This window comes from Scyliorhinus torazame, chromosome 4, assembly GCF_047496885.1.
Source record: "Scyliorhinus torazame isolate Kashiwa2021f chromosome 4, sScyTor2.1, whole genome shotgun sequence".
NCBI lineage: Eukaryota > Metazoa > Chordata > Chondrichthyes > Carcharhiniformes > Scyliorhinidae > Scyliorhinus > Scyliorhinus torazame.
The window spans coordinates 273,095,124-273,167,212 of NC_092710.1; the positions used below are offsets into that span (position 1 = coordinate 273,095,124).

At 48.0% G+C, this 72,089-nt stretch overlaps 1 long non-coding RNA gene across 1 annotated transcript; it reads left to right on the plus strand.

Annotated features, from left to right (window-relative positions):
• The first annotated feature begins 41,850 nt into the window (after nucleotides 1-41,850).
• LOC140411731 (uncharacterized) lies at nucleotides 41,851-42,414 on the plus strand. The gene is made up of 2 exons (XR_011940972.1): nucleotides 41,851-42,021; nucleotides 42,221-42,414. It is a non-coding gene; the product is annotated as an uncharacterized lncRNA (long non-coding RNA).
• Nucleotides 42,415-72,089: the final 29,675 nt, after the last annotated feature.

Consider the following 72,089-nt stretch of genomic DNA (forward strand, 5'->3'; position numbering starts at 1 on the left):
ACTGCGCATCTGCGGGAATGCCGTGAGCGGCCGCTGACGCTCCCGCGCATGCGCCGCCCGGAGATGTCATTTCCGCGCCAGCTGGCGGGGCACCAAAGGCTTTTTCCACCAGCTGGCAGGGCGGAAATCCTTCCGGCGCCGGCCTAGCCCCTCAAGTTTGGGGCTCGGCCCCCAAAGATGCGGAGCATTCCGCACCTTTGGGGCAGCATGATGCCCGTCTGATTTGCGCCATTTTGGGCGCCAGTCGGCGGACATCGTGCCAATACCGGAGAAGTTCTTCCCCAACCCACCAGAAATAGCTGGTGGTGTTTGTTCGTACGCTCGCCATGGGAGTGTTATGCAGGAGTTCCACCCAGGCGGTGAATCCTGTTCCGAGCCCGAACTGCTCCAATACCTCTGAGGTACTTCCACTCAACTCAGTTGAAGCCTTTTTCTGCATCCAGGGAGACAATTGCCTCAGGTGTTCTCTCCCCAGATAGGGTCATGATGACATTCAGCAGGCGCCTGATGTTCGATGTTAGCTGCCTACCTTTGACAAAGCCGGTCTGGTCCTCTGCGACCACCTCTGATACGCAGTCCTCCAGCCTTTTGGCTAGGATCTTGGCCTGTATTTATATATATACCTGTTTATGTCCCTTCTTTTTCTCCTCGCATATACATTCTAAAGATATCTCATTATTACTGTGTGATGTTTTTTGCAATGTTATTATCAATGCAAAACCAATAAAAAATACTTTTTTAAAAAACCTTAAATATCATGACTCATAGCCATGATATCACTGAATGAGATTGGCTGCTCGGATCTGATTCACTTTACTGGTTTCATTTTCATTTCTTCCTAACTTAAATCTGAGATGTTGATATGCAGTGCACAGTTTCGTGTTCCTGGAAGTCACTGGTGAATTTGATAATCTCCTGAAATGGAAATTACACTTCTGGCTGTATTAAATCAGGGAGTTCACTAAGCTCAGATCTGACGCTGTGACAATCCCCAAATATGCCCTGTCGTTCTAGTCTCCAGTTATTTTTAGTAATTCTGAGCTAGCTGTGCACGTGCATGTTAAATAGTTTCTGGCTGTTTGTCAACAATCACAATAGGAAAGGCTCTGCTAACACGAGGATATGCCATTTCCTATTAAAAAAAAGGGTTTGTAGATTGATATGAAAAACAGCCTTATCCTGTGATGAATTTAAATCATGACTATGACATATTGAAGGCCATAGTTTCACAATGACTGGATGGTCCAGATAGGTTAAAATAACGCTGGCTGAAAAACTTGGGCTAATAGGTGATGTTCCACTTTTAGTTTCGAGGTGATGGAGCTTTTATCCATGTTCATAGAATCCCAACAGTGCAGAAGGAGGCCATTCGGTCCATCAAGTCTGCACAGACCACTGGAAAGAGCACCCTACTTAAGCCCACGCCTCCAGCCTGTCCCCGTAGTCCAGTAACCCCACCTAACCTTTTGGACACTAAGGGGCAATTTATCATGGCCAATCCACCTAACATGCACATCTTTGGACTGTGGGAAGAAACCGGAACACCCAGAGGAAACCCACGCAGACACGGGGAGAAAGTGCAAACTCCACACAGACCGTCACCCGAGGCCGGAATTGAACCCGGGACCCTGGAGCTGTGAGGCAGCAGTGCTAACCACTGTGCCACCATGCTGCCTTCGAGAAAAGCATTCCACAGATACATCCATTTATAATTAGAGCCAATATTTTCTGATGATGAATAGCATTATGGGAAGTCACATAACACTGACAAATCTCATTGTGTAGTATTTATTTTTTTTGCCGGGGGGGCGGGGGGTGGGGGGGTGGTGAAGAGTGTAGGTTCTTCAAATCCATCTATCTAAAGGGCTGGTTTTGCTCAGTGGGCTAGACAGCTGGTTTGTGATGCAGAACAAGGCCAGCAGCGCGGGTTCAATTCCCGTACCAGCTTACCCAAACAGGTGCCGGAATGTGGCGACTAGGGGCTTTTCACAATAACTTCATACTTGGGACAATAAAAGGTTATTATTTTGCTGGGTGTGGGAACACAAATCGGTGGCCCTGGCCAGAGTTGGAACTGCGTCTTCTAATGGAAGAACTAAGCGGCAGCAATGAACTGCCGGTGTTGCCAACCGCTTTGAGAAAAGGGATGATTCAAGAGAACTCCAGGAAGCAGATTCTCAGATCTGTTGATACAAAAGTTAATTGCAAACAAAAGTAATACAATGCAAAATGGTGGGACAAGTGAGAAATTGTTTCCGAATTAAACTTTTTTTTATTGCATGAGATGTATTTTTGGAGGTTTGTGAATGAATAACTATTCCATAAAGAAGAGTATGAATTTCAGGCTCCTGGTGAAACAAAGAAAAGATCCCTTGCCAGGCACTAACGTGAACGAAGAATGGAGCTGGAGGCCAAGCTTAACCTCTTAAGGAGCAGGCACGCAACACATTCTTGTGGAAAAGGGCATAACTTGATCAAATAAGGATAATGAACAGCAGTTGTGGAGATGAATCGTATTGTCTGCTGCAACGTGACTGCTGGCACATTCAGGAGTACGCCAAGCTAATATCCGTATTTAAAGACTGAACAATATGTTAAATATTTGCCTTACAGCCTATAAGTAAAGTTGAAAGGGTATGGCGCATTGATCTACGCAGAGCATTCTCGACACTAGAATTTGACCCCTAAAAAAGGGGTTTCTGCATTCTCAAAGGGAAGCAGTGATCAAATATTTGAACATTCTAGTTGCACACTTTTCTAGCCAGGGCAGGAAATTTGTTTACCCAACCCAGTGTGGCGAGCCTGTTGAAAATGACAGCAGCAATCTTCTCTGCTCCTTCTATAGAGATCAAAAACTGTTAGCACTGAGAGGCCTGCCTCTGAACATAAACTCGTGTGATTCTGAAGTGCAGTACAATGGGCAGAAATGTGAGGCACAGGTGGAATCAATAAGAAATCCACACAGTACTTTAAGCATTATTGTTTTACAGTAAACTAACACTTAGGAATGTGAAATGAGGCACATACTGACAAATTTGGGAAAGAAATGGGAATAGACTTAACTGTGTTATCCAGTGTCATATAATTGAGGCTGATGGTTACCCAGGTGTCCTGAAGCTCAGCGGCATTAGAGCTGACAGATTTGCTATTGGTTTGTGAGGTGCACAATGCACTGCCAAGATAATCACATATTGGTGCAAATTTCATGGCTCAGGAAGAGGGAGCCTTTTTGCAGTTCCCAGACAGTGTCTATGGCAAGAATTCATTTGGAACACAGCCAATTCTCTGAATTCATTGTACTTTTCTCCATGTAATGTTTTTGTATTAAAGAAGTCTAATATTTTCAGAAATGTGGAAAATGCCATACTGTTACATCAGTGTGAGGGGGGGGGGGGGGGGGGGGGGGTCAGTTTTGGCTGACTGCTGAGATCAAGGGTCTTCAAAACCAGCCACCGAGTAAAGGAATTTGTGAGAAGTTAAACTTTAATTAGTTTAATTAAAGCCATCACAGTTTGAAAGTGAGGAGGAGGAGGGCCTGGGAATTTAGTAGTATAATTCTTTATCCATAAGTAACAGCTCTATGTCAAATAATCAAACAACTCTGGGCACACAACAGACAGGCTCACGATTGGCAATTTTAAGAATTTCAAATTGGAGCTGCATAGTTAGTTGTTGCCATCTGAATTCTACTGGCTGGCGAAATGACAAAAATGTTTAATGCCTCTTTAGTAGGTCAAGGATTAATCATACAAGTTTCAGTCACTGCTTCTAAAGGAATAAAATTCACATTGAATAATAGTAACACACATTTTCAAGGTTGTCTACAACCATGGGTTTCAATTTCCGATAACCTGATAAACCACAATTGTGGGTCTAAGTGAGTTGTGAATGTTATCTAAACGTTGATACCATCAAACCCATTGGTTTCCTCCCAAATACATAGTTTAAAATTGGAAATATAGCAACATTCATGTCACACAAGTGGCAGGCAATGCATCTCCAATAGGAGGCATTACTATCATTGAATCACCCACTATATACATCCTGATACAATTGACCAGAAACTGAAGTGGATCAGCTGGTTGTAAGAGCAGGTCAGAGACAGGGAATTTTGCATCGAGTACCTCACCTCCTGACTCTCCAAAGTAGTTCCATCATCTACATCGCACAAGCCAAGAGTGTGATGGAAGCTGACCTTTTGCTTGGATTTCTTCTAAAGAATAAATCACTGAGTGTCTTTAAGACAGATAGATAGGTTCTTGATTAACAAGGTGATCAGGGATTATGGGGAGAAGACAGGAGAATGCGGATGAGAAAAATATCAGCCATGATTAAATGGCAGAACAGACTCGATGGGCCGAGTGGCCTAATTCTGCTCCTATGTCTTATGACTGCAGCTCCAAATTTTTAGTGAATTCGAATTTCACCATTCCTGTGGGATTCAAACCCAGGTCCTGAGACCATTACCCCAGGATTACTAGCCCATTAACAATACCACTGTGTCATCGCCTCCCCTACTGGCTGCAGCTCTAATACCACTCAAGAAGCTTGATACCATCAAGGGCAAGACAGCCTGGTTGATTTGCACCCCATTCAACACCTTGAATGCTCTCCCCCTCCACTGCTCATTCACAGTGATAGCAGTGTGTACCATGAAATACAGCAATTCGCTAAAGACACTTCAACAGAACCTTCCCCTGACACCTCCGGGAAAGTCAGAGACAATGGTGGAGGTGGTAGTGGAGTGGTAATGTCAATGGACTAGTGATCTAGAGGCCCAGATTGATACAAAAGAGTTCAAACCCAACCACAGCAACCAGTGGAATTTAAATTCAATTAATAATCTCAAACTGAAACGCTAATCTCCGTAATGGTGACGATGAAACCAGGAATCTCATCTGCTTCTCTAATGCCCGTTAGGGAGTAAATCTGCTTTCCTGGCCTGATCTGACCAGCCTACATGTGACTCAGATCCACAGTGATGTAGTTGAGTCTTAACTGTCCTCTGAAGTGGTGTGGCAAATCAACCACTTCAAAGGCAATTAGGGATGGGCAATAAATGACACTTTGCCAGTGACACTCTCATCCCATAAAAGAATAAATAAAACATCCACCCCCTAGAAGGAAAAGGGCAGCAGGTGTATGGAATACCACCACTTGCAGGTTCCCCTCCAAATTGCCACACCATCCTGACTTGGAGATGTATCGCCATTCCTTCACTGTCACTGGGTCAAACTCCTGGAACTACCTTCCCAACAACATTGTGGGTATACCTACAGCAGATGGAGTGCAACAATTCATGAAGGCAGCTCACTGCCACCTTCTCAAGGTCACTTTAGAGATGGGCAATGAGTGCCAGCCCAGTATCTGGCGCCTGCATCATGTGAAGTAATTAATATTAAAAGAATACTGAATAGTTTGAAGTAGAATGTTAAGGGCACTGCTGAATGCAACCCACAAAAAAGCAGGAAGAATCATTTAAAATCATTAGTCAGCTGCAGAGTAAAACTGCTCAATCTCTGGATCTTCAGCTTACCCCATTTGACTAGAAATACTGCATATCGTTGGACACCTCTGGAGTCATGAAGAGACAAAAATAATACAGCTTTAAAGTAGGCATCTTTAATACTCCATCCTTGATTTTCCAACCAATGCTCCAGTTTAATGAGATTTCATGTTAATGAGGCTCCATACTGATCATGGTCTGACTTTGAAGAAAGGTGACCAAGGCAAAAGGCTATCACAGCTAATTCTGATGGACATTTCAATGATAAAAGTCTTGTATACATTAGATACTTCTAAATGCTTTGGAAGTCTTGCATATTTCTGCCTCCCTACCTCCTTTTCCGATACTCCTCAGAAACTACCTCTTTGACAAGTTAAGGTATACTTCAACCTTTAAAATCCTACTTGGATAAGAAACATGTCTGGCACTACCAGCAAAATACATGGAAATCAAGCCTGTAGCAGGATGGCATGGAACTCTAACCCTTCTGTTTGATGGCTGATGAAATGGGAGTAGTTTGGAATGAGTTGATAATGAGCAGGCTGCAGTTCATTGTCACGCCAGGACCCATTCCCCATAGAACGGCACCTGTCAAAGGAGGAAGAGGATTGGCAGGAGACCTTTAGCTTCTGGCAGTGCCAGCCATAGAATGCATGTTAGCTGTCGGCGTCCTCACACATAGCACAGCTCGACATGTGATTGTCTAATTTCCAGGAACCTATATATATTATATATTTTTCTACATTTATATTCATTCAAGGGATGTGGGCTTCGGTGGTTCGACCAGCATTCTTTGCCCATCCTTAATTGCCATTGAGAAGGTGGTGACTCCTAAACGACCCTTTTAATGACTGATCTGATTAACACTACATCCCTGTGTGCTTCACCTGATGCCTGTGTCTATGTATTTACATGAAATGAAATGAAAATCGCTTATTGTCACAAGTTTCACAAATGAAGTTACTGTGAAAAGCCCCTAGTCGCCACATTCCGGCGCCTGTTCAGGGAGGCTGGTACGGGAATTGAACCATGCTGCTGGCCTGCCTTGATCTGCTTTCAAAGCCAGCTTTTAGCCCTATGCTAAACCAGCCCATTGTGTATCTTGTGTTGCCCTATTACTTATTTTCTTTTCATGTATTAAATTATCTGTTTGAGCTGCTTGCAGAAAAATACTTTTCACCGTAACCTTGCTACATGTGGCAATAAACAAATCCAATCCAATGAGCTGTCTTCTTAAACCGCTCCAATCCCTGTGGTGTAGGTGCACTCACAGTGCTGTTAGGGAGGGAGTTCCAGGATTTTGGTGCAACGACAGTGAAGGAATAGCGACATAGTTCCAAATCAAGATGGTGAGTGGCTTGGAGGGAATATCAAGTGATAATGTCCTCTGTATCTGCTGCCTTTGTCCTTCTAGATGGTAGTGGTCGTGAGTTTGGAAGATGTCGTCGAAGGGGCCATCGATGAGTTCCTGCAAAGCATTTTGTAGATGGTATGCACTGCTGTTACTGTGCATTGGTGGTGGAGGGAGTGCATGTTTGTGGAAAAGTTGCCAATCAAGCAGGCTGCTTTATCCTAGAAGGTGTCAAGCTTCTTAGTGTTAGAACAAAGAAAAGTACAGCACAGGAACAGGCCCTTCGGCCCTCCAAGCCTGTGCCGACCATGCTGCCCGTCTAAACTAAAATCTCCTGCACTTCCGGGGTCCGTATCCCTCTATTCCCATCCTATTTATGTATCTGTCAAGATGCCCCTTAAATGTCACTATTGTCCCTGCTTCCACCACCTCCTCCGGCAGCGAGTTCCAGGTATCCACTATCCTCTGTGTAAAAAACTTGCCTCGTACATCTACTCTAAACCTTGCCCCTCGCACCTTAAACCTATGCCCCCTAGTAATTGACCCCTCTACCCTGGGGAAAAGCCTCTGACTATCCACTCTGTCTATGTCCCTCATAATTTTGTAGACCTCTATCAGGTCGCCCCTCAACCTCCGTCGTTCCAGTGAGAACAAACCGTGTTTATTCAACCGCTCCTCATAGTTAATACCCTCCATACCAGGCAACATTCTGGTAAATCTCTTCTGCACCCTCTCTAAAGCCTCCACATCCTTCTGGTAGTGTGGCGACCAGAATTGAACACTATACTCCAAGTGTGGCCTAATACAGTCATCCAGGTAAGGCGGAATATTCCATCAGACTCCTGACTTGTGCCTTGTAGGTGATGGACAAGCTTTGGGGAGTCAGGTGGTGAGTTACTTGCCACAGGATTCCTAGCCTCTGATCTACTGTTGTAGCCACAGTATTTATATCGCCTGTCCAGTACAGTTGCTTGTCAATGGTAACCCCAAGGATGTTCATAGTGAGGATTCAACAATGGTATTGCCATTGAATGTCAAGGGACGATGTTAGATTCTCTTTTGTTGGGAATGGTCATTGCCTGGCACTTGTGTGGTGCAAATGTTCCTAGCCACTTGTCAGTTGAAGTTTGGATATTGTCCAGGTCTTGCTGCTTTTCGACATGGACTGCTTCAGTATCATTGTGCAATCATCAATGAACATCCCCACTTATGACCTTGTGTTGGAAGATCTGTCATTGATGAAACAGCTGAAGGTAGTTGGGACTAGGATACTACCCTGAGGAACTCCTGCAGAGGTATATCCAGTTGCACACTGTAATTTCCAAGTAGGTGTGCTTCTGCTAGTGAATGTGGGTGAGAGGGTACCAGCAAATGGACAGTTTCCCCCCAGTGCAACCTGACCTTTGTGGAATCACTGTATCCTGTTCCAAAAAGCACAGGTAAAGGAGAATTTCTTCTAGAAATCTATTGTTCCACATTATGGATTGAGAAAGTAAAATGTCACTGACTAAACACTTGGCATAAAGCTTCTTCTTGAGCTCAGTGGAAACACGCCTATTAGAATAGATTTTACCATAAACACATTCTAGTAGTCTTGGGGCCCATTTTACATCAATAGCCAAATGGATTGAGCTACAAATCAATAATTGGGAAATTGTTGTGATGTATAAATAATATGATCAGTGTTTAGAATTTCCAACCTCTCTTCTAATCAGGGACCTGAAATTCCACAGACTTTAACCAGGCCTCCAATAACGGGTGTCCACAGAAAACGTTTGATGCAGTTTTCCTGGGATTTCAACAGTCTCCCACTGATGTTATGGTGTGAGACAGGGAGAACCCCCACAGAATTTAAGGACCAATGCAGGAAAGCATTACATTTACCACTACTTACTGCTGATTCAATGATGTTTACTCTTTGCCTGCGGTTAACAGTAATAGCAAGTTGTAGCAATAAAGCAAAGTGGTGTAGTTAAAGATAAAGTTAAATGGCACAAGCCGCACCCATGACCTTGTATGGCTATTAGTTTATTTTTCTGTCATGGAAAAATTTCACGTGCAGATTTAAAAGGCAAAACACTTGAAGTCTCCAATTCCCAACTACCTCATGTAACCGATAGCATTTGTCTCAGAATCAATACGCACACTAAAAATCTCATCACTAAGGTAATCAATCGCATGACCAGGTTTGAACAGCTGATTAAAGTTGCTTGAAGACCTGATTTTGCATGAAATTAGCTGTGTTTTAAATCAGTAAAATCTGCAGATTAGCATGATCCCATGTAATTATTGGACTCGCTGAAATAGCTGACGGTCTTAATACATTATAGGTTTGTAATTTACTGCACTGGTACTGGCAACTAATTAGCTCCATTTCCTTATGATTGGTGACTGCCCTTCATAGTGTAACTGGTGTAAATGATAGAGTCTGTACTTAATATTCTCTTTTTGTCATTAGCTAGTCACCATTAAGTACCCACCCATTTCCGTTTTACTGTTGTACAGTTCACATTATCTATCAGCTATGCTGTTGTGAGAAAATTTAACGTGTAGATGTTCAAGACCTAGATTCCTGGGTGATGTGGTAATTTTCCCCAGTGAGGTTAAAAACTATTTGGAACACTCATCTCTCAAGGGAAATTCAGATCATGTTCTTAGTGACATGGTATAACAATGACAAAATGAGATCACATCACAAAATGATACCACATCAGCTGCATTCAGAGTATGCTACAAATGTCTGAAAGAGAACATGTCATGGGCAGAACTGCCACAAATATCCTTATGCATGCGACTGCTTAGTCTTGGGAAAGTTATCTAGTACGTTGGGTATGCAAAGATATTTTTTGGATTGCACATGATGCTGCATTTAGAATTTCAACGACATAGGTGTCATGATATGCAGGCATGCGGATAATGATATACAGACAGGCACAGACAGGCAGCTAATGAACACAGAGAACAGGACATGACCAATGAGCAGGCAGGACACTCAGGGGTGGTATCTCACTATAAAAGGCACGGGGCACTCATACTCTGCATCTTTCCACTGATGAACATCTACAGAGTGAGTCAGGGTGTATTTACAGTATCACACCTCCAGCACGTGTCTAAGAGCTAGTCTGGTTCAGTCAGACAGAGTAACCACACTTAGGTTAGCAGAGAGTCGAACTCATAGAGAACTGTGCTAACTGTGCTACTGGTTCAATAAATCAGATTGAACTAACTTCAAGGTCTGGAGTATCTTTTAGTTAAAGCTGCATCCAGTTGCAGCCTGTGTTATCCCAGAGTACATAACACATCAATACGATAGGAAAGTTAAAGGGCTGGATTCTTCATTGCCCTGTGCCGATATCGTAATCAGCGATCGGGTGGAGAATCGACTCCAATGCCCACATTGGGGCTGGCGCCGGTTTGATGCCGGTCAGCCATGCTCTGCCCCCCCCCCCCCGGGATTGGCATAATTGCGTTGACAGCTCGTGCCGTTGTAACACCGTTGGTGCATCATCGGCAGGCCCATCCACGATGCTGTGCCCCCGATGCGCCGAGTTCCCGATGGTATGGGATATGTGTGGTCTCAGCGGTCGGGAACCCGGCGTGGCGATTGCGGACTGTGTCCAGCGCCGTCACACTCGGCCGGGAACTGTGCCACTGGCCGGCGGGCTTTTGTGAGGGCTGGGAGGGCTGGTGGGATATGGCCAGGGGGTGGCCTGTGGGGTCGGGGATGGTGGGCCGGGTCCGCGCACGGCTGGCGCCATGTTGTACAGCGAGACCGTTGCAGGTCACCAGCCATATGCATGCACGGCCAGGGACCTGGCCATTCTCTGACTGGTTTCGGCGGGGGAGCCGGGAATTTCACCCGGCACTGCTGCTAGCCCCTCACCGTCCCGGAATCGGTGAGGAGTTAACGCCAATATTTGATCGTAAAACTGCGGCTAATTCGCCATTCAAGCTGGCATTTAGCTGCTGAAATGGAGAATCCAGCCCAAAATGTTTTTTTTCCCACTTTTGTGAAATTTGTTCAGTGTTATTAGTAGTCTTTTGTCACTAGCTGGTTTCAGTCTGTTTGATGCAAACACATGGTAAATTATCAGTGACAATTTGGTGTAATTTGGAGTAAGCAGCTTCACACAATGACCTATGCTGAAAAGATCTTGTGAGTCTCTCCATGGCAATAAATAACTGCATCCCAGTCTCTCTCACTTGCTCTCCACCTTTCCTTAGCTGTTCCAGCTTGAAAGTAGATTGTTAGATCTTCAAGGCTGTATGGCCCTTTTAGCAGAAGGCATTCGAGGAAATGTTTCATCGTTTGAAATACCTCTCCATGGTCACAGTCAACAGAATTTGTTTGGCTGTATCCCCACTTCTGCATAAGACAACATCCTACACCAGTCCTGAGACAATTGAGACCCAGCCAAGTCAGCCAGGTTCACTGGTTCTTGATTGGAGGGAGTCCTCTGGCTCATTAGACAAAGTGTGTGCCTTTGTCTGTAGGTGTGTTGACAAATTCATAGAATCCATAGAATCTATAGAATCCCTACAGTGCAGAAGGAGGCCCATTGAGTCTCCACCGACTCTTTGAAAGACCACCTTACCCAGGTCCAATCCCCCGCCCTATTCCTGCAGCCCCAGCCTAAGTGACAATTTAGCATGGCCAATCCACCTAGCGTGCACATCTTTGGACTGTGGGAGGAAACCGGAGCACCCGTAGGAAACCCACGCAGAACGTGCAAACTCCACACAGTCACCCAAGGTGGCAGCTGTGAGGGTTATATTACAGGGACTGGAAAATATGTCAATCCTATCGATGAGTCATGGTGGTGGAGGGAGTAGATATTGCACACCATGCATGTTTGCTTTCTCTTTCTGAAATAAATTGCTTCAGTGTTTTTGAATAAATCGTTCACAAACTACTTTCCAATTCTTTTCTATTAGTCTTTTTTAGGGCTTGATTACCTGCACTTTCAGGTAATTATGAATCACTACTCGTAGGTTTCTGTTTGTTCATCCACAGACTTCAGTATCTTTCGCACGTACACAAACCACACCCATCCCACTCTCACAACCACTACCACTAGCAGCTCAACTCGTCCACTGTTGCTAAATTATCGAACTGCTTACCTGATATCCAGTACTGGATGAGTAGAAATTTCCTTAATTAAATATTGGGAAAGCTGAAGCCATTGTTTTTGGCCTCTGCTTCAAACTTTGTTCGCTAACTACTGACTCCATCCCTCTCCCTGGCAGCAGTCTGTAACTAAACCAGTCCATTTGCAACCTTTGACCCTGAAATGAGTTCCTGACCTCACATTTGTACCATCTGTAAGATCGCTTTTCCCTCCTCTGCAATATCCCTCGACTTCCCCCTGTACAGATTCAACTCAACTGCTGCTAACATCCTCATCCATGCCTTTGTTATCTCTGGAATTGACTATTCCAATGTATCTTCTGGCTGGTCTCCCACATGCTGCAAACTTGAGGTCATCCAAAACTCTACGACCCGTGTCTTTAAACTCGCAGTAAATCCCATTCTCCTATTTCCCTTCTCGGGCCCACATTGGCTCTGAAGTCAGGAAATGTCTTGATTTTAAAATTCTCATTCTTGTTTTCAAATCCCTCCCTGGCTTTTCTCCTCCCTATCTCTGCGATCTCCTCCAGCCCCACTACCCTTTGGGATACCTGCGCTCCTCTAATTCTGGCCTCTTGTGCGTTTTTAATTCAAACTGTTCCATCATCGACCCCTCTCTACCTCGCTTTCCCCATTTAAAACACATCTGTTTGACCCAATATCTCCTTGTGTGGATCAGTGTCACGCTCGGTCTCATAATTGTGCTGTGCAGCACCTTGGGAGGCTTCATTATCTTGAAGGGATGATATAAATATGAGTTGTTTTCAATTCTTGTTCTATCCCTATCCTATATCATTTTCCATTTAAGTTGTATTTCTCTCCTGTCTCCAAGTAACTTATGCCAAATTTACAGCAATAGTAATAATGTATTGGAAGTTCTGAGAAACATGAGTTTCAGTCAGAGCTGAAGGTAATTAGTAGTAATAAAGAAAAGGTTTTGGGGAAATTAATGGGGTTGAAGGTGGATAAATCTCCAGGGCCTGATAATCTTCATCCCAGACTACTTAAGGAAGTGGCCCTTGAAATAGTAGAACCTATCTGATTCACTAATGTCATTTTCCAAAATTCTTTGGACTCTGGAATGGTTCCTCCAGATTGGAGGGTGGCTAATATAACCCCGCTTTTGAAAAAGGGAGGTAGAGAGAAAACAGGGAACTAGAGACCAGTCAGCCTAACCTCGGTAGTAGGGAAGGTACCGGAGTCTATTATCAAGGATTTCATAGTACTGCATTTGGAAACAGTGGTGTAATCAGACAAAGTCAGCATGGATTTACGAAAGGGAAATCTTGCTTGACAAACCCACTCGAATTCTTTGAAGATGTAACCAGTAGAATTGACCAGGGAGAACAAATGGATAGAAAGCTGCTTAGTAGATAAGAAGCTTTTTCTGATTGGCAGGCAGTGACTAGTGGGGTATCGCATGGATCTGTTCTGGGACCCCAACTGTTCGCATTATGTATTAATGATCCAAATTTGCAGATGATACAAAGTTGGGTGGGAGGATGCACTCTGAGAAGGATGCAGAGATGTTTTAGTGGCATTTGGACATGCCGAGTGCGTGGGCACATGCATGGCAGATGCAGTATAATATGGATAAATATGAGTTTATCTGCCTTGGCAGCAAAAATAGGAAGGCAGATTATTATTTGAGTGGGTGTAAACTGGGAGTGGTGGATATGGGGAGGCAGTGGCGTAGTGGTATTGTCACTGAGCTAGTAAACCAGAAACTCAGGGTATTGCTCTGGGGACCCAGGTTCAAATCCCGCCGCTGCAGATGGTGAAATCTGAATTCAATAAAAATCTGGAATTAGAAGTCCAAGATGATCATGAAACCGATTGTTGTAAAACCTATCTGTCTCACTAATGTCCTTTAGGGAAGGAAATCTGCCATCCTTACCTGGTCTGGCCTACAGCAATGTGGTTGACTCTTAACGGCTCCCTCAAGGGCAATTAGGGATGGACAATAAATGCTGGCCCAGCCAGCGACTCCCATGTCCCATGAACAAATGAAAAAATACTCAGCAAGATTTTGGTGTCAGTCGCTGAAAGTAAATATGCGGGAACAACAGGCATAAAGAAGGCAAATGTCCATCAACAAGAGTGGCTCAGTTGTACCACCACAGACCGAGCTGACCGGGTCCAAAAGGACACAGCTGCTAGACTGGGACTGCAACAGGTGGTGAGGGAACCAACAAGAGGGAAAGACATACTTGACCTCATCCTCACCAATCTGCCTGCTGCAGATGCATCTGTCCATGACAGTATTGGTAGAAGTGACCACCGCACCATTTTTGTGGAGACAAAGTCTCATCTTCACATTGAGGATACTCTCCATCGTGTTGTGTGACATTACCACCGTGCTAAATGGGATAGACCTCGAAAAGATCTAGCAACTCAAGACTGGGCATCCATGAGGCGCTGTGGGCCATCAGCAGCAGCAGAATTGTATTCAACCACAATCTGTAACCTCAGGGCCCAGCATATCCCCAACTCTACCATTACCACTAAGTTAGGGAATCAACCTGGTTCAATGAAGAGTGCAGAAGAACATGCCAGGAGCAACATCAGGCAGACCGAAAAATGAGGAGTCAACCTGGTGAAGCTACAACACAAGACTACTTGTGAGCCAAACAGCATAAGCAGCAAGTATTAGACAGAGCTAAGTAATTCCACAGCAAACGCATGAGATCTAAGCTCTGTAGTCCTGCCACATCCAGCCGTGAATGGTGGTGGACAATTAAACAACTCACTGGAGGAGGAGGTGCCACAAATATCTCCATCCTCTATGATGGAGGGGCCCAGCATGTATGTGCAAATGTCAAGGCTGAGGCATTCGCAACAATCTTTAGCCAGAAGTGCCGAGTGGATGATGCATCTTGGTCTCCTCCAGAAGTCCCCAGCATCACAGGTGTCAGTCTTTAGCCAATACGATTACGCCACGTTATATCAAGAAATGGCTGAAGGCACTGGATTCTGCAAAGGCTATTGGCCCTGACAATATCCTGGCAATAATACTGAAGACTTGTGCTCCAGACCTTGCTGCACCACTAATCAAAGTGTTCCAGTAGACCTTCAACACTGGCATCTACCCAACAATGTGGACAATTGCCCAGTCTATTCTCCATTAATGGCAAAATGGTGGAAGGAGTCATCAACAATGCTATCAAGCAGCAATAACCTTCTCACTGACATTTAGTTTGGGTTTCGCCAGGGTCACTCAGCTCCTGATCACATTACAGTCTTGGGTCAAATATTGACAAAATAGCTGAATGCCAGAGGTGAGGTGAGAGTGATTGTCCTTGACATCAAGGCAGCACTTGATTGAGTATGGAATCAAGGAGCCCTAGCTAAACTGGAGTCAATGGGAATTAGGGGGGAAACTTTCCATTGGTTGGAGTCATAGCTGGCACAAAGGAAGATGGTTGTGGGGTTTGGAGGTCAATCATCTGAACTCCAGGACATCACTTCAGGAGTTCCTCAGGGTAGTGTACTAGGCCCAACCATCTTCAGCTGCTTCATCAATGATTTCCCTTCCATCATAAGGTCAGAAGTGGGGATGTTGCGCTGCATGGTGGTGCAGTGGATTAACCCTGCTGCCTCACGGCGCCAAGGTCCCAGGTTTGATCCCGGCTCTGGGTCACCGTCCGTGTGGAGTTTGCACATTCTCCCTGTGTTTGCGTGGGTTTCGCCCCCACAACCCAAAGATGTGCAGGCTAGGTGGATTGGCCACGCTAAATAATAATAATCGATTATTGTCACAAGTAGGCTTCAATGAAGTTACTGTGAAAAGCCCCTAATCGCCACATTCTGGCACCCTGCCCCTTAATTAGAAAAAAAATGAATTGGGTCCACTAAATTTATTTTTAAAAAGAAAAAAAAAAGAAGTGGGGATGTTTGCAGATGACTACACAATGTTCAGAACCATTCGCAATTCCTCAAACAATGAAGCAGTCCATGTCCAAATGCAGCGAGACCTGGACAATATCCAGACTTGGAATGACAAGTGGCAAGTTACATTCATGCCACACAAGTGCCAGGAAATGACCATCTCCTACAAGAGAGGATCTAACCACCAACCCTTGACATTCAATACCATCGCTGACTTCCCCACAATCAACATCCTGGTGGTTACTGTTGATCAGAAACTGAACTGGACTAGCCACATTCATACTGTGGGTACCAGAGCAGGTCAAAGGCTAGGAATCCTATGGTGAGGAGCTCATTTCCTGATCCCCCCAAAGCCTGTCCACCATCTACAAGGCAGAAGTCAGGAGTGTAATGGAATACTCTCTACTTACCTGGATGCGTGGAGCTCCAACAACACTCAAGATGCTCAACATCATCCAGGACAAAGCAGCCCGCTTGATTGCTCCCTCTTCCACATTCAAACCCTCCACCACTGACGAACAGTGGCAGCCGTGTGTACCATTTACAGGATGCATTGCAGAAACTTACCAAGGTTCCTTCGACAACACCTTCCAAACCCACGACCACTACCATCTAGAAGGACAAGAGCAGTAGAATGCTGGGAACCCCACCACCTGGAGGTTTCCCTCCAAGTCACTCACCACACTGACTTGGAAATGTATCGCCGCTTCTTCACTGTCGCTGGGGCAACATCCTTTAACTCCCTCCCTAACAGCTCAGTGGGTATACCTCCACTTTAAAGACTGCAGCGGTTCAAGAAGGCAACTTACCACCAGCTTCTAATGGGCAACTAGGGATGGGCAATAAACGCTGGCCCAACCAGCGACACCCACATTCTATAAATGAATTAAATAAAAATGGTATGTTGGCCTTCACAGCGAGTGGATTTGAGTATGGGAATATAGATGTTTTACTGCAATTGTATAGGGCATTGGTGAGACCACACCTGGAGTATTGTGTACAATTTTTGTGTACCTATCTGAGGAAGGATGTTCGTGCTGTGGAGGGAGTGCAGCAAAGGTTTAGGATTATATTTGATGGAGTTTAAAAGAGTGAGAGGGGAATCTCATAGAAACTTATAAAATTCTAACAGGTTAGACCAGTAGGTTCAGAAAGAATGTTCCCAATGGTGGGGAAGTCCAGAACCAGGGGTCACTGTTTGAGGATAAGGGGTAAACCATTTAGGACTGAGGTGAGGAGAAATCTTTTCACCCAGAGAGTGGTGAATCTGTTAAATTCACTACCTCAGAAAGCAATTGAGGCCAAGACATTGTGTAATTTCAAGAAGGAATTACATGTAGCTCTTGGGGCGAAAGGGATCAAAGGATATGGGGAGAAGGAAGGATCAGGATATTGAACTTGATGAACAGCCATGATCATAATGAATCGTGGAGCAGGTTGGAAGGGCCGAATAGCCTCCTCCTGCTTCCATTTGCTTTGTTTCTGTGGACTAGAAACTCTGAGGATATTCTGGTTCAAGTCCCACTTCAGGATGATGGCAATGGAGGTGCATTCATAATGTGGACAAACAGGTTGATCATCAACCTATAGATTTCCAATGTGCCTGATGTCAGGTGGTAAGATCAGGAGAGTTTGCAAGGCATAAGCATGGACCAATCCAACACCATCTTAGGGTCTGATTGCTGAAGGTGGAGGAGGATTAAAATGACACCGAAAGTATTTAAAAATATATTTTGAGCAATGTCATTTTAATCTTGGCTGTTTTCATTCCCCTTTGCAAGTTGGTAAACTGTGTGTTTTCACCCCTTCTTTGTTCAGTTGTGAATAATTGTCTGGGTGTCATGAAAATTATATTGAAGCCAATCAGCTCAAAATCACCACTATGTGTGATATCTTTCAGTTATTCCGCATATACATGTAGAGAGAGAGAAAAGGAAGTTTGAGCAAAAATGAAAACAAATTGCAAATGCATTTTAATATGTGGAACAAAGAAGATTCCTCAGGAGCAGACTGGAAGTTTCCAGCAACAAGAGAGAGTTTTATCTTCCAAAACAGGAGTTTTAAATGGATATTACAGAACAGAGCAGCAGCATCATGTGAAGAAAACATATGGTGCAATCTGAAGTAATTCTTTATTGGGGAGTGGGGAGTTGGTTGATGGCTTGTAGCTCTAGCAGTCAAACACCTGGGGTTTTCAACTGGAGAAACTCGGTTCATATCCCAGCCTTGACGGAGATTCTAAGCCAACTGCCGGAGATTAATTTATTTCACCAGTTCTTGATTATGATTACCTGACTGAAGCTAGCTAAATGCTTTTGCCGGTGTTTTTACTGCTAATGAAATGTGAGTGATGACAGTTCTGGAGAATTAAACTTTTTTTTCTCTCTCTTCCATTTACAGCTGGTGATCAAAGTCCACATAAATTATGTTTGCTGGCTACCCCTGCATTGTTCTGTCAATCCCAGTGTAAGAACGATGCCCACTGCCAAATTCCAGGCCCGTTTCGTCACATTCCTGGCAGATGTAGCTCATTTCAATTATCACCATTACCAGCATTCATGGGAAATTGTTCTTGATCTTACTTTTCAATCGAGATATCCGGAGGTGAGGATCAGAATTTGAGGTAACTTCAATATTGGTACAGCATGATCTATTTTCTGAATGTCTGTGAGAGGTCAGGAAGCCACTTCCATCCACGCCTAGTGTATGTCTGACTGCAATACAATACATTATCTTATTTTTTGAGGTAAAGCATTAGCCTGAAAATCTAATATAATCATTTGCGGGATTATCCTGCACTAGAAAATCATATCACACATTTGCAACCAATTCCAGTGTGGTGCTTAAATTACTTCTTATTTCCCAACTATTAATTACATGTTGATAGCTTAAGTCAATGATCCAAACACTAATTAATTAAAGACCAATTATTAGGGAGTAGTTGTCGTTTGAATGAATATAGCCTGCTTCAATTTCCTTTCTGTGGGATCTGAAAGAAATCACTGACATCAAACTGGATGGAATGTGTAATTCCTTGCACTGAGATATACACTAATGGATTTGAAAGATAATTTTGACCTGCTGTGATTTTGTAACTATGTTGTTACATAGAAATGTAGAATATAGGAGCAGGAGTAAGCCATTTGCCTTTGAATCTGCTCCCCCATTCATAGTGACCATGGCTGATCATCCAACTCAGTAACCTATTTCCGCTTTCCCCATATCCTTTGATCCCTTTAGCCGCAACACCTATTTCTAATTCCTTCTTGAAAACCTACAATGTTGTGGCCTCAATTGCTTTCTATGGCAGAGAATTCCACAGGGTCACCGCTCTCGAAGTGAAGAAATTTCTCCTCATCTCAGTTCTAAATTGTTTACCCCCTATCTTTAGACTGTGACCCTTGTTTCTGGACTCACCTGCCATCAGGACCATCCTTCCTGCATCTACCCTGTCTAGTCCTGTGAGAAGTTCCCCCTCTTTCTTCTAAACCCCAGTGACTATGTCCTAAATGACTCAATTTCTCCTCAAATGTCAGTCCTGCCATCCCAGGAATCAGCCTTAAAAACCATCACTGCTCTCCCTCTACAGCAAGAACATCCTTCCTCAGATAAGGAGATCAAAACTGCAGACAATATTCCACATGTGGTCTCACCAAGGTCCTGTATGACTGCAGCAAGACATCCCTGCTCCTGTACTCTATTTGGTGTACCACAAGGATCTGTTTTGGGGCCACTGCTGTATGTCATTTTTATAAATAAGACCATAAGACACAAGAACATAAGAACATAAGAACTAGGAACAGGAGTAGGCCATCTGGCCCCTCGAGCCTGCTCCGCCATTCAATGAGATTATGGCTGATCTTTGTGGACTCAGCTCCACTCTCCGGCCCGTACACCATATCCCCGAATCCCTTTATTCTTTAGAAAGGTATCTATCTTTTTCTTAAAAACATTTAAAGAAGGAGCCTCAACTGCTTCACTGGGCAAGGAATTCCAGAGATTCACAACCCTTAGGGTGAAGAAGTTCCTCCTAAACTCGGTCCTAAATCTACTTCCCCTTATTTTGAGGCTATGCCCCCTGGTTCTGCTTTCACCCGCCAGTGGAAACAACCTGCCCGCATCTATCCTATCTATTCCCTTCATAATTTTATATGTTTCAATAAGATCCCCCCGCATCCTTCTAAACTCCAATGAGTACAGTCCCAGTCTACTCAACCTCTCGTCATAATCTAATCCCCTCAACTCTGGGATCAACCTAGTGAATCTCCTCTGCACTCCCTCCAGTGCCAATATGTCCTTTCTCAGGTAAGGAGACCAAAACTGAACACAATACTCCAGATGTGGCCTCACCAACACCTTATACAATTGCAGCATAACCTCCCGAGTCTTGAACTCCATCCCTCTAGCAATGAAAGACAAAACTCGATTAGCCTTCTTAATCACCTGTTGCACCTGCACACCAACTTTTTGCGACTCGTGCACCAGCACACCCAGGTCCCTCTGCACAGCAGCATGTTTTAACATCTTACCGTTTAAATAATAATCCATTCTGCTGTTATGCCTCCCAAAATGGATAGCCGCACACTTGGCAACATTGAATTCCATCTGCCAGACCCTAGCCCATTCACCTAACCTATCCAAATCCTTCTGCAGACTTCCGGTATCCTCTGCACTTTTTGCTTTACCACTCATCTTAGTGTCGTCTGCAAACTTTGCCACATTGCACTTGGTCCCCAACTCCAAATCATCTATGTAAATTGTGAACAACTGCGGGCCCAACACTGATCCTTGAGGGACCCCACTAGTTACAGGTTGCCAACCAGAGAAACATCCATTTATCCCCACTCTCTGCTTTCTGTTAGTTAACCAATCCTCTACCCATGCTACCACTTTACCCTCAATGCCATGCATCTCTAGTTTATGCAGCAACCTTTCGTGTGGCACCTTATCAAAAGCTTAATGGAAATCCAGATATACCACATCCATTGGCTCCCCGTTATCTACTGCACTGGTAACGTCCTCAAAAATTTCTACCAAATTAGTCACACACGACCTACCCTTTATGAACCCATGCTGCGTCTGCCCAATGGGACAATTTCCCTCCAGGTGCCCCGCTATTTCCTCCTTAATGTTAGATTCCAGCATTTTCCCTACAACCAAAGTTAAGCTTACCGGCCTATAATTACCCGCTTTCTGCCGACCTCCTTTTTTAAACAGTGGTGTCACGTTTGCTACTTTCCAATCCTCTGGGACCACCCCAGAGTCTAGTGAATTTTGATAAATTATCACTAGTGCATTTACAATTTCCCTAGCCATCTCTTTTAACACTCTGGGATGCATCCCATCAGGACCAGGAGACTTGTCTACCTTTAGCCCCATCAGCTTGCCCAATACTGCCTCCTTAGTGATTACAATCATCTCAAGGTCCTCACCTATCATATCTTTATTTCCATCAGTAACTGGCATGTTATTTGTGTCTTCCACTGTGAAGACTGACCCAAAAAACCTGTTCAGCTCCTCAGCCATTTCCCCGTCTCCTATTATTAAATCTCCCTTCTCATCTTCCAAAGGACCAATATTTACCTTAGCCACTTACATACTGTTCCAGGAAATTATCCCGGACACATTCTATAAACTCCTCCTCAAGGCTGCCTTTACCAACCTGGTTAAACCAATCGACATCAGATTAAAATCTCCCATGATAACCGCTGTACCATTTATACATGCATCCGTTATTTCTTTGCTTATTGCCTGCCCTACCATCCTGTTACTATTTGGTGGCCTATAGACTACTCCTATCAGTGACCTTTTCGCCTTACTATTCCTGATTTCCACCCAAATTGATTCAACCTTGTCCTCCATAGCACCAATATCATCCCTTACTATTGCCCGGATGCCATCCTTAAACAACAAAGCTACACCACCGCCCTTACCGTCCATTCTATCCTTTCGTATAGTCTGATACCCTTGGATATTTAACTCCCAATCGTGACCATCTTTTAACCATGTTTCAGTAATGGCCACTAAATCATAGTCATTCACGATGATTTGCGCCATCAACTCATTCACCTTATTCCGTATACTACGAGCATTCAGGTAAAGTACACTTATGCTGTTTTTTATGTCTTTGTTATGAATCCTAACACCTTGATCAGTAACTTTTCGCAAATTATTTTTCCTCTTATCCTTTCTCCTAATTTTCCTTGTCTTTGAACCCATATCTCTACATAATAACCTGTCACGTTACCTGCTGCCTTGCTCTCCATTAACCATTATTCGGTCCATAGCTTTACCCTTCCCTTCCCCCCAACTTGCTAGTTTAAAGTCCTTGTGACCAACCTATTTATCCTATTCGCTAGAACACTGGTCCCAGAATGGTTCAGGTGAAGACCGTCCCAACGGTACAGGTCCCTCCTGCCCCAGCACTGATGCCAATGCCCCATGAAATGGAATCCCTCTTTCCCGCACCACTCCTTTAGCCATGTGTTAACTTCCCTAATTTTCTCAACCCTATGCCAATTGGCACTTGGCTCGGGTAGTAATCCAGAGATTATAACCTGTTCTTTAATTTAGTCCCTAGTGTTTGATAATCCCCAAACAGGTCCTCTTTCCTAGTCTTACCTATGTTGTTAGTCCCAACGTGGACCATAACAACTGGATCCTCCCCCTCCCTCCCCAAAATCCTTTCAAGCCGACCAGAGATGTCCCTCGCCCTGGCACCGGGCAGGCAACACACCATGCGGGACTCACGATCTGGCTTACAAAGGATGCCATCAATCCCCCTAATTATAGAATCCCCTACAACTACCACTTGTCTTTTTGCTCCCCCCTCTGTGGTCAGTCAACGCATCCTCCCTACAGCCCTCTTCCTCATCCACACAGGGAACAAGTACCTCATACCTGTTGGACAAGGTCAAGGGCTGAGGCTCCTCAACTCGTAAACTCAGGATCCCCCTACCTGCCTCCCTTGCAGTCACACCACTCTGTCCCTGACCACTGACCGAATTAACAGTACTTATTCTACCGGGTGTGACTGCCTCCTGAAACAAAGCGTCCAGGTAATTTTCCCCCTCCCTGATGTGCCGCAGTGTGTGCAGCTCGGTCTCCAGCTCATCAATTCTGAGCCAAAGTTCCTCGAGCAGCCAACACTTGCTGCAGATGTGGTCACTGACGGTCTCAATGGGATCCACCAGTTCCATCATCATACAGCAACAGCACATCACCTGTCCAGCCATATTCAACTAGTTAATTCATTTAAATAATTAAACAATTTTTTTTATAGAACCTCAAGGATAAACCCGAACACCAACAAAAACACAGCCCTCTCACGCCACTCACCCGAACTCAGTCACTCCCCTAAACTCAGATGCACTCTGTTCCAATCAGCACTCAGTCACTCACCTAAACTCAGATGCACTCTGTTCCAATCAGCACTCAGTCACTCACCTAAACTCAGATGCACTCTGTTCCAATCAGCACTCAGTCACTCACCTAAACTCAGGTGCACTCTGTTCCAATCAGCACTCAGTCACTCACCTAAACTCAGGTGCACTCTGTTCCAATCAGCACTCAGTCACTCACCTAAACTCAGATGCACTCTGTTCCAATCAGCACTCCATGTCTAAAGGCACTCCTGCCACACCTTTTGTACCCTGCCTGATTTCCAATGAGCCAATAGGCCCGCTCCAGGAAGTGAAGTCTCCAACTGCCACTCGACCTGTAAACTAAGCACTTTTAAATATGCACTCACCTCTCCCAGCAACCCTGCAGCCTGTGGCCTGCTCCAGGAACTGAAGTCTCTTTTAAATATGCACTCACCTCTCCCAGCAACCCTGCAGCCTGTGGCCTGCTCCAGGAACTGAAGTCTCTTTTAAATATGCACTCACCTCTCCCAGCAACCCTGCAGCCTGACATAGAAGTGGAAGTAAGGCCATTCGGCCCATCAAGTCCACTCCACCATTCAATCATGGCTGATTTCAACTCCATTTACCCGCGCTCTCTCCATTGCCCTTAATTCCCATATGACCTGAAGGAGGGCGTAGAAGGATGGGTGAGTAAATTTGCAGATTACACTAAAGTCAGTGGAGTTGTGGACAGTGCGGAAGGATGTTACAAGTTACAGAGAGACATAGATAAACTGCAGCGCTGGGCTGAGAGTGGCAAATGGAGTTTAATGCAGAAAAGTGTGAGGTGATTCATTTTGGAAGGAATAACAGGAAGACAGAGTACTGGGCTAATGGTAAGATTCTTGGCAGTGTGGATGAGCAGAGAGACCTCAGTGTCCATGTACATAGATCCCTGAAAGTTGCCACCCAGGTCGAGAGGGTTGTTAAGAAGGCATATGGTGTGATAGCTTTTATTGGTAGAGGGATTGAGTTTTGGAACCATGAGATCATGTTGCAGCTGTACAAAACTCTGGTGCGGCCGCATTTGGAGTATTGCGTGCAATTCTGGTCGCCGCATTATAGGAAGGATGTGGAAGCACTGGAAAGGGTGCAGAGGAGATTTACCATAATGTTGCCTGGTATGGAGGGAAGATCTTATGAGGAAAGGCTGAGGGACTTGAGGCTGTTTTCATTAGAGAGAAGAAGGTTAAGAGGTGACTTAATTGAGGCATACAAGATGGTCAGAGGATTGGATAGGGTGGACAGTGAGAGCCTTTTTCTTCGGATGGTGATGTCTAGCACGAGGGGACATAGCTTTAAATTGAGGGGAGATAGATATAAGACAGATGTCAGAGGTAGGTTCTTTACTCAGAGAGTAGTAAGGGCATGGAATGCCCTGCCTGCAACAGTAGTGGACTCGCCAACACTAAGGGCATTCAAATGGTCATTGGATAGACATATGGATGATAAGGGAATAATGTAGATGGCCTTTAGAGTGCTTTCACAGGTCGGCGCAACATCGAGGGCCGAAGGGCATGTACTGCGCTGTAATGTTCTATGTTCGATGTTCCTCTCGCTATGAAGGCCAACATAACATTTGCTTTCTTTACCGCCTGCTGCACCTTCATGCTTACCTTCAGCGACTGGTGTACAAGATCACCCAGGTCTCATTGCACCTTCTCCTCTCCCAACCTATAGCCATTCAAATAATAATTTGCCTTACTGTTTTTTCTACCAAAGTGGATAACCTCACATATATCTACTTTAAACTGTATTTGACCACTCACTCAGCTTGTCCAAATTACACTGAAACATCTCTGCATCCTCCACACAGCTCACCCTCCCACCCAACTTTGTGTCATCTGCAAATATGGGGCCATTACATTTAGTTCCCTCATCTAAATGATGAATATATATTGTGAATAGCTGGGGTGTCAGCACCGATCCCTGTGGTACTCCACTAGTCACTGCCTGCCATTTGGAAAAAGACCCGTTTATTCTTACTCTTTGTTTCCTGTCTGCCAACCTTTTCAAATTGTGTGTGTGTGTGTGGGGGGGGGGGGGGGGGGGGGGGGGGGGGGGGGGGACTGAAGTCACATTGGCTGGTTGAGAATTTGTTAAATTTGAAAAAAAAATAATATTGCAAAACAAATCTAATTGATTAACTAGATAGTGGAGTAACTAAACCTGAGGGCAGTGATCGATATTTAGCATTTAATTTTACAGTAAAAATCATCTAGCGTCAGGGCCATATAGTTAATTGTAACTCAATCTAACAATAATTCAAGTGATTATTTTAAATTAATTAATTAGTGCTTAAATGTCACTCAGCGGGGTGCAGTGCTCCAACTGTGAGATGTGGCAGATCTGTGACGCTTCCAGCATTCCAGTCGGCTACATCTGCAGCAAGTGTAACCAATGGCAGCTCCTCACAGACCACGTGGTTCGGTTGGAGCAGCAATTGGATGCACTTAGGAGCATGCAGGTGGCAGAAAGCATCATAGATAGGAGTTATAGAGACGTGGCCACACCCAAGGTGCAGGCAGAGAGATGGGTGACCGCCAGAAAGGGCAGGCAGTTAGTGCAGGAATCCCCTGTGGATAACCCCCTCTCGAAAAGGTATACCCTTTTGGATACTGTTGGGGGGAATAGCCTATCAGGGGAAAACAGCAGCAGCCAGAGCAGTGGCACCACGACTGGCTCTGATGTTCAGCAGGGAGGGTCAAAGCGCAGAAGAGCAATAGTCATAGGGGACTCGATAGTCAGGGGCACAGATAGGCACCTCTGTGGACATGAAAGAGACTCCAAGATGGTATGTTGCCTCCCTGGTGCCAGGGTCCAGGATGTCTCAGAATGAGTAGCGGGCATCCTGAAGGGGGAGGGCAAACAGGCAGAGGTCGCTGTACATATTGGTACTAACAACAAAGGCAGGAAGGGGCATGAGGTCCTGCAGCAGGAGTTCAGGAAGCTAGGCAGCAAGTTAAAAGACAGGACCTCTAGGATTGTAATCTCAAGATTACTCCCTGTGCCACGTGCCAGTGAGGCTAGAAATAGGAAGATAGAGCAGCTAAACACGTGGCTAAACAGCTGGTGTAGGAGGGAGGGTTTCCGTTATCTGGACCACAGGGAGCTCTTCCAGGGCAGGTGTGACCTAAATAAGGACAGGTTGCATCTAAACTGGAGAGGCATAAATATCCTTGCTGCGAGGTTTGCTAGTGTCACACAGGAGGGTTCAAACTAGAATGGCAGGAGGGTGGGGACTAGAGCAATAGGGCAGAAGGTGAAAGCATTGAGGGGAAACTAGGGAATAGGGCCTGTATGGCTCTGAGGAAGAGCAGACAGGGAGATGTTGCTGAAAACAGCAGGTCTGTGGCCTGAAGTGCATATGTTTTACTGCAAGAAGTATTACGGGTAAGGCAGATGAACTTGGAGCTTGCATTAGTACTTGGAACTTTGATGTTGTTGCCATTACAGAGACCTGGTTGAGGGAAGGACAGGATTGGCAGCTAAACGTTCCAGGATTTAGATGTTTCAGGTGGGATAGAGGGGGATGTAAAAGGGGTGGCGGAGTTGCGCTACTGATTAGGGAGAATATCACAGCTGTACTACGGGAGGACACCTTAGAAGGTAGCGAGGCTATATGGGTAGAGATCAGGAATAAGAAGGGTGCAGTCACAAAGTTGGGGGTTTACTACAGGCCTCCCAACAGCCAGCTGGAGATAGAGGAGCAGATAGGTAGTCAGATTTTGGAAAGGAGTAAAAACAACAGGATTGTTGTGATGGGAGACTTCAACTTCCCCAATATTGACTGGGACTCACTTAGTGCTAGGAGCTTGGATGGGGCAGAGTTTGTAAGGAGCATCAAGGAGGGCTTCTTAAAACAATATGTAGACAGTCCAACTAGGGAAGGGGTTGTACTGGACCTGGTATTGGGGAATGAGCCCGGCCAGGTGGTAGATGTTTCAGTAGAGGAGCATTTCGGGAACAGTGACCACAATTCAATAAGTTTTAAAGTGCTGGTGGACAAGGATAAGAGTGGTCTTGGGGTGAATGTGCTAAATTGGGGAAGACTAATTATAACAATATTAGGCGGGAACTGAAGAACCTAGATTGGCGGCAGATGGTTGAGGGTAAATCAACATCTGACATGTGGAAGGCTTTCAAATGTCAGTTTAAAGGAATTCAGGACCGGCATGTTAACGTGCGAAAGAAAGATAAATACGGCAAATTTCAGGAACCTTGGATAACGAGAGATATTGTAGGCCTTGTCAAAAAGAAAAAGGAGGCATTTGTCAGGGCTAGAAGGCTGGGAACAGACGAAGCCTGTGTGGAATATAAGGAAAGTAGGAAGAAACTTAAGCAAGGAGTCAGGAGGCTAAAAGGGGTCCCGAAAAGTCATTGGCAAATAAGATTAAGGAAAATCCCAAGGTTTTTTACACGTACATCAAAAGCGAAAGGGTTGGCCCACTGAAGGACAGGCAAGGGAATCTATGGGTGGAGCCAGAGGAAATGGGCGAGGTACTAAATGAATACTTTGCATCAGTATTCACCAAAGAGAAGGAATTGGTGGATGTTGAGTCTGGAGAAGGGTGTGTAGATAGCCTGGGTCACATTGAGATCCAAAAAGACGAGGTGTTGGGTGTCTTGAAAAATATTAAGGTAGATAAGTCCCCAGGGCCTGATGGGACCTACCCCAGAATACTGAAGGAGGCTAGAGAGGAAATTGCTGAGGCCTTGACAGAAATCTTTGGATCCTCACTGTCTTCAGGTGATGTCCCGGAGGACTGGGGAATAGCCAATGTTGTTCCTTTGTTTAAGAAGAGTAGCAAGGATAATCCAGGGAACTACAGGCCGGTGAGCCTTATGTCAGTGGTAGGGAAATTACTGGAGAGAATTCTTCGAGACAGGATCTACTCCCATTTGGAAGCAAATGGACGTATTAGCGAGAGGCAGCATGGTTTTGTGAAGAGGCGGCCGTGTCTCACTAACTTGATAGAGTTTTTCGAAGAGGTCACAAAGATGATTGATGCAGGTAGGGCAGTGGAAGTTGTCTATATAGACTTCAGTAAGGCCTTTGACAAGGTCCCTCATGGCAGACTGGTACAAAAGGTGAAGTCACAAGGGAACAGGGGTGAGCTGGCAAGATGGACACAGAACTGGCTAGGTCATAGAAGGCAGAGAGTAGCAATGGAAGGGTGCTTTTCTGATTGGAGGGCTGTGACTAGTGGTGTTCCGCAGGGATCAGTGCTGGGACCTTTGCTGTTCGTAATTTATATAAATGATTTGGAGGAAAATGAAACTGGTCTGATTAGTAAATTTGCAGACGACACAAAGGTTGGTGGAATTCCGGATAGCGATGAGGACTGTCAGAGGATACAGCAGGATTTAGATCATTTGGAGACTTGGGCGGAAAGATGGCAGAAGGAGTTTAATCCGGGCAAATGTGAGGTAATGCATTTTGGAAGGTCTAATGCAGGTAGGGAATATACAGTGAATGGTAGAACTCTCAAGAGTATTGACAGTCAGAGAGATCTAGCTGTACAGGCCCACAGGTCACTGAAAGGGGCAACACAGGTGGAGAAGGTAGTCAAGAAGGCATATGGCATGCTTGCCTTCAATGGCCGGGGCATTGAGTATAAGAATTGCCAAGTCATCTTGCAGCTGTATAGAACGTTAGTTAGGCCACACTTGGAGTATAGTGTTCAATTCTGGTCGCCACACTACCAAAAGGATGCGGAGGCTTTGGAGAGGATGCAGAAGATATTTACCAGGATGTTGCCTGGTATGGAGGGCATTAGCTATGAGGAGCGGTTGAATAAACTCGGTTTGTTCTCACTGGAACAACGGAGGTTGAGGGGCAACCTGATAGAGGCCTACAAAATTATGAGGGGCTTAGACAGAGTGGATAGTCAGAGGCTTTTTCCCAGGGTAGCGGGGTCAATTACTAGGGGGCATAGGTTTAAGGTGCAAGGTTTAGAGGAAATGTACAAGGCAAGTTTTTTACACAGAGAGTAGTGGGTGCCTGGAACTCGCTGCCGGAGGAGGTGGTGGAAGCAGGGACGATAGTGACATTTAAGGGGCATCTTGACAAATACATGAATAGGATGGGAATCGAGGGATACGGACCCAGGAAGTGTAGAAGATTTTAGTTTAGACGGGCAGCATGGTCGGCAGAGGCTTGGAGGGCCGAAGGGCCTGTTGCTGTGCTGTACTTTTCTTTGTTTGATCTTTGTTCTTTTCTTTCCTTCTCATTACACTTTACATGCTAATCTCTTATGTGGGACTTTGCCAAAAGCCTTCTGAAAGTCCTAATAAACCACATCCACTGGCTCCCCCTCATCAACTCTGCTAGTTATATCCTCGAAGAATTCCAATAGATTTATTTTTTAAATTCATTTACAGGATGTGGGCGTCGCTGGCTAGGCAAACATTTATTGCCCATCCTTCGTTGCCCTTCAGAGGGGGTGGTGAGTTGCCTTTTTGAACCTTTGCGGTGCTTAAGGTATAGGTTCACCCACTGTGCTGTTAGGGAGGGTGTTCTAGGATTTTGACCCAGCGACAGTGAAGGAACGGTGATATCTTGTTAGATCTCGTTAGGCATACCGAGTGTCGTAAATCTCGCGAAAGGCCTCTCGCGAGATTTAAAGGCCTCGTCATGTCACTAAATCTGGCGCAAGAAGGACATACGATCCTTCCCTACAGTTAGCCTCAGATCCTGGGCAGCACGGTAGCACAGTGGTCAGCACAGTTGCTTCACAGCCCCAGGGTCCCACGTTCTCCCTGTGTCTGCGTGGGTTTCTTCCGGGTGCTCCGGTTTCCTCCCACAGTCCAAAGATGAACAGGTTAGGTGGATTGGCCATGATAAATTGCTCTTAGTGTCCAAAAAAGGTTAGGTGGGGTTACTGGGTTATGGGTATAGGGTGGAGGTGTGGGCTTAATGTAGGGTGCTCTTTCCAAAGGCCGGTGCAGATTCGATGGGCCGAATGGCCTCCTTCTGCACTGTATATTCTATGATTATCCTATATATGATCCTGTATTTTTGCCTCTGTCTTCACGGTCGAAGATAATAAGAAATTTCCAAGAACTACAGTTAATGCAGCGGAACTTGGGGCAATAACCATCACTAGGGAGATGGTATTGAATCAGCAAATGGGATGAAAGGCAGATAAGTCTCCGGGTCCTGATAACCTGCACCCTAGGATATTAATGGAGGTAGCAGCAGAGATGGTGGATGCATTGGTTATGATATTTCAAAATTCCTTGGATTCTGGAACAGTCCGGTGGATTGCAAACACACTAATGTGATGCCCCCATTCAAAATGGGAGAGGCAAAAAGGAGGAAACTATAGACCGGTTAGCTTGACCTCTGTGGTGGGGAAGTTGCTGGAATCAATCATTAAGGAGGAGATTACTGAACATTTGGAAAAACAAAGCTCAATCCACCATTGTCAGCATTGCCAGCATGGTTTTATGAATGGTAAGTCGTGCTTGACGAACTTGCTTGAGTTCTTTGAGCACGTGACCGGCAAGGTGGATAATGGCAACCCTGTGGATGTGGTTATCTAGACTTCCAGAGGGCGTTTGATAAGGTGTTGCATAAAAGACTGAGCAAGATGGTGAGATCGCAGTGGATTCAGGGTAGAGTACTAGATTGGATTGAGGATTGGCTGACTGACAGAAAGCAGAGGGTCGTGATAAATGGGTCTTTCTCTGGCTGGCGAACTGTAACTAGTGGGGTGCCGCAGTGGTCAGTCCTCGGACCTTAATTGTTCACAATCTATATAAATGATCTGCAAGCAGGGACATAGTGCAACATAGCAAAGTTTGCAGATGACACTAAAATAGGTAGGAAAGCAGGCAGTGAAGAGGAGATAAAGATTTGACAAATGGATATAGATAGGCTAGGAGATTGGGCCAAAATTTGGCAGATGGAGTTTAATGTAAATAAGTGTGAGGTTATCCATTTTGGCTGAAAAAATAGAAAGGCAAATTATTATCTAATTGGAAAGCAGATTCAAAATGCGTCTGAGCAGGGGAATCTGGATGCCTTTGTTCACGAATCACAGAAAGTCTGTATGCAGGTACAGCATGTAATTAAAAAGTCATATTGCAAAAGGACTGGTGTATAAAAGTGGAGAGGTGTTGTTGCAATTGTATAGGGTGTTGGTGGGACCATATCTGGAGTATTGTGTCCAGTTTTGGTCTCCTTACTTGAGGATGGGTGTGGTGGCATTGGAGGTAGTTCAGAGGAGATTCACCAGATTGATTCCGGGGATGAAAGGGTTGACTCACGAGGTTAAACAGTTTGGGCTTACACTCGCTGGAGTTTAGAAGGATGAGAGGGAACCCATTGAGGTATATATGATTCTAAAAGGGATTGATAAAGTAAACGTAGACCAAATGTTTCCCCTTGTAGGGCAATCTAGAACACGGGGTCACAGATATAGGTTGAGAGACGGTAGATTTAGAACTGAGATGAGAAGGAACAACGTCTCGCAGAAGGTGATGAATTTGTGGAACTCGCTGCTTCATAGTGCGGTGGAATCTGAGTCATTAAATGGTTCCTTGAAGGAAATAGATATATTGCTGATAAAATACGGGTTAAAGGGATATGGGGAACAGATGGGGAGGTGGATTTGAGACCAGGAAAAGATCAGCCATGATCTGATTGAAGGGTGGAGCAGGCTCGAAGGGCTGAATTGCCTACTTCTGCTCCTAATTCCTATATTTCTATGTATATACTGCCATCACAGTAGAGATCAATCAAGTCCTTGCAGTTCAGGGATTACAGTTCAGGTACTTTTTAAACCAATTCCCTGAACCACTGGAAGTGATGCTTCAAGATTAATGAGGACTGAAGCAAATGTTTCTGACTCTTTGGATTTATTTCCTTTATACATTTCAGATTCCTCCATGAATGATACCTGTCATTTATCATCTTCCATTGTCTAAAACACCTTTGCAAATTTATTTTCCTCTCTGTGTTCTATTATTATCTTTTTGGGTTCTGATTCTAAACCAAATAATCAATTTTCTTGTTTTTCCACTGAGAATGCTATGAAAGTGTATGTGACTCTGAGTTTGGGTGTGATATTCATCATCTGAGAAGAGTCACTTTTGGACCGAAGGTCAGGATTTTACAATTTTGCAGTGGGCCAGCCAAAGGTCTATTGACTTTCGGCCGGAGCAGACGATCCCGATAGTGGGCAGGCCCAGAAACTCCCGTCCTGAGACTTTGAACTCCATTTATTTTTAAAACATTTGGGCACCCAGCTACAAGAGAACATTATATCGTCATCACCATTCCATGGTCCTTCAGCCAGCATCCCCATTCATCGGATTGGCTGGTAATATGGGGCTCTGCTAGAATAGCTCAGCCATTTTGAGGGCTAGAGATTGTGCATTGGTGGCATTACCAAAGTTTTTTAAAATAAATTTAAAGTGCCCAATTTCTTTTCTCCCAATTAAGGGGCAACTTTACATGGCTAATCCACCTACCCTGCACATCTTTGGGTTGTGAGGGGGAGACCCACGCAGACACGGGAAGAATGTGCAAACTACACATGGACAGTAACCCGGGGCCAGGATCGAACCCGGGTCCTTGGTGCCGTGAGGCAGCAGTGCTAACCACTGTGTCATCGTGCCATCCTAGGCATTTCCAGAGTTGTGCCCTTTTACTTCATAGAAGTTGTTCAACTAGTATTGGTGTAACCTTAAACTTTAACTTAAACTATAAGTTTAAATGCCTGTTTCTACACTTTCCCCTCCTGCTCGTCATAAATTACAATTCATTTAACAAAGTATATTGTTCACAAATGGCTGATGAGAGCACGATAATACTACCGAACGAGATTCTTTAATGTTATCAACAGCAATAAATTACGAGGTGCAATATGAATGATGACCTATGGCTCGATCGTGAATCTTTTCTGTTTGCACATATTCAGTGCAAAGTGCACCTTCAATGTGGGCAATTCTTTGCACAGAATTTCCAGGCTGTTTAATTTGACCTGGGGGGAGATTGCAATGCTCCATTGCAACATAATTGCTGAGATGATTAAGAGCTTTTTGTTGTGAGAAGAAGCAAGGGAGACAGTAAGTCAGAATTGTCATAACAGAGGTGAAACATTAATGGGATGGATTTGGAAATAAGAAGATAGATCTGGTGGAAGAAGAAAAAAAATGGACCAAGAGATTGTGATCATTTTCTGAGTAATTTCAATTTTTGTTTTGCAAATTTGTTAGATTTTTATTTTGCCATTTATTGTGCTTCTTACCATGCCAAGGAACAACGTGGCCACTGATGGATGTAGCAAGATTGTGAAAGACTAGTATATTTACGCAAGCTGATGGGGACCCTGATTCCAGAGGTGCGGTTTGAGCCCTTTAAGAAACTTCCTTTCAAAGATTATATCACCTAGGAGGAGCACTTAGAAGGGGAGAAGACTAATGCGAGCCAGCTAAAAATGAACAGGTAGGTTCAAGCGAAGTAAGTTGGGGGTTGAACGATGAAAATGGACTGGGTGTGTTTGCTTTGTGTTATATTGATTAAAACATTGTTATAACACCAACCGATGCTACGACTGAACGGTGAGGTCCCAAAGCAGAACCTCTGCTCTCGAGACTTTAATCGATTTTTGTTTAGAGATGAGGATGCACAGAGTCGTAAGACTGCCGATTAACTATTTACAAAATAATAAAGCATTTATCAAACAAGAAACGATTAACCACAATACACTACTTCACCCCACCTTTATCTTTACAGATGTACACAGATTTGTGAGGATAACACGAGCTACAAAATTTATCTTATACTCTAATGTTCTTAGTACGTACACAGCCTCTGTAAACCAACAGGTCAACTGTGGTCACACCGACTACACTCTGAAACCAAGTGACAGATGCCACCCCATATAACTACTGCGGATTTCTCATCAAATCTCCCCAGTGCTTGTTACATTGTGAGCCAACTGATCTAACTGGAACTCTGACTTCCACACACGTGTTTCCACATTCCCCTCCTGAAAACATGTCTTGGAATCTTTTCTGAAACAATGTTTTCTCTCGGATGCCTTCACCAAAGATTCACTTCCAGGATTTTAATCTATCCCTTCAGTATTTCACTGCCTTGAATTTCCAAGTGCCAAGCTTCCACACAATATATCAGGTACCCAGACACGCCAACAGAACACCATTGCTTGACAGGCTGTATTAAGGTGCCACCAAACTTTTGATTTACTTTGGATGTCTGATTTCACACCGAGCTGACTTTAAATCTGGTTCTTGCGGCTGTGTCTTTAACTCAGAGCACTTTCTCTGCTTTACCTTGCATTTGCCTCCAACAGGATTTTGTTCAACTTCTTAGCGAAGCACGGTAGCAGAAGTGGATAGCACTGTGGCTTCACAGCGGCAGGGTCCCAGGTTCGATTCCCCACTGGGTCACTGTCTGTGCGGAGTCTGCACGTTCTCCCCGTGTCTGCGTGGGTTTCCTCCGGGTGCTCCGGTTTCCTCCCACAGCCCAAAAACGTGCAGGTTTGGTGGATTGGCCATGATAAATTGTCCTTAGTGACCAAAAAGGTTAGGAGGGGTTATTGGGTTACGGGTAAAGGGTGGAAGTGAAGGCTTAAGTGGGTCGGTACAGACTCGATGGGCTGAATGGCCTCCTTCTGCACTGTATGTTCTATGTTCTTGTTCTTTCTTCCTTTCATTTAACTGTCTTCCTGAGACATACTTGTGTCCTACCTTCCTGATTTCTGGACTTTCTTTTATTCTTTTGGAAGACTGCTCCAGGCAGTTCCCTTCCCAGCTTCTCCTGGGACCAGCTCAAAAGTCCTTTCTCTCCTCAGGTGACTCCTGGTTGCTAAGCAACAACCTATTTTTCCTTTAAGCCCTGTTTGCTTTCACATCGTTAAACTTCATTACCATACATGCATTTCAACCAACTGAAGTCATTACTCCTTTCAAACACAGAAACAGAAAATTAAACTTAGTTAAAGCTTTGCCCTATTTCTAAAGCTCACAAATACAAAAATAGATTACATTAAACTACCACTGTTTCCTGACCAGATGTTATTAGAAACTTGGAATATTCAACTACTATTTGTAAGGAAAGTAAACCTCTGAGAAAGAGGAACCTATAACAAAAGATATTCAAAAAGTATTTTGATTGATTTCATTGGTTCCCCTTCACTTGGGAAACACTTTGAAGTCTACTTAGTACATTAATAATATTCAACTGATTGTTGGCTGGCTGCCTTTTAATTACTTGCACAGAAGATGGTGGCTTTCGCAAGGCAGTATTATTCAAAATACACATCACTAACCTCATGGAGCTAATTTTGTAGACCTCTATCAGGTCTCCCCTCAGCCTCTGTCTTTCCAGTGAAAACAATCCTAGTTTATTCAACCTCTCCTCATAGACAATACCCTAGAGACCAGGCAACATCTTGGTGAATCTTCTTTGCACTCTCTCCAAAGCTTCCACGTCCTTCTGATAATCTGGTGACCAGAACTGCACGTAATACTCCAAATGCAGCTGAACTAAGATTTTATATAGCTGTAACACAATTTCCAAACTCTTGTACTCAATGCCCCGGCTGATGAAGGCAAGCATGCCATATGTGCCACCAGTGTTGTCACTTTTAGGGAACTGAGGCTCTGCACATCCAGATTCCTTTGTATGTTAATGTTCCTAAGGGTTCTGCCATTTACAGTATAATTCATACCTAGATTTGCTCCTCCAAAATGCATCTCCTTGCATTTGTCTGGATTAAACTCCATCTGTCATTTCTGTGCCCAAGTCTCCAATCTATCAATATCCTGTTGTATCCTCTGACAATCCTCGGCACTGTCAGCAACTCCGCTAATCTTTGTCTCATCCGCAAACTTACTAATTAGACAACCCACATTTTCCTCCAGATCATTTATAAATACAACAACAGAGGTTCCAGCCCTGATCCCTGCAGAACACCACTAGCTACAGATCTCCATACAGAAAATCATCCTCCCACCGCTACTCTCTGGTTGCGCTGGAGCGTGCCCATACAGCTGATGGGTCAGCTGGGGCCAGAAGGCACCTAGGGAGGTGGCTTGGAGGGACACCGATATTTCCCATGGCCCTAAGTTCACAATGGGCTGTTAGCGACCTGCACATCTGCATGGCTAACTTTCCGGCTGCGGTAATGCTGTTCCACGCCCGTCCACCCTGACCCCACAGCCCACCTCCTGGCCACCCCCCACTACTCCCTCGGCCAGCGGCGATGTTGGAAACTTGCCATACCCCCTCACTCTCCCTCAGCAGCCACAACGCCGGTTTTGCAATTTTAAATGGGCAGCCCGGTAGCACAGTGGTATGGGCAACACGGTAGCATAGTGGTTAGCACAGTTGCTTAACAGCTCCAAGGTCCCAGTTTCGATTCCCGGCTTGGGTCACTGTCTGTGCGGAGTCTGCACATCCTCCCCGTGTCAGCGTGGGTTTCCTCCGGGTGCTCCGGTTTCCTCCCACAGTCCAAAGATGTGCAGGTTAGGTGTATTGACCATGCTAAATTGCCCTTAGTGACCAAAAAGGTTAGGTGGGGTTACTGGGTTACGGAGATGGGGGGAGGCGTGGGCTAAGTAGGGTGCTCTTTCCAAAGGCTGGTGCAGACTCATTGGGCCGAATGGCCCCCTTCTGCACTGTAAATTCTATGATTCTATGAAAAGCACAACCGCGCCATCGGGAACTCGGCCCATCGGAGATGGAGAATCGCGGAGGTCCTGGAGAATAATGGTAGGCAAATACTGTTTACTGTACATACATTCTGGATCGCATTGACGCCACAGTCGCGGCACCGGAGAATTGGGATTTGCCGTCAAATTGGCTCTTTATAGGATCTTGCTGTGTGTAAATTGGCTGCTGTGTTTCCTCCAACGGTACTTCACATAATTGGCTGTCAAGCGCACTGGGATGTTCTGAAGTTGTGAAAGGCTCCATTGGACTGCAGGCCTCTTTCTTAAAATAGTCAGATTCTAAAGTGCACATTTAAAAAAAATTGTTTACACGCACTCTACCTCCTCGATTGCTAAATGGTGCTCAATGTTTATTGAGCAAAGGTGTTTATGTACACCTACTTTTGTTCTGTGAGTGTAAACAAAGGATTTCTTACAATGACTAATGCATGTAGTTAAATGTGTCACACCCATACCTGTGGCTAATGAACACCATCTATTGGACATGGATCAACTCCATTGGATGGCAAGGCATGCATCAGGTGAACTTCCAATCTGAATATAGAAAAAGATCATGAACATTCTCTGTAGAACTGCTTTCGTGGCTCAGAACAGAAGAAGTGCACTGTCAAACGTCAAACATTAATTGCAAGGGAACAATCATGCCCCATGAATTTGAGTATTTTAATATAGAAATGGTCAAGCCATCAGCAATGCAAGGTAAGGTAAAGTCACCAGGTGACCATAGACTGCTTTACCCTTAGATGGGGAGAGCTCACTGATGGTGATGTAAACTAAGGGTAAGGCTGAGAATAACCTCAGCCGGTACAGGAATTGAATTCACGCTGCTCCCGTCGCTCTGCATTACAAACCAGTTGTCTAGCCCACTGAGCTAAACCGGCCCCCAGCATCAGTAATGAAATAAATGAAATTCACTTATTGTCACAAGTAGGCTTCAAATGAAGTTACTGTGAAAAGCCCCTAGTTGCCACATTCCGGCACCTGTTCGGGGAGGCTGGTACGGGAATTGAACCATGCTGCTGGCCTGCCTTGGTCTGCTTTCAAAGCCAGCGATTTAGCTCTGTGCTGAACAGCCCCTTGTAGCAGTCAACTGAAATTCAGTCATGAACGTATACAAATGTCGGCCGGGATTTTACGACCCCCCGCCGGGTCGGAGAATCCCCGGGGAGAGACGCGAATCCCGCCCCGACGCCGGCTGCCCTGTTCTCCGGCGCCGTTTTCCAGGTGGCGGCGGGATTCCCGCCACGCTGGTTGGAGACCGTTGGCAGCGGCACCCCTGTCGATTGTCCGGGCCCCGATGTGCCAAGTAGCCATCCAGTTTTGGCCAGTCCCGCCGGCGTGAATTACTCATCTCACGCATGGCGAGACCTGGCAGGTAAGTGTGCCGGGGTGGGGGGATCCGACCTGGGCGGGGGGGGGGGGGGGGGGGGTCCACGGCAACCTGGCCCGCGATCGGGGCCTACTGATCCTGCGGGCCGTCTGTTTCCGCGGGGGCCTTTTTTCCTCCGCGCCGGGCCACTGTAGGGCTCCGCCATATTGCCCGGGGGCCGGCGCAGAGAAGAGAACCCCCACGCATGCACGGAAATACACTGGCCGGTGTGCGCATGCGCGGAAATACGCCGGCCAGTCCATGCATGCGCGAGATCATGCCGGCCGTTCCGTGCATGTGCAAACTCGCGCAGGCCCTTTGGTGCCGGCTGGAGCGGCGGCAACCGCTCTCGCATCAACCTAGCCCCCGGAAATTTAGAGAATTTCTCACTTTCGGGTCTGTTGACGCCGGAATGGTTGGCGGCGGTTTTCCCGCCGGCATGGGGACTTAGTCCCCAGAAGGGAGAATCCCGCCCTTAGTCTCCAAGAAGAGGAATGAGCAAAGTAAGCTTTCATTGAACTCTGTAAGACCAATGATGTGGAGATGCCGGCGTTGGACTGGGGTGAGCACAGTAAGTCGTCTTACAACACCAGGTTAAAGTCCAACAGGTTTGTTTCAAATCACTAGCTTTCGGAGCACTGCTCCTTCCTCAGGTGAATAAACCAATGGACAGCTGAAATCAAACAATGTTTGTAATACATTGTATCTTCCTATCAGCCCTTTCAAAGAAATGATCCATTGCCCTCTGTGACAGTGCTTTCAGGATCCCCAATGTGGCAAGTGTGCGTCTATTAATGTGGGACTGAAGAGACACAAGGCTGAGGTGGTTTTCAGCTCATGGTGGTTACAAGCTGCAGCTCCAGGAGGAGCTCCTCTGTGACCTGGTCTCAACTTCCCGATTCCACTAGCTGTCTGACAATGAAGGCTGGAGCCTTGATAACTGAGTCATTAGCACTCACTTGAAGTGAAACTGCTGCCCTTCCTTGGCTTTTGACCTGTGGCCCCGATCATTTGCTGGATGGCTAGTCTGATGTCAGCCACCAAACCCTGGAAGCACCGGGTTACTGCATTGTTTCAAGATTGCACACCGGTCTAACCCCCAGAGCCACCATCTGAACTCCTATCCAGACATCATCACTGAGACATACAGATGTACGAATTAGGTGAAGGGTTGGCCACACGGGCCAATGTAGTCTTCCTGCACCCGTTCCTTCTGAGCCTCGATTTCCTGCTTGAAATCTTGGAGCTATTGTTCCAAGGAAGTGCAGCTACCTCCAACCATCCCTACTGCCTTGCTTCCCTCTCATGCGGCCCACTAGGTTGCCCATCATTGCTCCAAAGTCTAGGTTGCAGATATTTCTTCTACAATATACTTCTCGGAAGTGGATTGGCAATTAAATATTTTAATGAGACTGGCAGCGACTGATTGAACCTGCTTTACAGGTTTTAGAGTGGACAGCCTTGGGGAAATCCATTCAACAACACCTAAGATTGGAGATAGATCCCTATCATGATATGCACCCATGCACATAATGAGATACAGACAGGCAGTGACTGATACCCAGTACAGCCAATCAACACACAGGACAGAACACAACCAATCACCAGGCAGAACACTAGAGGGTGGTTTCCCACTATAAAACACACGAGGCATCAGCACTCTGCCTCTTTCCACTGGTGACAACTGTAGTGACAGTCAGGGTGTATATATCAGTCAGCACCTTCTACATGTAGCTCAGAGCTAGTCTGGTCTAGTTATTTATAGTTAGCACACTTAGATTTGTAGAGTGTCAACCCACAGCGAACGGTATGCACTGCTTGAGAAGTTGAATAAATCGTATTGAACTAACATCAATGTTTGGTGTCTACTTTCAAGTACAAATGCATCCAGTTGCAGTCCGTGTTACCCCAGCGTGAATAACACGACAATCCCCAACCCTCTAAGTTCAACCAATCCTTCCTGTGGGCAGCTATCAGGCCTACCAGTCCTGCAGCTTGCTTCAGAGCACTCAGTATCCGACTGGAAGCCAAGTCTGACAATCAAGCTGACTTCCAGGTGGGGAAACGCAAGATGCCAACGCAATGCACCTTTGTCACTATCCAGGTCACTAGATTTCCTTAACCCTATGTTCCACCGTGCCATGATCAGGGTCCAATAGTGTAATTCCAACTCTGGCGTAATTCCAAATGCCAACTGAGGGACGTGTTCCCACCACGATCTGCCCTCCCAGTGAAAGAAGAGAAGCGCCAAAAGGTAAATTTAAAACTTTTATCCTTGTGGGTTAGATTGGACAGGAATCATAGAATCATAGAAATTACAGCGCAGAAGGAGGTCATTCTGCCCATTGAGTCCGCACTGGCTCTTGGAAAGAGCACTCTACTTAAGCCCACACCTCCACCCCATCCCCTTAACCCAGTAACCCCAGCAAACCTATTTTGGACACTAAGGGCAAATTATCATGGCCAATCCACCAAACCTGCATATCTTTGGACTGTGGGAGGAAACCGGAGCACCCGGAGGAAACCCACGCAGACAAGGGGAGAACGTACCGATTCCGCACAGTGACCCAGCGGGCAATCGAACCTGGGACCCTGGCGCTGTGAAGCAACTGTGCTAACCACTGTGCTACCGTGCTGTTCTTCTCTAGGGCTTCTCTAGGCTCCACAAGGAAAATCTGAGCTGCAACTGCCCTGAGCTTTCCTCCTTTCACCCAGCACATCCATGAACCTCCCCTCAATACTAACCTGAGCACCTGGGCTGCCAGATTCTTTTCCAGTCAGCATATAACCGGCTGCTTTGTCACGTCCAATTCATAGGCGCTTTGTAAATAAAGTTCCGGCTTCCAACGAGGATATCTTAGAAAGGAACTGTTTGGTTTTCACCCAAACCCCTCGCACCCACTCCACTCATCCACACAAAACCCACATCTGGTAAAGAAAACACCCCCACTATGCAGATGGGGCCCAGGGGTTTCTGCATGTGTGAGAAAGAAACAGTTTCTCTGGGCAAGATAGAGGATGTGTGTGGGAAGTAGGCTGAATATAGGGGGCTGGATTCTCTGCAGCCCCCATGCCAAAATCGCGTTTGGAGCAGGGCGGAGAATCAACTTTCCCGACGGGACCGGCGCTGCTCCGGGCCCGAATTACACCATGCGGCCCCGGGGCTATTGCTAGAGGCCTGCCCAGCAAATCTCTGCTCCCGACCGGCCGAGTTTGCGATCGCGTGGAACTACCATGGTCTGGCCGGTCGGGACTCTCGCGTGGCGCGGGGGGGCGGGTACCGGAGGGGCCTTATGGGCGGCCGGGGTACAGATGGGGCCGGTCCGATGCAGGGGCGAGCGGACAGTCAGGGGATCTACATTACGGAGCTGCCTCTGCGTTCCGTGTCCACCATGGCGCTTAGTGTGGCCACTGGAGGCCGCCGCCGTGCACATGCGCGGACCCGGAAGTGCGGGGGCCCGTATCCACAGCCAAAGCTACGTGAAGCACTCCGGGCCCTGCCAGCTCTCAGAAAGCAAGTGAATCGGCTGGTATTTTTTCCAGGAAACTCAGGAGTGCCACGCCTGTGTTTTTACACCGGCATGGAGACATAGCCCGATTTGGCGAAAATCCAGCCCAGGGTATTTAGTTTGGTCATTCCTTTGAATATGGTTTGCATCATTACAGGTGAGTCATAAATTGCTACTCATCACTTGAATTTCAGTCAATCAAAAAGTGTAACTAGTAAGTATTGCTTTTGTCACATTAAGATACAGCATTGACTGATCGAGGTTATTTATGTAGCTAAACTCTATAAATATGAAACATGTTATGAAAAACGCATTTTCACTGTCTTACTAACATTTTCTCTTTCTTTCTATTTTAGTCCTCCTCCCAGTTCCTGCAATTTCTCTGTGGGCGGAATAATACTCTCCCAAATGGGGAGCATTCCCTGCTGAGGTGTCATTGGGCGTGATGATGTTGGGGAGCATTCCTGATGTCATTGATTCAGTTTTGTTTAATACAGCATGTGGGCGGCTTAAAAATCAGGAGCCCACCCGCATTATAAACATTTGATTTAAGTAGGTATTTTTTGTCGTTCATGACCCAGTTGATTTGAACAGTACGTTGTGTCTGCAGTAACAAGCTTGCAGAGTCTGTTTGATGCCACCTGGGATTCCCGTTTGTTTATGAGGCAGCTTATTCGGTCTGATTTAAAATCTTCAGCAGAGCCCTGAGTCTCATCCTAGCAGTTGGGAGTTGTGTAGCTGCTGGGAGTTCTTCATTCGAGGCACACAGTCTCCAAATTGTGTTGGGTGGGGTTACTGGGTTGTGGGGATAGGATGGAGGTGTGGGCTTGGATGGGGTGCTCTTTCCAGGAGCCGGTGCAGACTCGATGGCCCGAATGGCCTCCTTCTGCACTGTAAATTCTATGATAAATTAAAACGTAGATTAATTAGACCTGCGGAGTGCTCTGCTGAGGGCTCTATTTAGGCCTTGCCCATCACCCCAGGCTTTAAAGTTGCTGAGAAAAATGGACATTGTGGCCTCGGTGGGAGACACAACCTCAGGTGAGGAGGAGGAGAATGGGAAGAGGAATGATACACTACTAGTGAATGAAGGGGCTAGACCCAGAGAGTATTGAAGGCCTCATATATCCTCAGCAGAAGTGTAGAAGGTCTTATGCAGCCACGCAAGTATACAGGCAAAGACTGAGCGATCTGTAGGTATCAGAGACTCAATGATGGAGAAGGCTCAGGATTTCAAGAGCCAGAGTGATATCACAGTGACATGCTCACAGGGGAGGTCAGGTCCAACTGCATTGGGGGGCACCCGATATCTGTGGCTCAACTTCTTCATGACAGGCTCCTTCCAGGCAGCATGTGGAAACCGTTGTGGCATAATGCAGCCCGCTACACATCACCGCATCAAGGTCTCCACTAACGCTGTGTTTTGAAGGGCAGGGAATTATATCTCTTCACACTTGATGAGCAGAGTTAACTGCTTAGAACCTGAAGGTTTTGCGACGATTGCATATTTCCCCAGGGTACATTGATTGTTGTCATGTCACCATGAAGGCTCCTGCTGAACAGCCCTATACCTTCATCAACAGGAAGGGCTTTCACTCACTGACTGTCCAGCTTGTCTGTGATCATCACCAATGGATCATGCAGGTATGCGCCAGTTATCCAGGCAGCAGCCACAACTCCTTCATCCTTCAACTCTCACAGGTGCCAGACCCTGTATCCCTTGATGGATGACAAGGGGTACCCATTGAAGAGATGGCTAATAACGCTTTACAGAAGGCTCGAGAGCCTCATCATCCAACTCGGAATCAGTCTTTGGATCACCCTCGATAGGCCCTGGGTAGGCCCAAAGCCTGTTCCACCACACAGTGGGGTAGGCACCGGAGCAATAGGTCAGAAGGTGAAAGCATTGAGGGAGAACTAGGGAATAGGGCCAGTATGGCTCTGAGGAAGAGCAGACAGGGAGATGTTGCTGAACACAGCGAGTCTGGTGGCCTGAAGTGCATATTTTTTAATGCAAGAAGTATTACGGGTAAGGCAGATGAACTTAGGGCTTGGATTAGTACTTGGAACTATGATGTTGTTGCCATTACAGAGACCTGGTTGAGGGAAGGACAGGATTGGCAGCTAAACGTTTCAGGATTTAGATGTTTCAGGTGGGATAGAGGGGGATGTAAAAGGGGTAGAGGAGTTGCACTACAGGTTAGGGAGAATATCACAGCTGTACTATGGGAGGACACCTCAGAGGGCAGCGAGGCTATGTGGGTAGAGATCAGGAATAAGAAGGGTGCAGTCACAATGTTGGGGGTTTACTACATGCCTCCCAACAGCCAGCGGGAGATAGAGGAGCAGATAGGGAGACAGATTTTAGAAAGGAGTAAAAACAACAGGATTGTTGTGATGGGAGACTTCAACTTCCTCAACATTGACTGGGACTCACTTAGTGCTAGGGATTAGACGGGGCAGAGTTTGTAAGGAGCATCCAGGAGGGCTTCTTAAAACAATATGTAGACAGTCCAACTAGAGAAGGGGCTGTACTGGACCTGGTATTGGGGAATGAGCCCGGCCAGGTGGTAGAAGTTTCAGTAGGGGAGCATTTCGGGAACAGTGACCACAATTCAGTAAGTTTTAAAGTGCTGGTGGACAAGGATAAGAGTGGTCCTAGGGTGAATGTGCTAAATTGGGGGAAGGCTAATTATTACAATATTAGGCGGGAAATGAAAACCTAGATAGGGGCGGATGTTTGAGGGTAAATCAACATCTGACATGTGGGAGGCTTTCAAATGTCAGTTGAAAGGAATTCAGGACCGGCATGTTCCTGTGAGGAAGAAGGATAAATACAGCAAATTTCTGGAACCTTGGATAACGAGAGATATTGTAGGCCTCGTCAAAAAGAAAAAGGAGACATTTGTCAGGGCTAAAAGGCTGGGAACAGACGAACCCTGTGTGAAATATAAGGAAAGTAGGAAGGAACTTAAGCAAGGAATCAGGAGGGCTAGAAGGGGTCACAAAAAGTCATTGGCAAATCGGGTTACGGAAAATCCCAAAGCTTTTTACGCGTACATAAAACGCAAGAGGGTAGCCAGGGAAAGGGTTGGCCCACTTAAGGATAGGCAAGGGAATCTATGTGTGGAGCCAGTGGAAATGGGCGTGGTACTAAATGAATACTTTGCATCAGTATTCACCAAAGAGAAGGAATTGGTGGATGTTGAGTCTGGAGAAGGGTGTGTAGATAGCCTGGGTCACATTGAGATCCAAAAAGACGAGGTGTTGAGCGTCTTGAAAAATATTAAGGTAGATAAGTTCCCAGGGCCTGATGGGACCTACCCGAGAATACTGAAGGAGGCTGGAGAGGAAATTGCTGAGGCCTTGACAGAAATCTTTGGATCCTCACTGTCTTCAGGTGATGTCCCGGAGGACTGGAGAATAGCCAATGTTGTTCCTTTGTTTAAGAAGGGTAGCAAGGATAATCCAGGGAACTACAGGCCGGTGAGCCTTACGTCAGTGGTAGGGAAATTACTGGAGAGAATTCTTCGAGTCAAAATCTACTCCCATTTGTAAGCAAATGGACGTATCAGTGAGAGGCTGCATAGTTTTGTGAAGGGGAGGTCGAGTCTCACTAACTTGATAGAGTTTTTCGAAGAGGTCACAAAGATGATTGATGCAGGTAAGGCAGTGGATGTTATCTATATGGACTTCAATAAGGCCTTTGACAAGGTCCCTCATGGTAGACTGGTACAAAAGGTGAAGTCACATGGGATCAGGGGTGAGCTGGCAAGGTGGATACTGAACTGGCTAGGTCATAGAAGGCAGAGAGTAGCAATGAAAGGGTGCTTTTCTAATTGGAGGGCTGTGACTAGTGGTGTTCCGCAGGGATCAGTGCTGGGACCTTTGCTGTTCGTAGTATATATAAATGATTTGGAGGAAATTGTAACTGGTCTGATTAGTAAGTTTGCAGATGACACAAAGATTTGGTGGAATTGCGGATAGCGATGAGGACTATCAGAGGATACAACAGGATTGAAATCGTTTGGAGACTTGGGCGGAGAGATGACAGATGGAGTTTAATCTGGACAAATGTGAGGTAATGCATTTTGGAAGATCTAATGCAGGTCGGGAATATACAGTGAATGGTAGAACCCTCAAAAGTATTGAAAGTCAGAGAGATCTTGGTGTACAGGTCCACAGGTCACTGAAAGGGGCAACACAGGTGGAAAAGGTAGTCAAGAAGGCATACGGAATGCTTGCCTTCATTGGCCGGGGCATTGAGTATAAGAATTGGCAAGTCATGTTGCAGCTGTATAGAACCTTAGTTAGGCCACACTTGGAGTATAGTGTTTAATTCTGGTCGCCACACTACCAGAAGGATGTGGAGGCTTTAGAGAGGGTGCAGAAGAGATTTACCAGGATATTGCCTGGTATGGAGGGCATTTGCTATGAGGAGCGGTTGAATAAACTCGGTTTGTTCTCACTGGAACAACGGAGGTTGAGGGGCAACCTGATAGAGACCTACAAAATTATGAGGGGCATAGACAGAGTGGATAGTCAGAAGCTAATCCCCAGGGTAGAGGGGTCAATTACTATGGGGGCATACTTTTAAGGTGCGAGGGGCAAGGTTTAGAGGAGATATACGAGGCAAGTTTTTTACACAGAAGGTAGTGGGTGCCTGGAACTCGCTGCCGGAGGAAGTGGTGGAAGCAGGGACGATAGTGACGTTTAAGGGGCATCTTGACAAATACATGAATAGGATGGGAATAGAGGGATACGGACCCCGGAAGTGTTGAAGGTTTTAGTTTAGTCGGGCAGTATGGGCTGCACGGGCTTGGAGGGCCGAAGGGCCTGTTCCTGTGCTGTACTTTTCTTTGTTCTTTGTTCTTTGTTCTCCAGCAGCTGCATGTCAGCAGTCAAACATCATCACCGGGCTGTGCGTGCCCCCATTCTGAAATGCAAATCCGTGCCAAGGTGCCAGTATCTACACTGGTTCTTGGAACAGAGAAAGGATGTGAAGCTGCATTCTCCAAGTGTTCTTCCTGCCCCTCAGAGGAGGAGATTGGCAGTCTGATGTCCAGAGTAGAGTCCACGGATGAGGCTTCACCTGTCAGAGAGAGAGAGAAGTAAAGGGGTTAGTGATCATCACAGGCCTTGCCACATCTGCGCTTAGTTTCTAAATCCTGTGACATTACTCATGTCCAATGTGAGAGATGAGACTATGTAGCCACCATACTTGTACAAACATCTGAAGCTTCAGAATATCAGGGTTCACTGGGTTTCAGTGTCGGAACGATATTTACAAGTTTAATTGGATCATGCTGAACCTCCATCCACCTCCTACTTGTTTTTTCTCCTTTTCTACTGGTTTGTGTCATTTTCCATCTCACCAGAGCCTCCAGTCTCGCCTCTGCCAAAGATCCTGGGTGACTCTGTCTCTGTGAGCGCCAAATCCTCCCCCTTAAATGGAGCCATGACCAGGAGGTTCGGCACACCCTCATCAATCTGGCCTCGCTCTTGGACATTGTGGGTAAGATGAAAAGATGAGTAGAATTGCACTCACTAGCACTGTCAGCTTGTTAGTGACATGCTGTGGATGCAATATCAACTAAGTGCTGGCAGCCTAGGAGCTGTGACCATCCCTCATCTGCACAGTCAGCCAAACCCCCACCCTCCAACTAGGCCAAAGCTTTGAGAGCTCATTGACATCGGCACTGACAGCAATGTCCTTGTTGTATCATGCTGCCCAGGAGCTCCAGCAAACCTCACATTCCTCCTGTATTCGCAACAGCACCGAGTAGCACACTGTCGCAAGAAAACACATAATGAGGACTTACTCACCCTGGCAACCCTCATGAGGACATTGAGCCTCTTTTTACATTGAGATCTGTTCTCCTCACCCGCCCTGCAGTGCTGACCTCCTCCACTACCTCCTCCCAGGCAGCAGGAGCTTTTGTCGGAATTCCCCTCTTCCCACCGGATGGCATCAACTGCTCATGCCATTCGACGCTGCATGAAGGAGAGTGCTGAGGGAGTCATCATTAAATCGCGGGGCTTTGCCTGGCCCTTCTCTTCTCACTCCAATGGATAGTTTCTTGATTAATAAAGTGATCAGGGGTTCTTGGGAGACGGCAGGAGAATGGGGCTGAGAAAAATTTCAGCCATGATTGAATGGCGGAGCAGACTCGATGGGCCGAGGCCTACGTCTTATAGCCTTGTGGACAGCTCGAGACAGAAATATGCAACAAGTAGACAACTACCCACTGGAAAGATGTGTTCAGGTTCAAAAATAAAACCTCCTCTGCTCAATGGAAATGTTTAGACACAGCAGAACTCAAATAAATGCACACTCAAAGAACAAAGAAATGTACAGCACAGGAACAGGCCCTTCGGCCCTCCAAGCCTGTGCCGATCATGATGTCCGAACTAAAAAAAAGCCTTCTGTCCTTATTCGGTCTGTATACCTCTATTTCCTCCCTATTCACGTACCTATCCAGATGCCTCTTAAATGTTGCTAATTTCCCTGCGTCCACCATATCCTCTGGCAGGCATTCCAGGCACCTATCACTCTGTGCGTGAAAAACCGACCCCGCGCACCTCCCTTAAACTTTCCCCGTCTCATCTTGATCCTGTGCCCCCTTGTAATTGACACTTCCACCCTTGTCTATCCACCCTGTCTAAGCCTCTCATAGTTTTGTAGACCTCTTTCTCCCCTCACTTTAAAAGCCTGCAAATTGGTAATGTCACAATGAGCTTCATAACTCCGAACAATGCTGGTATTTTCTGTGTTCTCTGACACTGTCCCATGCCAGGGGGTCCTTTAAATTACTGGCCAAGACTTAATTCTGGGTTGCAACCAACGACCTCAGAGGCCAGACATCCTGCCCTCTGGTACTGATTGGATGGGATGAAGGCCTCAAATGAGTCCATAAGACCATAAGACATAGGAGCGGAAGTAAGGCCATTTGGCCCATCGAGTCCACTCCACCATTCAATCATGGCTGATTTCAACTCCATTTACCCGCTCTCTCTCCATAGCCCTTAATTCCTTGAGAAATCAAGAATTTATCAACTTCTGTCTTAAAGACACTCAACGTCCCGGCCTCCACCGCCCTCTGTGGCAATGAATTCCACAGACCCACCACTCTCTGGCTGAAGAAATTTCTCCTCATCTCTGTTCTAAAGTGACTCCCTTTTATTCTAAGGCTGTGCCCCTGGGTCCTAGTCTCCCCTGCTAATGGAAACAACTTCCCTACATCCACCCTATCTAAGCCATTCATTATCTTGTAAGTTTCTATTAGATCTCCCCTCAACCTCCTAAACTCCAATGAATATAATCCCAGGATCCTCAGACGTTCATCGTATGTTAGGCCTACCATTCCTGGGATCATCCGTGTGAATCTCCGCTGGACCCGCTCCAGTGCCAGTATGTCCTTCCTGAGGTGTGGGGCCCAAAATTGCTCACAGTATTCTAAATGGGGCCTAACTAATGCTTTATAAAGCTTCAGAAGTACATCCCTGCTTTTATATTCCAAGCCTCTTGAGATGAATGACAACATTGCATTTGCTTTCTTAATTACGGACTCAACCTGCAAGTTTACCTTTAGAGAATCCTGGACTAGGACTCCCAAGTCCCATTGCACTTCAGCATTATGAATTTTGTCACCGTTTAGAAAATAGTCCACGCCTCTTCTTTTTTCCAAAGTGCAAGACCTCGCACTTGCCCACGTTGAATTTCATCAGCCATTTCTTGGACCACTCTCCTAAACTGTCTAAATCTTTCTGCAGCCTTCCCACCTCCTCAATACTACCTGCCCCTCCACCTATCTTTGTATCATCGGCAAACTTAGTCAGAATGCCCTCAGTCCCGTCATCTAGATCGTTAATATATAAAGAGAACAGCTGTGGCCCCAACACTGAACCCTGCGGGACACCACTCGTCACCGGTTGCCATTCCGAAAAATAACCTTTTATCCCAACTCTCTGCCTTCTGCCTGACAGCCAATCGTCAATCCATGTTAGTACCTTGCCTCGAATACCATGGGCCCTTATTTTACTCAGCAGTCTCCTGTGAGGCACCTTATCAAAGGCCTTTTGGAAGTCAAGATAGATAACATCCATTGGCTCTCCTTGGTCTAACCTATTTGTTATCTCTTCAAAGAACTCTAACAGGTTTGTCAGGCACGACCTCCCCTTACTAAATCCATGCTGACTTGTCCTAATCTGACCCTGCACTTCCAAGAATTTAGAAATCTCATCCTTAACAATGGATTCTAGAATCTTGCCAACAACCGAGGTTAGGCTAATTGGCCTATAATTTTTCATCTTTTTCCTTGTTCCCTTCTTGAACAGGGGGGTTACAACAACGATTTTCCAGTCCTCTGGGACTTTCCCTGACTCCAGTGACTTTTGAAAGATCATAACTAATGCCTCCACTATTTCTTCAGCTATCTCCTTTAGAACTCTAGGATGTAGCCCACCTGGGCCTGGAGATTTATCAATTTTTAGACCTCTTAGTTTCTCTAGCACTTTCTCCTTTGTGATGGCTACCATATTCAACTCTGCCCCCTGACTCTCCGGAATTGTTGGGATATTACTCATGTCTTCTACTGTGAAGACTGACGCAAAGTACTTATTCAGTTCCTCAGCTATTTCCTTGTCTCCCATCACAAAATTACCAGCGTAATTTTGGAGCGGCCCAATGTCAACTTTTGCCTCCCGTTTGTTTTTAATGTATTTAAAGAAACTTTTACTATCATTCCTAATGTTACGGGCTAGCCTACCTTCAAATTTGATCCTCTCTTTCCTTATCTCTCTCTTTGCTAGCCTCTGTTTGTTTTTGTAGCCTTCCCAATCTTCTGACTTCCCACTACTCTTTGCCACATTATAGGCTTTCTCTTTTGCTTTGATGCATTCCCTAACTTCCTTTGTCAGCCATGGCTGCCTAATCCCCCCTCTGATAACCTTTCTTTTCTTTGGGATGAACCTCTGTACTGTGTCCTCAATTACTCCCAGAAACTCCTGCCATTGCTGTTCTACTGTCTTTCCCACTAGGCTCTGCTCCCAGTCGATTTTCGTCAGTTCCTCCCTCATGCCCCTGTAGTTACCTTTATTTAACTGTAACACCTTGACATCTGATTCTACCTTCTTTCTCTCAAATTGGAGATTGAATTCGACCATATTATGATCACTGCCTCCTAAGTGCTCCCTTACTTTAAGATCTTTAATCAAGTCTGGCTCATTACATAACACTAAATCCAGAATGGTCTGTTCCCTCGTGGGCTCCATCACAAGCTGTTCCAAAAAGCCCTCCTGTAAACATTCAATGAATTCCCTTTCCTTGGGTCCACTGGCAGTATTATTTACCCAGTCCACCTGCATATTAAGTACCCCATGATCACTGTGACCTTGCCTTTCTGACATGCAATTTCTATTTCGTGGTGCATTTTGTGCCCCTGGTCCTGACCACTGTTAGGAGGCCTGTACATAACTCCCATTATGGTTTTTTTGCCTTTGTGGTTCCTCAACTCTACCCACACAGACTCCACATCATCTGACCCTATGTCGTTTAGTGTTATTGATTTAATTTCATTCCTAATTAACAAGGCAACCCCGCCCCCTCTGCCCACCTCTCTGTCTTTTCGATAGGTTGTGAATCCCTGGATGTTTAAATGCCAGTCCTGAACCCCCTGCTACCACATCATACCTGCCAGTCACAATCTGGGCCACAAGCTCATCTACCTTGTTCCGTACACCGCGCGCATTTAAATATAGCACCTTTCATTCTCTATTGACCGTCCCTTTTTGTTTTCTTAGTGTGGTGGACCTTGGTTTACTGAGCCTTTCCATACACTGTGTCATATTTTGTGGGATGGGGACAATCGTAACCACTCTTGAGTTTTGTCTGTTCGTGTTTTTCTGTATTCCTAAGCAGCTACGCTCCCTGCTGATTACTTCACCTCTTGGTTCCCTGACTTTCCCTTCCCCCCCCCAATCTTTAGTTTAAAGTCCTATTGACCACCCTATTTACTCTTTTCGCCAGAACACTGGTCCCAGCTCGGTTCAGGTGGAGACCATCCCAACGGTATAGCCCCCCCTGTCCCAAAACTGATGCCAGTGTCCCATGAAAAGGAACCCCTCATTCTCACACCACTCTTTCAGCCATGTGTTAACTTCCCTTATTCTTGCCTCCCGATGCCAATTTGCACGTGGCTCGGGCAGTAATCCGGAGATTATGACCCTTGAGGACCTGTTTTTTAATTTGAATCCTAGCTCTTTATAATCTCTAAACAGGTCCTGCAATTTCAAGTTTCAATGAATGCTTTATTGGACATGTTTCAAAGGTGGGTCCAATAGTTGGAAAGCCCCCAACTTCTGGGTGCAGGGCCCGCCCATCCCCCTCGCCATGTTGCAGTGTAATATTCAGTCCGCTGTCTTTCTCTCATGGACTGCTGCTTCAAGGCACTTGTCGTGTTGGGTGTTCTGATGCACAAATGATCCAACACTGCTGTAGATGGTACTGGTGATTGGCTGTGATGATGTGTATGTGCTGGTTGGTCCAACTACCTGTCCATCAGTGTGTGTGTGATTGCACCATGATATGCTGATGTGGCTATCGTGACAACCCCCCCCTTTCACAAGGATATGTGCCTACATGCTAATAAATAGAAATGTGTAGTGAGTGCATCTGAGTATGTGTGTGCAATATTTACAACATGTACATGAGGCTAAACTATATACAGAGGAAGGTGTCAGGTGCAACAGAGCAACGAGGTTGTACCAATAACAGAACAAATGCAATCAGCAAATGACAAGAGAAAACGTCTGGTACAATGAAAGACAAGAAAGAAAAACGTTAACAGTACTGTGAAACAATTCAGTGAGTCCAATGTGCTAACAGGCTCATAAGTCCAGTCTCTCAGGTGGGTGACGAATTCGGGTTGACCACCTCAAGGGTGGGTCAGGATCCACCGGCTGAGGAATGGGCCTGGCCACGGGTGAGAGAGGAAGAGGCAGAGTGGCAGGAAGCTCCACGAAGTAGACATCAGGGACAACAGGAGGACGTGGCACCGGTCATGATCTCGTAGCGAGCGCGGAACCAGACGAAGGGCCCGCCGATTACGGCGGCGATGGAGCTATCAGGCATGCGAACCAGGGAATGAGCGGGGAGCCATGTGGCGGATAACTTCGGCGGTTGCCGACCAGCCACCCTCCGGTAGGTGTATGCGGACGTTGTCTTCAGGCACCAGGGCAGGAAGATCAGTCGCCCGAGCGTCATGTGCCATCTTCTGCTGAGCACGCTGTTGTTGCATCCTTTGCAGTGCTGGAGCATGGTCTGGAACAATGAACGACACGAAAAAAAAACTCGTTAACAGTACTGTAAAACAATTCAGTGAGTCCAATGGGCTAACAGGCTCACAAGTCAAGTCTCTCAGGTGGGCGACGAATTTCGGTTGACCGTTAGGGTGGCACACCACTCATCGCCCGGATCAATGCTGTGCACTGGCAGCGGCTGGTGGTTCTGACTTGCGGACATCCGGTTCTTGTGGATTACCACAACGCGGAAGGGCTCCCTGTCTTCGGTATCGCTGGTCTGCATACTATCTGAATATGACTCAGTGTAGGGGGGCTGAATCGCCCGCATGTCCCTGTGAGGCAGGCAGAATTGTTGGGAGTTGGCAGGTTGAGCTGCTCGACAACAGGCAGCATAGGGACCCATCCTGCTACATTAAAGGCATTGTCGCGCTTTGGCCGGACATTGCCGCTTTAAGTGGGCAGAGCCACAGCTGCCGCACGTCGTGACGTCATGCCGTTCGTTGCGTTCGTTGCGCCACCGTGCATGCGCGGTGCGGTCCTGCGTAGAGTGCGTCTGCGCATCACGTTCCTCTGCGTCAACGTTCCCTCTTTTGCCGCGTACAAGCGCGGGAGGCCTCGGAAAGCACGTGAAATGGCCACCCTCGTCCTGGCCGCGGGCCGGGAGGAACTCGCTCGACTGGACCCGCTCCGCCTCGTGGGACCCGTGCCGTGCCGTTTCGGCCGCCTGGATTTGGGAGTACCGGCTGGTCATGTTCTCATGGAGGACGCAGGTCTCGATGGCAGTCGGCTAGGGTGAGGCGCTTTATTTTAAGGAGCTACTGGCGTAGGGTGTCCGAGATGACCCCAAAAACTATCTGATCCCGGATCATGGAGTCGGTGGTGGCCTCATAGCCGCAGGTCTGCACGAGTATACGGAGGTGTGTCAGGTAAGATTGGAAAGGCTCATCCTTACCCTGCAGGCGCTGCTGGAATAGGTACCTCTCGAAGCTCTCATTGACTTCCACGCTGAAGTGTTCATCGAACTTCAGAAGCAGCATCTTATATTTTGTTTTGTCCTCGCCCTCCGCGAATGCCAGGGAGTTATAGATGTGGATGGCGTGTTGCCCCGCCGTGGAGAGGAGGAGGGCGATCTTCCTGGTGACCGATGCATTCTCCCTGTCTGTGGCTTCGAGGAATAGCTGGAAGCGCTGTTTAAACAGCTTCCAGTTTACGCCGAGATTACCAGCGATTCGGAGCGGCTGCGGTGGGCTGATGTTTTCCATGGAGCAAGATGGCGGATTTCTGAAAAGGTGCAGGTAGGTCTCACAGTCGCTGGTTTGCGTCCACTACTGGTATCAGCATGGTAGCATTGTGGATAGCACAATTGCTTCACAGCTCCAGGGTCCCAGGTTCGATTCCGGCTTGGGTCACTGTCTGTGCGGAGTCTGCACATCCTCCCCGTGTGTGCGTGGGTTTCCTCCGGGTGCTCCGGTTTCCTCCCACAATCCAAAGATGTGCAGGTTAGGTGGATTGGCCATGATACATTGCCCTTAGTGTCCAAAATTGCCCTTAGTGTAGGGTGGGGTTGCTGGGTTATGGGGATAGGGCGGAAGTGTTGACCTTGGGTAGGGTGCTCTTTCCAAGAGCCGGTGCAGACTTGACAGGCCGAATGGCCTCCTTCTGCTCTGTAAATTCTATGATCTATGATCATGTCGTGTTGGGTGTTCTGATGCACAAATGATCCAACACGGCTGTCGATGGTACAACTCTGTTTTATTGTCTAAACAACGGTAACAACTAACTGCTGGCTTGGGTACGTGCTTCACCAGCTAACCAGTGGACCCAGCCCTATCACTATCTTAGTGAGGCACTCAGCACATGTTCTATGACTGAGTGGTACGCTGTGATCTCTGTGTTCTGAGCTATCTCCTGGTAGAATGAGCGGGAACTGTGGTGTTCCCTGTTTTATAGTGTGTGTGCTCTCACTGGTGATTGGCTGCGATGTTATGTGTGTTGGTTGGTCCAACTGCCTGTCCATCAGTGTGTGTGTGATTGCACCATGATATGTTAATGTGGATATCATGACAGCACTCTGCCTTACAAGCGGGAAAGCGAATGGAAAACCTATAATGTTTCCACAAATTCAGTCAGATTTTCCCAGTCTATTCAAAGGAAGCCGCGTTAGAGATGTCTCATGCCAGTGTTCTCTTTCAGTTTCTGTTCTTTCAGGACACTCCCAAATAAGCAGCCAGCTGAACCAGGAAGCACAGGAACTTGTCATTGGAGTCATGGCTGGCAAATTTAAGGTGCAGCCAAGATTCCATGCATTTATTTATTTGGATGGTTACTCAATTGTACGTTTATCATGTTATTTACTCACTGTTAAAAGACCAGCCAAGATAAATAGCTTGAAAATTGGCCTATGAAAATATAGAGCAAGGCATTTCCAAATAAGTAATTTGTGTATTACAGCACCTATATTTATGTATTCTTATAATTGTTCACACCAAAGCAAATATTAAATTAAGATTCTTGACTTGTTCTCATTAAAGAAGCAGGAAACTGTTGACTATCGACACGATTTAATGGAAAAAGTTATATTTGTCATTTTTGGCGTGATTGACAGGGTGTTTTCCGATGGCCTTGCTGGCGAGATCGCAGCCCGTTTTTAACTCATTTAGTGCCGGAAATTAGGCCCCACGAGCTTCTTGCCATTACTGGCTGTCTCAATGTCTGATTCGCTAGACTTGCGTTTCAGCATCTCGCTGCTGACAAGAGGAGCTGCCTTTGAACACATCCTCATCACTCACTCCCAGTTAACACACAAGCATTGCAGTGCACAGACCTGCTCTGCAATTTGAGGATGCTGACCTGGCCAGGCTTCTGGACACACTGAATGAAAAGAGAAATTCTGTGGCGACTAGGGGCTTTTCACAGTAACTTCATTGCAGTGTTCATGTAAGTCTACTTGTGACAATAAAGATTATTTTAAAAATGAGTTCAAAAATGTCTTGAGCGCTGATGTCCAAAGCGTGGCTCAGTCTGTGACAACCGTGGCTGAGGGCCTTGCCATCATGTCCCAGTCGACGAGGTGCATGTCCCAGATGCAGGTATACATTGCCGAGGCACTCCAGAGCATGCCACAGTTGCTGACACAGATGGACATTGCTGAGACGCTGCCGAGCATGGCTGAGTCACAATGAAACATCGCCGAGGGTGTTGCCACCATGGTGGTGGCAATGGAGAAGCACCAGGCCCAGCAGAGCCTGATATGCACAGACCTCTGGAGCTCACTTCAGCTGCCACTGCATCCCATGGAGACCATCAGGGAGGAGAAAGCGCTGAGGCCAACCTGGCATATCTCTAGGGCATCAGGCAGAAACACCAGGGCGGCATGGAAACACCAGCGATGTCAGTCGGCAAGGACTCTCCTGCTCCAGGCCCTCCAGAGGACAGCAGCCAAGGGCCACAAGGCACAACAAACAGCAGGATGTCGCCATCTCTGATTTGAATCCTGGGGAAACACCTTGACAGAGCAGTAGGCCATGGAAAATCAAGAAGAATAAGGATCACTCAGGGGCAGTGGTGGGTGGGAGGGGGGGGGGGGGGGTGAACACGGTGGTGACACAATCTGTAGATACAGGCTGTGTCAATGTCCAATGCGCACTATTAAATCATGTAACTCCTGATGTGAAGTCTCTGTCATGTTAACCTTCACAGCGGGTCTACCTGTATCCCCACCCCCTGTTGCTCTCCACTCCCCTCAGTGGGAATGGGAGTAAGAGGGGAAGGGTAGAAGGAAGGGAATGGGGAAGGAAGGGAAGAGGAGGATTGAAGGGAAGGAAGGGGGGAAGGAGGAGGAAAGGAGTGAGCTGATGGACACAGCCTCGTACTATGAGAATTGGGTGAGGGTGAGGGCCTCCCTGGTCTTCCGGGCATGCCAGACCCTTGACGCCACTCGTCTTCCATCCTCCGGCTCCTCCTGTGACTTATTCCTGGGTTGGTCCACCCTCATCTCCTGGTCCCGCCACCTCATCTTCCTCAGACGAGGCCATATGTCCCTCCTACTCCTCCATTATGTTGCCCCGCTGCTAGGAAGGCATGGGGTCCAGTGGTTAGCACTGCTGCCTCATGGTGCCGAGGACCTGGGTTCGATCCCAGCCTTGGTTGTTGTCCATGTGGAGTTTGCACATTCCCGTCATATCTGCGCGGGTCTCACCCCCACAACCCAAAGATGTGCAGGGTAGGTGGATTGGCCACGCTAAATTGCCTCTTAATTGGAAAAAAAAGAATTACGTTCTTTAAATTTCTAAACACAAATGTTGCCCTGTTGCTGAGCCAGGGTTTGGAGGGCATCAGTAGGCCTTCTGGAGGGTGTACTGCATTGCATCACCAGACTGGTCCAGACATCTGAACCACATTTTGAGCAGCCCGATGCACCGCTCGATAACAGCATGGATGGCAACATGGGCCTTGTTATATCAGGGGAGGACTTCTCGAACCCCCCCGGTCTGGACGGAGAATCCCCAGGGGGCGGCGTGAATCCTGTCCCAACACTCCGATGCCGGCTGCCGTATTCTCCGGGCCGCTAAAAAGCCCACTGACGGGAATTGCGCAGCGCACCTCGCAGAATGCCGAGAATCGGCGCGACGTGATGGTCTCCGGGCCTGCTGCAAATCTCCGGATCGGATGGGCCGAACTCCCGCCGGCGTAAATTAAAGTAGGTTTTGAACGGCGTCAACCAGTCGGGCTGGCTGACGCTGGAGAGCGAGGAGGTAGGGGTCGGCGTGGGGGGGCCGTCACAGAAGAGACGGCATAGCCGTGGCTGGAGGGGGGTGGGTTGCGGGTGTCGGTGAGGGGATCGGGAAATGCCGGGGAGGGGAGTGCCGGGGTGTTGGGGGGGGCTTTGCCTGGCTAGGTGCCATCTAGCAACGGTGGCGATCATGTAGCCCATGGCACCTGACTGCGGAGGGGGGTATGTGCAATGATGATATGTCGTCATCTACCTCCACCCCTGCAGACCGTTATGTTTGGGCATCACGCAGTGATGTTGGCCGCAGTAGTGGGAGCCGCCCTTCTATATGTTGCCTTGGGGGGCCTGGAGCAGGAGCGTGCCAGGGAGGTGGTGGAGGCAGCCACAGAGGAGAGTGCTGCAGAGGGGTAGATGGCAGCCGGCCAGGCTGGAGGGCCACCCGCCCGACAGGACGAGGAGGAGGAGGAGGAGGAGCTGGTGGTGGTGCCACAGCGCTGGAGACGCCTGATGAGGCCCTGTGTGTACCGGCCCCGCTCGTCATACCAGGACCTCACGGACTGGACATGCAGGAGGAGACTCCGGATGAGCCGTGAAACTGTCGCCCATATCTGCTATCTGATGACACACCTGGCATCGTGTGGGACTGGGGGTGGACACCCTCTCCCTGTGGATGCCAAGGTGACGGTGGCCCTGAACCTTTATGCCACGGGGTTGTTCCAGTCGCCGAGTGGGGACGTGTCCGCCATCTCCCAGACATCGGTGCACAGGTGCATCCGTGCAGTGACAGACGCCCTGTTTGCCATCGCGGACCGGTACATCCAGTTCCCTGTGGACCTCACCAACCAGGATGCCTGGGCAGCGGGCCTCGCTGCTGTGGCGAGGATCCCCATAGTACAAGGGGCGATCGATGAGATGCACGTCACCATGCGGCCACCAGCGGATAACAGGGCTGTGTTCATGAACAGGAAGGGGACCTACTCCATGAACATTCAGGTGGTCTGCGACCACCGCATGAAGATCCTTCACGTCTGCACCCTGTACCCGGGCAGTGTGCATGACTCGTTCATATTGGCACAATCGTTCATCCCCGCCATGTTCGAGGGACACCCGCCCCCCCCCCCCCCCGGCTGAGGGGCTGGTTGCTGGGCGACAAGAGTTACCCGTTGCGGTCATGGCTGATGCAGCCTATACAGAGGCCACAGACCGACGCAGAGAACCGCTACAACGATGCCCATGCAGCGACAAGGGGTGCGGTCAAGAGGTGCTTTGGGCTACTGAAGATTCACTTCAGGTGCTTGGACCGCTCTGGAGGAGCCTTCCAGTACCATCGGAGAGGGTTGGCCGCATCAGTGTGGTCTGCTGCGTCCTGCACAATATAACCCAGCAGTGGGGCGATGTGCTGGAGGCAGAAAAGGGGGAAGAGGATGAGCAACACGACGAAGGACAGGCCTCCCCAGATGAGGAGGATGTGGAGTGGGGGGAGCAATGTACGGGACAGGCGGGCTGGACATGGGACAGGATGCTGCCAACTGATACCGGCTGGGCCACGGGCACGTAAGGAGTTGATAGCCTCACGGCTCACAGACTCGGGGGGGGGGGGGGGCTTCGCTGAGCATGGGCACGAACAGCACAGTACGGCACCACCCCACCACCCGCACCCTGCCCACCACTGCATCACCCGCATGCACACCACCCCTCCAATGCACATCCACCTGCGGCACAACGGGCAGGGCTCACACGCTCACCAGTGGACGCGTGTCTATTGCAGGCCATGGAGGATGATGACAACCCGCTCTGCGATGAGCTCTGGGCTCTACATCGTTAGACAATGCCTGACCCATGGCCACAGTAACACCCTCCACCTGGGCAGTCCCTGCATGCAGCCTTGACACTGAAGCGCACGGTCCCGTCGTCTGCCTGGGGGGTTGGCAAGGGCGACCCGGGGGAGGGGGGGCACACTCACCTGAGCTCGATGTCCTATCACCCCTCACACCCACTGGCACTCACCTCCCACCCCATCCCCGCACGCATCAGACAGAGCACAGAGGCAGCTTCTGTAGGTGTGAAAGTGATTTTAATAGCAAACAGCTCATACACGTGCTTTAGCCCCAGAACTAATCTGTGCCCTGAACCCGTGCAAACTTACTCGGTGTTTAATTTTTTGGCCTTATGGGCCATATGACTATGCCTAGGTGGTTCCCCAGACGGTGCAGCAGAACTGGAGGCGGACTCCTGTGATTCCTGCCCTGTGACTGGGGTCCCCTTTGGTGGCCGTTTCCTGGGGCGGCCCGGCCTGGATGGGCCAGGCTGCGGCTCGGGCGACTGGGCTGGCGAGTTGCCAGCCTGTTCTGCCAGTTGCCCACCAGATGCACCTGGGACAGAAAGGTGGGGAGTCCAAGGTGTTGAGGTGTTCAGGGACCTCCCCTGTAGGGGAACCGGAATGGGCCCCAGCACCTCCTCCTCCCTCGGGGTGCCCGATGGCCCCTGGGGCTCTCCATGGGTCGGAGATGCGAACAGATCCAGCACCCAAGGCACCCCCGGCATATGGCACTGCCAGTCCTGGAGGCCCGCCCTGGTATCAACAAGGGTCTGCAAGATTGCAGCCATTGAGCTCAGGGAGTTGGCCATCCCTGTCAGTGTCTGGGCGAAGCCGGCCAGCACCTGCGCCATGCCCTCAGCGATGGCCTGCTGGGAAAGGGCCATGGCGTTGAGTTCCTCTGCGATCTGCCGCTGGCTCTGGCTCACGGCTGCCTGAGAGAGGGCAGCAATGTCCTGGGCCACGGACGCCGCCCGCACGGAACGCCCCAGACCTTACATTCTGCGACCTGTGTCTGACACCGTCGCACCCATTGACTCCACCGCGGACGCCACCCGTGCGGTTTCGGCCTGGGTGGCATGCATGACCGGCACCACTCCCTGCTCCTGGACGTGGATGGACTCCTCGACCTGCGTCTGCAGCTGCTGCAAGCCGGCCGTCACCCCTTCAATCGTCCCTGGGTCCGTGACTGCATCAGGTCTATGGGTCGGTATGGTAACTCCAGGAACCCGGGACCCATCTGGGTGGCAGATGGTTGCCTGCGCCGGGCTGCCCTCCAACCTCCCGGCCCCTCTGCTGCTCCTACCTCCACCTGCTGTACCGGGCGGCTGTGTTGTGCGCACCAGTTAGTGTCCCAGAAGCCTCATCGCTAAGTGACCAACCGAGGTGTTAGTCTCTGTGATGGTGGAGGGTGTGGGAGATAGCAGTGGCGTAATGTTGAGGTCCTCATCTGCCCGAAGTCCTGGGTCCCCTGGGGTGGTGTGTCCTGTCCGTCCGTACCCTGTCTTTGGGTGTCCTGGGTGGGTGTGTCCTGTATGTCGGTGTCCTGGGTGGATGTGTCCTGTGTGTCAGTGTCCTGTGCATCAGTGCCCTGTGCATCAGTGCCCTGTGTGTCAGTGTCCTGTGTGTTAGGGCCCTGTGTGTCAGTGTCCTGGGCGTCAGTGTCCTGGGCGTCAGTGTCCTGTGTCTCAGTGTCCTGTGTGTCAGTGTCCTGTGTGTCGGTGTTCTGTGTATGGGTGTCCTGGGGGGTGTGTCCTGTGTGTCAGTGCCCTGTGTGTCAGTGTCCTGTGTGTCAGTGTCCTGTGTGTCAGTGTCCTGTGTGTCAGTGTCCTGTGTGTCAGTGTCCTGTGTGTCAGTGTCCTGGGCGTCAGTGTCCTGGGCGTCAGTGCCCTGTGTGTCAGTGCCCTGTGCGTCAGTGCCCTGTGCGTCAGTGCCCTGTGCGTCAGTGCCCTGTGCGTCAGTGTCCTGTTTGTCAGTGTCCTGTGTATGGGTGTCTTGGGGGGTTGTGTCCTGTGTGTCAGTGTCCTGGGTCGACTGGGACGGGGGCCTGTTGCTCTGGCTGTCCTCACCGTCGCTGGGTGTGGCCCTCCAGTGTCGCCGCACTGGCACTACATGCGGGCAGCGTACACCTGATGGTCCGGGTCGCTCCCTGTCTTGTGGGCGCCCTGGCACTGGATGTGGGCATTGTACGCCTGATGGTCCGAGTCGCTCCATGGCGTGTGGTCGCCCTGGCACGTCCTAGGGGTGGTCGGCATCCGCAGGGACGGGTGGGTTGACGTTTGGTCCTGCAATACACAATCCAGCATGCATGGTTAGACACGCAGATGGGGGGGGGGGGGGGGGTAAAGATATATGTGGGAGGGGGGAATTGACCTTCTTGTGGCACTGGCTGCCTGTCCTGGCTGTTACGGCCACGGCGTTGACTGCCTCTGCCACCTCCCTCCACAGGCGCCGGCTGACATTTGGTGTGACCCTGCGGCCGTGTCCGGGGTACAGGGGCTCCCTCCTCTGCTCCATGTGTCCAGGAGCGTCTCGATGTCCCGCTCCTGAAACCTCGGCGCTGTGCGGCAGGCTGCCATGTTCCAGCGTTGCCGTCACTCCACCGGTGGCATCTTTTGTGGAGCGACGCCGTGAACGTCTGTGACCCCGTTCCGTGTCACGCCGTTCCGCTTGGCGTCACCCTGGCACTGGCCCCTTCCGGGGCGGAGGATTTCGCTACTTACCGTCGGCCCGATGCCGGAGTGCTTTGCGCCGTTTTTGACCCCGGCGTCGGGTCATTGTGCCGATTTAGGAGAATCCCGCTGCAGATCTCCGCCTCAGTCTCCGGCCTCTGCACTGGTGTGATCAGCCAGGACCTCAGCGGGTACCCCTTATCCGCAACCCGTCCTTCTGGGGTGGTCTCGAAGATTCCGGGGATGTCCAAGTGTCCCAGGATGCACCTGTCATGCACATTTCCTGGGATGCATAGTAGGAGAAAGGGGAAATGAAGGGAAGGGGGAAGGAAGGAAACAGGGAAGGGGGAAGGATCCGGAGATGTTGGTAGCACACAAGTTGAACATTCAGGGATTGGAACCCCTTCCTGTTACTGAAGGGCACTCCCTGGGGCACGCAAGGCAACATGCGTGCCATCTGTTACCCCTGGACCTGGGGCATCCTGGTGATGGCGGAGAATCTTGCAGCCCGGGCATCTTGGTGGGCTTGGTCCTGCTCAAAGTTGATGTAGTCTGATGCCTGAACACACAGGGCATTAGGGACCTCACGGATGTACTTGTGGGCTGCAGCTTGTGATGTCACACGAGTCCGCTCTCGGGCCCTGGAATGAACCGGTGGCATAGAGGTTCAGGCTGTGGCGACCTTCATGACCACCAGGACTGGCTGTCTTCCATGTCCACGGGCTGTCACATCCGCGAAGACATGACACAGGTGCCACACTGTCTCTTTGTTGATACGGAGTATCCTGTGGCACATGCTGTCCATCATCTCCTCGACAGACCAACAACGTTTGTACACCTTGGGCCATGGGGTGCCGCCTCCAGCCTGCATCGATGCTGCCACTGCCTTCTCCAGTGTCTGTCCACCTGGACTGCCGCCAGCACCATGAGGCCATCCTCTGCAGGATCGACAACACCAGCCATTCTGGTCTCTGTAAGGAATTGGAGAAGGAGAGAGGTGCCCAGTCAATTAGGGCTTCCACCCCGGGACCTTCACGTCCACCAAGCCTCTCCTGCCCTTAGGTGTGCCGCCTTCTCTCAGACTGCCATCCAGCGAGCCAGTTGCACTGGAAAAGCTCACTCTGCACACTCACCTCTGGCCACAGCAGGATTCCTGAAACCCCAGGCACGCCCACATCCAATGAAGCTGCTGCTGCTTTCTGCCCCAAGTTTCAAGCATGACCATTCTTCATAACAATTCAGGGACCTCTTTCACTTCTGTTGGGACTAAAATAAGCAAAACCTGTCAGGATGTGTGGATGAGGTAGCACCACATTGGCGGTTTGGGACGTGCAGCTACTTGTCACAAAAAGCAGTTCTGCAGCTTTTTCTCAGTAAGTGTCGTCAGCCATTTTCTTTCTGCTCTGTATTCCATTGCAATGAATCATGCGGACAATATTGGCTCCACCTGCAGTTTGCTTTCTGGAGGAGTTTGCCTCCTTGTGAGAAGGATGCCATCAAAGGAAACTCGCTCTTCCCACACTTTGACATTTCGTGGAATGTCAAAGTCAATGATTTCCACAGAAGCCTACTGTTGACAAAGGTGTTAACAGTCCGAATCCCTGTGAAAACCACAAATGTAAATGTTGAAGTGCTTGCTTCTGCCTTTTAACAGCTGCTGGGCTGTTCAATCAACACTGACACTATGGGGCGGGTTTCTCTGGTCCACCAGCCTCCTGTTTGTTGGCGGTGCGCTGTTCACTGACACCAGGATTGTCTCTTCCTGCCACTTGTCGATGGGATTTCCCATTGAAGCCACCCCACGGGCGGGGTTGCACTGCCAGTGGGAAATGAGAATCCCAATGGCCGGAGGGTTCCGGCCTGTATTGCTGAACTAACTACGAGCACAGGAACTTGGGCAATGTTTTGCACATTTCTGAAAATGGTAATATTGCGAGTTCATGGGCAGTTATGTATCATCCCTGACACCATTAATATCTTGCAGCATGAGATACCCTCAATTACGACTCAGGAGAGGAGTTTGATAATATAAAGGCTTTAATTACCAGAGAACCAGACGGCTACCGAGAAGTGTGCTCACTGCACGCTGCCTACTGAACGTAACCTTATATACAGCTTCCTGGGGGCGGAGCCGGATGCCTACGCATTAAAGGTACATGTGTATACAGATATCATTAATTACATTCACCCCCTGTTTAAAAAAAAAACGCATAGTCCGTCGGGGGTGAAGTGGAATTACAAGTTCAGTCTTTTGGGCGGTCTGATTGCCCGTGTAGACCTTCTCAGCTCCGGTGGTGGTGCGGCGGATACGGTCATCCTTGGTGGTGGTATATCTGGGAGCACGGTTGTCTGAGCCTTTGCCTGCGTTGGAGCGGGGGGTATCCGGGGTGACTAGGGTGATTGGTGCCTGCGCCGGCTGGGGGGAGAGGGGAGCTGGGGGGGGGGGGTGCTGTCGGAGTCTATAGCCGGTGCGGGGAGGGGAGCGTCGGTGGAAGGGGGGGCGTCGGTGGGCGAGCCAGCAGGTGCCAGGTCTCGCAGGGAAACGGTGTCCTGCCTGCCGTCGGGGTGCTCGACGTAGGCGTATTGAGGGTTTGCGTGTAGTAGTTGGACCCTCTCGACCAGTGGATCTGTCTTATGGCTCCTCACGTGCCTCCGGAGTAGCAATGGTCCCGGAGTCGTCAGCCAACGTGGAAGCGAGACCCCAGAGGTGGACTTCCTGAGGAAGACAAACAAACGGTTGTAAGGGGTCTCATTCATGACCGTACAGAGGAGGGACCTAATGGAGTGTAGGGCATCGAGTAGGACTGCCTGCCAGCGGGCGATTGGGAGACTTCTTGACTGTAGGGCTAGAAGAACAGCCTTCCAAACTGTTGCGTTCTCCCTCTCCACCTGCCCGTTTCCCCGCGGGTTATAGCTGGTCGTTCTGCTCGAGGCGATGCCCTTGTTGAGCAGATATCGAAGCAGCTCATCGCTCATGAACGATGTACCCCAGTCGCTGTGGATATAAACGGGGAAACCAAACAGCGTGAAGATGCTGTGCAGTGCCTTGATTATGGAGGCCGAGGTCATATCGGGGCAGCGGACAGCGAAGGGGAAGCGAGAGAATTCATCGGTGACAGTGAGGAAATAACTGTTGCAGTTGGTGGTCGGAAGGGGCACTTTGAAGTCCACGCTTAGTCGCTCGAAGGGCCCAGAGGCCTTTACCAGGCGAGCCTTGTCAGGTCGATAGAAGTGCGGTTTGTACTCCGCACAGATCTGGCAAGCCTTGGTCATGGCCTTGACCTCTTCGGTGGAGTAAGATAGGTTTCGGGACTTGATGAAATGAGCAAGCCGGGTGACCCCCGGGTGGCAGAGGTCATCGTGGATGGCCCACAGACGGTCTTTCTGCACGTTGGCACACGTGCTGCGGGACAGGGCATCTGGGGACTCGTTGAGCTTTCCCAGACGATATGTAATATCGTACGTGTAGGTGGAGAGTTAGATCCTCCACCTCAGAAGTTTATCATTCTTTATTTTGCCCTGTTGTGCGTATCGAACATAAAGACGACCGACCGCTGGTCGGTGATGTTGCTAACTTTTGGTTGGCTCTTAAATCGTAATTTGCTCTGTTTGTTTAACCTTTGCTCTAGAATCGCCGGGTATCTTTATGATACTGCCACGAGGTTCAAGTTCAAGTAATGATCAATAACTCAACACACCAATCAGTAAGATTCAAATCAAAGCACATTTATTATACACAGTAAATCGCTACTCATGCATAAACTCTACTTTCTAGGCTATTCCTATCACTAAAAGGCCTATACTTAGCTTCGGACTGGCCCACCAGGTCAGGGGAACAAATGGCCTTTCGTTCAGGTCCTGAGTCTGCAGGATTCAAAAGCTGGTATGGACTGGTAGCTAGGAGCGCCTATCTCATAGCGAGCGTTGACTTGAGACTTACTTGGTTGGAGGCAACGAGGCAGGTCACTGTCAAGGGTTGGTTCAAGTTGCTGAATGACCCTGCCAAAGAAGGTCGATTTGAACTTGGGGGCTTTACTTTATAGTCCCCAGGGGCTTCCCGCCCTTCGGGGCGGACCCCATACCTGGTTCCAAGTGATTGGACTGCTTTCCGATCACTTGGATCGATTTCTCCAATCCTGGAGTCGTTCCCTGATCGTTGGGTGGTCCCTAAATGTCCGTTGGCATTCCTTTGTCTTGGCTCCTGCTGGCACCGAGGAGTCTGTCTTGGCATTATTCACCTCAACTGTTGCCATTGTGCCCTGGAATCGCTCATTACTATGCAGATGGCTGCTGCAGCACTATGCAGATGGCTGCTGGTTTCAGTGCTGTCTGGTTCCTTACAGGTTTCAATACACATGATTTCTGCACTTGCTAGTCTTTGCCTGTGTTGGCTGAATTTCCCTTCAGCCTTTGCGGTTCTCCATTTTAAGTTGGGAAGTGGCCAACTCAGGTGGCTACACTGACGAGGGCGAACCTCCTACCGGCTAAGTAGTGCCTCCAGTGCCGCACGGCCTCCACTATGGCTTGTGCCTCCTTCTCGACTGCAGAGTGTCGAATTTCCGAGGTGAGGGTTCGGGAGAAGAACGCTACAGTTCTGCCCGCCTGGTTGAGGGTAGCAGCCAGGGCGACGTCTGAAGCGTCGCTTTCTAACTGGAAGGGAATGGTTTTGTCCACCGCGTGCATGGTGGCCTTGATGATATTGGCCTTGATACGACTGAAGGCCGACTGAGCCTCAGCCGTCAGGGGGAAAACTGTGGTCTTAATGAGTGGACGAGCTTTGTCCGCATATCTGGGGACCCACTGGGCATAATAGGAAAAGAGCCCCAGGCACCGTTTGAGTGCCTTGAGGCTACGAGGGAGGGGGAGGTTCCTTAAGGGGGCGCATGCGGTCGGGGTCTGGCCCTAGGACTCCATTTTCCATGACGTAGCCGAGGATGGCTAGCCGGGTTGTATGGAACACGCATTTCTCTTTATTGTATGTCAGATTGAGGGCCCGGGCGGACTGGAGGAACTTCCTCAGGTTTTCGTCATGGTCCTGATGGTCATGGCCGCAGATGGTGACTTGTCCAAGTACGGGTATGTAGCCCGTAAGCCGTACTGGTCCACCATTTGATCCATTGCCCTTTGGAAAACGGAGACTCCGTTTGTGACACCGAAAGGGACTCTGAGGAAGTGGAAGAGCCGACCGGCTGCTTCGAAGGCCGTATAGGGGCGGTCCTCTGGGCGGATAGGGAGTTGATGATAGGCCGATTTTAGGTCGACCGTGGAGAATACTCCACTGGGCGATTTGGTTCACCATTTCTGCTATGCGGGGAAGTGGGTACGCATCAAGTTGCGTAAAGTGGTTTATGGTCTGGCTATAGTCCACCGTCATACGTTGTTTTTCCCCGGAGCGGACTGCCAGTACTTGTGCACTCCAAGAGCTGTTGCTAGCCTCTATGACCCCTTTGTTTAGTAGCCGCTGAACCTCTGACTTGATGAAAGTCATATCTTGGGCACTGTACCGCCGACTCCTGGTGGCGATGGCTTACAGTCGGGGGTGAGGTTCGCGAAGAGGGGGGGGTGCAACCTTGAGTGTCGCCAGGCTACATACCGTGAGCGGGGGCAGGGGTCCGCCGAACTTCAGGGTCAGGCTTCGGTGGTTGCACTGAAAGTCCAGACCGAGCAGCAGGGGGGGGCGCAGAGGTGAGGGAGGACATAAAGTTTAAAACGGGCGTATTTGGCGCCTTGGATAGCGAGGTTCGCGACACAATACCCCATGATTTGGACCGAATGAGACCCAGATGCGAGGGCGATAGTTTGGGAGGCGGGATAGGTGCGCAGGGAGCAGTGTCTTACCGTGTCTGGATGGATAAAACTCTCCGTGCTCCCGGAGTCAAAAAGGCAGGGGGTGTCGTGGCCGTTGATTTGAACCTGCATCATTGAGTTTCGCAGGTGCTTCGGCCGAGATTGATCGAGCGTGAATCCTCCTAGTTGTGGGCAGTCAGAGTCCTCAGTTGAATCGCACTTGCAAAATGGCCGCCGCCGTCGGTCGCACGTTTTGAGTTTTGAAGATGGCTCTCCCATGACTCGCACGAGGCCGATGACGCATCGGAAGTAGGCGGGTCCGGCCGCCGCGCTGCCCCGTTGCGGGGCCTGTGGTCCCAGGTGTTCGATTTCTGGACCCGATGAGACTTTTGTTTCTGGCCTTTGGGCCCAGCCAGGCAGACCTTCGCGAAGTGCCCCCTCTTTCCGCATTCACCGCAGATAGCGGAGCGGGCCGGGCAACGCTGGCGTGAGTGCTGGCCTTGCCCACAGAAATAGCATTGGGTGCCCCCGGTGTGAGCGGGTCGCCGCGCGGCACAGGCCTGAAGCCTGGCCGAGTCTGGAGGGTATCGAGAGGGGTTTGCATGGTCCGCGGAGTACGTGCCGAGATTATGGTGGGCCGCTTCCAGGGAAGAGGCGAGCGTGACCGTGCCTTGGAGGTCCTTCGCTCTGTCTTCTAGGAGCCGCTGCCGGATGTATGTGGATCGGATACCGGACACGAAAGCATCACGAATATGTAAGTTCATGTGGACTTCTGCCGTCACCTCATTATGGTCGCAGTTCCTGGCGAGCGCGGTGAGTCTCTCCAAGTATTCATCTCGCGTTTCCCCGGAGCACTGGCGGCAGGTCGCGAGCAAATGTCTGGCGTGTACCTCGTTTATCGGCTTTACGAAGCGCTTCTGTAGGATTCCGACTGCCGTTTCGTACGTCGTAGCTTTCTCGTTCACGGAGGATAGTGGGTGGCCCACCCGGGCATGTAGTAAGCTCAGCTTGTGAGGTCCGTCAACTTCAGTCTCTGAGGAATTTAGATAGGCCTCAAAGCACCGGAACCAGTATTTTAAAATTTCAGTGGCTTCCGGCGACCGAGCGTCCAAATTGAGCTTCTCCGGCATTAGACCGCTGTCCATCTTGATGTAATCTGGTAATTAAATTGAGGAATTTGATAATACAAAGGCTTTAATTACCAGAGAACCAGACAGCTGCCGAGAAGTGTGCTCACTGCACGCTGCCTACTGAACGTAACTTTATATACAGCTTCCAGGGTTCCAAACCCGGTTTTAAAGGGGCCTACGCATTAAAGGTACATGAGTATACAGATCTCATTCATCACACAGCAATCTCTTAATACTGCATCATCAGCAATTTCCAGTTTCTCTGGTTCAGGCAATTAAAGAAAATATCCTCTTGGCCTTGTAAATGATGCCTGTACATGAATATCAAGCATTCGTTGTTAGTTTGCAGTATTTCCATCAAGATTAACATTCAGTACCAAAGGAATGCTTCATTATCGGAGCTGCCTTCTTTCATGTGAGATTTGAACCATCTGCCTTTTCAGATGGAAGTAAAAGATTCCATCGCACTATGGCACTATTTTGAAGATAGAAGCGGCATTATCCCCAGTCTCCTGGCCAATGTGTATCCCTCAGTCAGCATCACAAAAACAGAATGTATAGATATTTTCACATTACTATTTGTGGAGATTTCCATGTGCAAATTGTTTACTACATTCTTTACATTAACTCATGACCACACTCCCAAAGTCTGTACAAGCACAAGGGTGGCCATGATAATTGCAACATCTATTAAGTCACCTCCCTGCTGAACAACATGGGAAAAGCATTTGCCAATGTTGCCCTTGTCAGACTCTAGATCATGGCTGAATGCAGCAAAATTCTGCGAAAAGAGGAGACTACTATATATTGACTTAATCGATCTCACCAAGATATCTGACGATGTGAACAGAGGTGGTCTATTTAAACTGCTGAAGGAAAATTGGCGGTCCGCTGAAGCCGCTCCACGTGTCCTCCTCTTTCATGATGAAATTGATGTGAGGCAATCTGCTGCTGCCATTCTTGTCTGACGAGCTGCTTTTGAGAAGGATGCAATAATTATTTTCAAACCATCTATTTGAACATAGAAATCTAACTAAAGCAGTTGGAATTTGGTGAGAGAAAAATTTAGAATGGTTAGATAATTTGAAGGAAGTAACTTTGCATTCAGGTTCGTCCACATTCCCTTATCACAGGATAACATCATTTTTTCATCCACTGTCTTTCTGGAGGATGCAAATTAGCCAGATAAAAGGGAGAATGTGAACATTGGAGACATGCTAATTCAATCTGAAAGGATTTATGTTTTTAATCCAACATTGCCCTTTCAGCCGGGTCCTATATTATCTGATCACTAGGCTCAATAAATGTAATGGAATCTTGTTTGATTGATTTAATCCTACTGTGATACTAGCCTTCACCTGGTAAGATGCAGTTTTCACAGGAACGGCTGACCAAACACATGAATAACTAGGATGGTGCAATCAGAGTGACAGAATGCTATTAACTGTTTCACCTAACTGGTGGTGATTTACAAAGGCAGTAAACCAATTACCATTGGAAAATAACAATGAATTTGAACTTACCTTTTGCTCACTCCCATTTTTCCAGGGAAATTGTGGTGGTGGATTTGAAGCTCGCTCCTCTGGCTGGCACCGCCCGACCCACCACCAACACACACACACCTACCACGTAATTTCCAAGCTCAAATCAGAGAAATCAGTTCTCCATGCATTTCTCGTTAGTTTTTTTCATTGAATCCTGGGTAGAATGAACAGCTGTTAGGGTCAGGCATCTGGCATTCTAAGATCGACAGGGGGAGACCTCAAATATTTGCTTGGTAACCAAGGACTGTGTAAGCACTCATACATAGGCCAATGAGGAGCCACAATTCAAACAATTTGTGCAGGCAACAACGGGGCTAATAATTCACTGATCACTAGAAAACAAATAAGAACTTACATTTCTATAGCACCTTTCACAATTTCTGGATGCCCCACAACTCTTTACAACCAATTAAGTATTTTCCAGTCATCATTGTTGCAATGTAGGAAATGAGGGAACTAATTTGTGCACTGCAAAGGTCCACAACCCACAGCACGGTAATGGCCAAGCAATCTGTATTAACGGTGTTGGTTGAAGGTAAATATTTATCAGGATACCAGGGAGCACTCTCCACCTGTGAGGGCAGGCCAGGTCTTCAGGCCACATCTGATAAGGTCTCATCTGAAAGACGGCATCTTCTACAGTGCAACACTCACTCAGTACTGCACTGGACTTGTGCTCAAATCCTGTGCCCTTGAATAGGACTTGAACCAACTGCATTCTGACTCAGAGGCAAAAACATGACCAGTTAAACTATGGCAGGTCCATCTGCAATGTTTGGTGGTACCTGCTGGGAGCCCACTGCATTTTCAAGGGATGCATCTTCTGAAAGGTAAGTGGTTAAATATCGCAGCAAAAATGGCATTTGGCTTTGAGTAGAATGTATATATTTTTGAGTTGTGATTATTGGCTTCTCGTCACACTACAGCGGGATCCCGATTTCACCTATGAGAGCAGGTCGGATTGCATCGCTACCTGTTTGGTGCCTGGCGTGGTTTCCTTTTTTGGCCTCTCCCACTATTCACCGGCCTCGCCGCACACGTGCTCGAGTGAAACGAGGCCACTGAATCGCGTCCAGTGGATGCACTGGTAGTAATCTTCCCAGTACCCTTAAATTCCAGCAAAGTCCCAGGAGATTTGTAAACTGCCAATGGATCACTGTGCCACCATGCCGCCCACAATGCCACCACATCCTTCCTCAAGTCCGTTCATCCCTGTCGTTCCTGCGATGAAGAGACCTCTTCT